The 72,089-nt window shown below is 46.7% G+C and overlaps 3 protein-coding genes across 3 annotated transcripts; 2 read left to right on the top strand and 1 right to left on the bottom strand.

Annotated features, from left to right (window-relative positions):
* Window positions 1–18,233: 18,233 nt before the first annotated feature.
* On the top strand, window positions 18,234–33,650 carry LOC124689359. The gene is made up of 3 exons (XM_047222903.1): window positions 18,234–18,363; window positions 31,200–31,246; window positions 31,373–33,650. The coding sequence occupies exons 1-3, from the start codon at window positions 18,234–18,236 to the stop codon at window positions 32,567–32,569; spliced, it is 1,374 nt and encodes a 457-aa protein (XP_047078859.1). The 3' UTR covers window positions 32,570–33,650.
* Window positions 33,651–36,272: 2,622 nt separating this feature from the next.
* On the top strand, window positions 36,273–40,498 carry LOC124689358. The gene is made up of 3 exons (XM_047222902.1): window positions 36,273–37,404; window positions 38,621–38,740; window positions 40,328–40,498. Exons 1-2 carry the CDS (start codon window positions 36,273–36,275, stop codon window positions 38,665–38,667), a joined length of 1,179 nt encoding a protein of 392 aa, XP_047078858.1. The 3' UTR covers window positions 38,668–38,740; window positions 40,328–40,498.
* A 3,152-nt stretch (window positions 40,499–43,650) lies between these two features.
* Window positions 43,651–47,115, bottom strand: LOC124691427 (FT-interacting protein 7-like). Its single transcript, XM_047224713.1, has one exon. The coding sequence runs from the start codon at window positions 47,018–47,020 to the stop codon at window positions 44,012–44,014; it is 3,009 nt and encodes a 1,002-aa protein (XP_047080669.1). The 5' UTR covers window positions 47,021–47,115; the 3' UTR covers window positions 43,651–44,011.
* Window positions 47,116–72,089: the final 24,974 nt, after the last annotated feature.

The following is a 72,089-nucleotide window of genomic DNA, read 5'->3' as shown; positions in this document are numbered from 1 at the left end:
GGAAAACCTTAAGCTAAAACCTTGGATATACATCCATGTATTCCAACCATCACCTTGAAGAGAAACCCTAGGATATTATTCCAGACCTTCCCTAGAGAGAGAACCCATTCATGTTAACCATAGATATTGGTGACTACATCATTATCTTTGGAGAATAACATTAGGTTATAATTGAAGTCCTTCCCAAATGAGTGAGACCATTCATACCAATCCTAGCTTCACCTAATTTAAGAATAGATGACAACCTTTGAACTAAACAAATAGGGGATAAACCATTTCATCCTGGTGTGGTGAGATAACCAACTACCAAATGAAATAAGACCATATTCATGAGACATACCTTAGGAAGCCAAACCTTTGATCATTACAAATTGGGTAATGAACATATACCATAAGAATTGAGAGTAGAAGCCATTGAGAATAAGTTGTTCATGATAATGCCATGATCATGCTTTGGAGAAATAGAAGAATAAGTCATAAGTTAAACCTTATATGATGAGTAGATATCATTCACCACATGAACTTATAGGAAGATCACTAGTAATGAACCCTAGGCTTATATTACAATACTATCTTGTGAATCACTTGGTGATCATAAGTAGAATCCTACTACATCTATATAAATACCTAAGAAAACCTTAGAGTTAAACTCTATACTTCATATGGTGAGAAACCATCCATCCATATGACCAAAGTTAACTATAAAAAGAACTATAACAACTTTAGTTACTTCAATGATAGATTGAGGATAGCAATAGAAGTTAATTGGGAGAAGATAAAACTAATTCTCAAATCCTTAGTAAGTATAGAAGCACATAAGATAATAAGCAAGTAACCATATTACCTTGGTTAGGGGAGATTAAACCCTAGCAAATGCAATATGGTGTCACCTCATCTCTACAACCTATAATTAAATCTCAACCTTAGTTTATGTATCCCTATGGTGATCATAATATAAAGCTAGGCCCTACTTGAAATTCAAACCAATTGCCATTAGGTAAACATCATTAGCATCCTAGTATGGCATACTAATTAAATCTTATGCTTCACTTCTTGAACATAAGAAACAAACCTTGTGCTACATTTCATTATTGAAATCATATGTGTGGTAATAAACCACTCAACTTTAAAACCAAGATCAGACCATAATTAGAGTTGTATTACTCAAAGTATTTCAAGGTGATATTAACATACAATAATAGTGCTATCTGGAAATAGGGTTATAATTCAAACTACAAGATCTTAATAATAAAGGTTCACATAAAATCATATGCATGGGACTAAATTCTCAATTAAAAGACCAAACCCTTATGATAAACCCTAAAACACTTAAGAGTAGAAATTCTCAAAGCTAATAATTCCAAACTGATTTGACTACACAAGAACAAGAAAATTAAAATGAGTGCATAAAATCATGATTAATAAACATTTGCAATGTAGCTCATATATATTAAATATTTATCCCAAAAACAATGCAGGAAAGCATTCATCCTTTTGATAGTCCTACTGAAATTCAAATTATCAAATACCTGCAAGGCATTACATGATTTAAATGTGAATTAAAACAAGAATTATAAAACAGAATTGAAAAACAGAAAATAAGAAAGAAAAAGAAAACATGAAAAAATAGAGAGGAGACTTACCTGCCTCACCAGGCCGTAGCAGCCCAGGAGCAGCCCATGGTCCATTCCCAAACCATGGCCCAAACCAGCCCAATACCCTTTCGCCTCGGATAAGATCGGGGAAGACGTCGTCGTCTTCGTCTCCTTCGCTGGGAGCACGGGAGCTCGCCACCGAGCCGACCGTCGCCACGTCCCGCGTCCCCACCGCCGATATTGACCGCCTGCGCACGGCGGAGAAGATATAAAACACGCCGACGTCCTCCATTTTCCCTCTCTCTGCTCCATTCTCCCCCAACGACGAAACCCTAGCTCGCCGGCCTCCGTTCACCGTCGGCGATTAAGGCATCCCCGAGCCTCGCCGAGGGTACTCCCAGCACCACCATCCTCTCCTCGTCCTTCTCGTCGAAGCGTGCAAGCTGGGAAGCCCCTGGTCTGGCGAATTCGGCCATTTTCTCCGACCACCGCTGCCATGTCCATGGACGATTTCGTCGCCGTCCGAGCTCCATCGACCTCGCCGACATGCCCGTCGTGCTCACGGTGAGCCCACGCACCTACTGAGCCTCTTATTGCATCAAACCGTCGCCCATAGCCTCCTAGCCGCATGTGCCCGTGTCCGTCGCCGTTCGGTCTCGCCGGCGGGCGAGCTCCGGCGACCACTTAGGAGCGGCGCGGGTACCAATAGCTTCGTCTTGGCGCGCTGAATCGATTGGTGTGTGTACTCCGTCCGCGCAAGCCCGGGAACGGCGGCGCCGTCGTCGACTGCCCCGCCGGCCACCGTGAGTTGTGCCACGTAGTCGCCACCGTGGCAGCTGACGTGGTTTAGCCCCACTAGTCAGTCTCGGTGGGTGAGAGCTGTCCGGGTAGATTTAGTAATTTTTGTTTTGTTTTAAAATCCCATAAATTGCTGAAACTTTGAATGAATTTATAAAATTCATTTTAAGTCATAAAAATATAAATTAGACATCAAAATTCTTAGAAAAGTAAACTCTATCCAATAAAAATATAATATGAAATTTTTATTTTTAATAAAAATTCAATTATTTAATACTTGTTAATTAAGCCTTTTTCTTTTAATTCAAAATGCAATTAAAATTCAATAATTAGGAAGACTTTCTAAATTAAATAAAACCAGTAAATAAATAAAGAAAACATTAAAATTAATTTTCTTTATTTGTTAATTTGTAAATCCTTATTAGAAGGATTTAAACCCTAAATAACAATTACCTTAATTATTAATTCATTAAAAATAGTGAAATACCAAATCCAACATTATTTTCATTTCAAATTTATTATAACTTCAATTTTCTTAATGAAGTTATTAATCCAAGAATTATAGGGTAATTAGGAAAACCTAGTTCCATTATAAACAAAGTGATAACCTCATAATTTTATGTGGAACCCTAAAACCCCAATTCAATTATGCACCAACCCTAGCTCCATTAATTCATGTGAACCTTAATTTGTTTCTAAACCTAAAACCTAGGATATACCATGTGATCACAATACTTCAAACTCATTCATAGCTCCATAGTAGCAACTAGATACTTATCATGTCCACATAAAAAGCAGAAGACCTATCACTAATAAATTGGTATCCCATGTATTCATCTTCATCAGACCTAAATAATCAAGTTGGGTGAACCAAATGTAAACCCTAGATCCTATTACCCAAATCCATCATCCTTATTTATCCCTATTTAGCATCACACCATCATGATGAACTCTATATAGCAACCCTGCTTAATATTTGGCATCAATTGCCATACACCCTAAACCCTAATAGTGTCACATGATTATAAATCACCTTACTTAGGAACCAATGATTCTTTACTTGATGAATTCCAAAGTAAAACCTACACAACCTCAACCTTAATTGTAATACTTCTTATTATTTAAGAAGTATGTTCTTCAAAAGTTATTCTTTTGAAGAAAATAAGGAATCATCATCAATCCTGCCTAATAGGACATATAGCCAATAACCTGCTATCACCAGCAAGGTATACCAACCTGGATAGCAACTAATTATAATAAATTGCTCAAGATGCCTAGGCTTAACTCAACCTTACAAGTTCTAGCTTTTGATGAATCCAACTATGTTGTGATCCATCTACTAATTACTCCAGAAACCAATTAGAACCATAGAACACCACAGAACTCCACAACTCTAATTATCATACTTGTTCTTTATCAAAGAACATGTTCTTCAAAAGTTATTCTTTTAAAGTATATGATAATTAATCATTAACCATGCCATATAGTGCTAAAACCAACCACTATTCATTACATGTTAGAATTATACCCAATATTACTGTTGTGTGCTATTAGTGTTATTATTATGATATATTACAACACCTGTTTATGATACCAAGCAACCAATCCTGAATAAGAATCTTGTTTGTGAATCACTCTAAAAGTGCAACACACCCTGAACTAATCATTACCATTCACTAAACCTAAATCATCGGGGTTAGGTCACGCTTAGAGCGATTGCATCTCATACTTATGCATTATTGCATCCTTGCCAATCTTTTAAACATCGTCCTTACCGGACAATGATGCTATTTCAGAATTTGGAGTTATTGCGTATCGAAGACCTTGCCTGCATAATCTTGCAGTCAAGAAAGGCGCTTGCTCATGTCATTTGAGTATTTTTTACCAAATTACTTGCAAAGTACTATGTTTATCACTATTGCATAAAAAGCAAAACCACTATTTTCATAACTATGAATATGACTATGTGGTGGGCAATGGAACCATGGATTGTGTTGATATGGTGGAGGTTCCATTGCAAGGGTTTATATCCATCTAGGATTAAACAACAAATGTCGTCCAGTGATTCTTGTGTCGTAATACCCGTGTTAACCATAAGATCTGGAGTGGGACATAGTAGTCAAAAGTGTTTCCACCTCTCGTACATCAACGAACGCGCTCTACCGTAGACACTTGTATCTGTCAGGGGCAAGCGGTAGGTTGGGGAAGCCTTAAGTCCCCACGACATTGTCCGTAGACACTTGTCGCCCGAAGAGCAAGCGGTAGGCTGGGGAAGCCTTAAGTCCCCACGGTATTGCGGTCTATGATGGGTTGCAGCTACCGGCGAAGGAGTTTGGTTAACGAGTCCCAAACTGTTGTCGTGGTCGGGGTCCACCCGTGAGTGGGAATAATGGGACCGACGAGGACCCAGGGTCGGGGTATGCAACAAAGGGTGGGTGTGCGAGGTAGCGGAGGAACATGATTGGCTAGACCTTATACCGGGCCTCACACCAAAGGAAGTGTGGACGGGAACATATGCCCGGTTGTCACCAAGGTTAAGATCTCTTATGGGTAAAGCAACACACCTCTGCAGAGTGTAACAAATCGTGACCTATCACTCCCTGTTCCGGGATATGGAACTACGAACGCTTCCAGAAAGGAACTCCATGAAGTTCTAGTAAACCGGTGAAGGCAGACGGACATATATAGTTCTTCTGAATAAAAGCAACCTTTGAAGAAATGATTATCAAAACCTGCATTGGTATTAGACTTTCTGGTCTAATGTCGTAGTTAGTGCATTAAACACCTCTTTCCTATAATAAACTTGTTGAGTACGCTCGTACTCATACCACCCTTAAATCCCCTGCTTATATATGAAGGCATCGAAGGAGGATCTACAAGTGCAACTCGAAGGCCGAGGAGTCAATAACTTCTTCAAGGGACATGATCCGTCGAAGAGTCGATACCATATACAACAAGGAGAAAAACCTAGATTAGCAATAGAAGGGAACTAGTTTCCTAAACCTAGCTCCTATTTAGCTAGAATCTATTCTTAGCCTCTGTAGCTAGTTAAATACTCTACAAATAGAGTTCGTGATAAGATTAGACTACGAGTCGTTCTTCTGGAGTTTATTTGCAGTTTTACCTCATTGTAAAGTAGGAGGCTGTGATGATCTTATGTAACAGAGTCAATGTTGTAATTCTATAGACATGCCTTGGACCCGCATATGTTTCTGTTGTACCACTCTGAGCGATATAATACTAGTGGAACTGTGTTTCATTGGTGTTATATCAGACTTGCATACTACACCATGCAGTGGTATGCCGGGTCACCACAGCTTACATAAGAAGCTAGGAGGGGCCAGGTTAATTTTTAAGTTGACAAATAAACTGGGCCTTAGCATGTGGACTCTCGTCGCCCAATCAAAAGATTTTAGGTTTTAACCCTGAAGATAGTCTCCTGTCTCAAAACAATATCTTAAGTTACATACACGTAGACCCAAGTTTTTTTGCTAACTAAAAAAATAAGCTACCCTCTCTTAGCTTCCCCCAATAAGTCACTGGTTTATTACCTTCTAAAATAGTTACTAGTATCTAATTGAGAAGATTCAAATAATAAGTCAGATAGCTTACATAAGAAGCTGGGAGGGGCCAGGTTATTTTTTAAGCTGACAAACAAACTTTTTTAGAAACCAGGCAGCACTGCCCGACTTTAAATTAATAAAGCCACACGGTAACAAGGTTAAGGTTAAGGTTAAGGATTACACACTGCTGGGATTTACAGCTTGGCCACCATGAAGTTCAGGAAAAAACAGCGAAAGCTAACATACGACTAGACCCAGAAAAGATAGCCTGGAAGCAAGCACGCCTGGGTAGAATCTCGCACTCCGGACCCGTCCCGAGCCACGACCTAGTTCTTCATACCACCGGCGGCTTGAGCTGCACGTACAGCTCCCTTAGCTCGCGTGCCATCCAGCTTAGTCCCTCCTTTTCTCTTGCCTTGGCCTTTAGGCTCCACAGCTGCAAAAAAATGATGGTTTTGTAAAGAATGTCAGCTGGGTTAGAAATAAGTTTCTTTTCAATCGCAAGCTTGTTGCGCACATTCCATAAAGCCCAAGACTGAGCTAAGAAAAACACCCACAGCAACCTCCTAGGATAACCCGAAAAACCCGAGAGGATAGCATGAAACTGAGCAAAATTGGCCGGGCACCAATTGCACCCAAGCAACTGACGCAAGGCCGACCAGGAGAACGATGCCAGAGAGCAGGCAAAGAAAATGTGGCTCGTGTCTTCCGGCGCACCACAGAGCGCACAGAGGCCATTGGACGGGCCGTGTCTGGTCAGGATTTGTTGGCCCGTCGGCAGCTTGTCAAGCGCCAGCTGCCACGAGAAGATCTTAATCTTGAGAGGGATCTTGGCTTCCCACATGTCTTTAGCATGAGCAACCGTCGTGCCCCGGGATAGCTGGGCGTACATGGATTTGACTGTATAGGAACCAGAAGGGTCAAGGTGCCAGGACACTTGGTCATGGTCTGTAGTAAGAGACACCGAGGCTAGCAACCCCTGCAGCTCCCCCCAAAGGCGCAAGCCTTCCTGGTCCAGGGATCGCCGGAAGCGGATATGAAGCTCATCGTGGTGAAGGGCGTCTGCAACCGAGATGTCAGGATTGTCACAGATGGCAAAGAGCAGAGGGAATGCATCCATGATGGGGCCCCTCCCGATCCACCAATCCTTCCAGAAATTGGTGCGGATACCATTCCTGACCACATGTTTTGCACCGACTTTAAACAGATGTTTGATTTTATGCAGACTTTTCCAGAAGGGGGAACCGCCGCGGCCTGAGCCCGAGAACAAGTCAGAGGCGTCAACGTATTTGGCACGGATGATTCGAGCCCAGATCGTGTCAACTTCCTGATACAACCTCCAGATCCACTTAAGGAGCAGAGCTAGGTTCATTTTCTTGGTGTTTAGCAGGCCAAGGCCCCCAATCTCCTTGGGGCGGCAGACCGCCGGCCAGTTCACCAGGTGATATTTCCTCTTAGGGCCTGCTCCTTCCCAAAAGAACTTGGACCTATGCGAGTCAAACCTGGCATGAATCCCATCATGCAGAAGAAACAAACCCATCGCAAAGATTGGCAGATTGTCAAGGCAGGAGTTGGAGAGGATGAGCCTCCCCCCGGAGGACAGCAGTCTACCCACCCAGGGCTCAATTTTCCCAGCGAGCTTCCTGACCAGGAACAGCCATTGCTCAAGCGTAAGTTTCCTGTCTGAGATTGGCATTCCTAAATAGATAAACGGGAAGCTGCCGAGTTTGCAGTTCAGCTTGTTGGCAATGCTGTGCCTCTCGCTGGTACGCTGTCCCAGGACGAACACTTCACTTTTGTGGTAGTTGATTTTGAGCTCGGACATATCTTCGAAGCACATCAGGAGGAACTTAAGGTTCGCGATATCCTCGTCCGAACCTTGGATGAGGATAAGCGTGTCGTCGGCATATTGCAGGTGGGTAATACCTCCTGGCAGCAAGTGGGGAACTAACCCATGGATGTGGCCTGCCGACGCCGCGGCAGATAAAATCCCAGAGAGCGCTTCTCCGATAAAATTGAAGAGTAAAGGAGAAAGGGGATCTCCCTGGCGAACCCCTCTCTTATTCCTAAAAAACGGGCCCACCTCACCGTTAATAGATATCGCAGTTTGCCCCCCGGAGACAAGCTGCAAAATCCTGTGGACGTAACCAGCGTCAAAGCCTTTGCAGCGGAGAACTTCCCCCAGGAAGTCCCAGTTTACCCTGTCGTACGCTTTTTCAAAGTCTAGCTTGAGCAGCACCCCGCTGTGCTTCCTCTTCCGGATGTCGTGAATGATTTCCAAGAGAGCGAGAGGGCCATCGAGGATATTTCTTCCCTTAATGAAGGCAGTTTGGTTCGGGGAGATGATTCTGTGGGCGATAGGATCAAGCTTGGAGGCATACGCCTTGGAAATGATCTTGAAGATAACATTGATCAGGGCAATCGGTCGGTATCGAGAGATTTGTTCCGCCCCCGGAACTTTCGGGATGAGCGACAGAATGCCAAAGTTCAGCCTGGAAATGTCTATGCGCCCCAGCACAAAGTCATTGAGGATGTGCAGGATGCCATGTTTGGTCTGATGCCAGAAGCGCTTGAAGAAAGCCACCGGGAAGCCATCCGGGCCCGGAGCGGTGTCGGTTTTCATCTCCTTGACAATGATTTCGAGTTCCGATTCAGAGAAGGTACGCACCAAGTCCCTATTCTCCGCGCCAGAAACACGCGCTTCCTCACCCCAGGAGGAAGGCGCCAGCCCACAAACCCTTGGAGCTGAGGAACCTAGGAGGTCCCTATAGAACTCGTATACGTGTTTTTGGATCAGCTTAGGTTCCGATATGATCCCACCGTCTGTTCGCCGCCTAGCAATATTACATTTCCTTCTTCTCCCATTGGCTACCGCATGGAAGTAGGCCGTATTCGCATCCCCCTGCAACGCCCACCTCACTCTGCCGCGCTGACGCCAATGCTCCTCCTCCATTCTATAGATATGCAGCAGCTGCTCCTCTAGGTGGTATCTCGAGGCCCAGGCATCCTCGTCTAGGCCTGTGGCGTCGGCCAGCACATCGAGTTCGGCGATCCTGGTCAGGAGTGCGGCTTTCTCAGCCTTAGAATCCCTACGAAGGTTCTGACTCCAACCTCTGAGAAACTGCCTAAGGCCAGAGGACATGAAGTTCCACCAATCAATGATGTCGCGACCGCCCACCTTGGTCGACAATCTCTCCCAAGATTGCTGGACCAGGGGGATAAACTCCTGGCGCTCGAACCAACTTGTTTCGAAGAAAAATCTGTTGGAGCGCACTGGGAAACCCTCTCCAGTGTCGAAAACAAGCGGCGTATGGTCGGAACCCAGGCTGGTCTCAGCACACAGAGAACACAAAGGGAAAATCGCTTCGAACGAGGCAGAAACGAACACACGATCTAGAGCAGAACGGACCGGATTGAGTTGATGATTAGACCAAGTAAACCGAGCTCCCGTGCGCGGGATCTCCCTCAGAGCCCAGGACGCAATGGAGTCGTTGAACAGGTCAATCAGTGGCCAGTTGAGATTGTCATTGCTCTTATCCTCAGCAGCTCTAATCAGATTGAAGTCCCCTCCCATGAGGATGGGCAGGGTGCACGCAGCGATCTTGCCCGAAATCTCGTCCAGGAACCCCCTGGAACGAGCGTGGTCAGCCGGCCCGTAGATCCCAATCACCTCCAGCTTCTTGTTAGATACCCGATGAAGGACCGAAAGACTAAGGAAGAATTGCCCCTTGTCCATTCTTCCCACTTCGAACAGGCTGTCCCTGACTCCCAGTAGCATGCCCCCCGAGTGACCGTTAGCTGGAAGCCAAGACCAGAAGAATTTCTCGCCCACCTCTAGGCTAGTAAGCTCGGCGTCCGTGAAGTCCTGTTTGATGGTTTCTTGCAGGAGAATTAAGTCAATACGATGCAACCGGAGGTATTCCTTTAGCAGGGTTCGCCTCCCCGGACGGCCAAACCCTCTAATGTTCCAGAACAGCGCTCTCATTGGGACACTCTGCTCAAAGCCCGTGCTTGGCGGGTGACAGGTCTGTGACCCACTGGCGTGGGCCGGCGAGCAGCTCGACGCGTAGCGACAGAAGGCTTCTTAGCTTTTCCCGGGCCCGACAAAGGTTCCCCCACTGAACCCTTGGGAGAAGGAATGCCGGCGTCCGAGGGTGGCTCCCCCTTGGAGCCAGCCTCTGGACCACCGCAAGAAGCATCTGGTTGCGGCTCGCCTTGAGCGGCCTCCCCCTTGGACTTAGCCGCTTCTTCTTCAATTCTTCGCCTTGCGGCCAGGAGCTCCGCTTGCGCGCGTTCACGTGCCTGGAGAAGAGCCACCGCTTGCGCCGGTGACCCTTCCGTGGATTTGAACAGAATACAGCTATCCTTGGCCACCTTGAGCAGATGGGCCAACGAGGAATCTTGAAAAGCAACAAAGTCAGCTGGGGAGGGGGAAGTACCTGATGCGGGGGTTGACGATGAAGGGGTAGCCGTGTCGATGGCGCTCTTGGTGAGGTTGTTCTTGTCCGCCGTGGCGCGGATGGCCCGCTCCAGGACCGGTCCCTCAGAAGCACCCTTGGAACGCGCACTCTTGCGCACCGCCTCCGCCGGGGAAGCCTTGGAACGGGGGGCACGAGCCACCGGCGCCCCAAGAGCCGGGATGGGAGCGTCCAGGAGGAGAAGCTGCCCCTCCGCTGGGTTGGCGTAGCAGATGGCCGGGGCCTAATGGAGGACCAGGGCCGGGGGAGGGGAGGTGATAGTCTTGGCAGCAGCCGCCTCCAACATGAGCTTCCGTGAAGGGCGGTCGTGGTTCAGCTTGCTCCTCTGTTCGCTGTTGCGCATGTATTCCTGGTCCGAGGCTCCCAGCGACGGACTGGACCACCCCACCTCCTCACGCTCCTCCAGGGACAGGTTCATAGCTTTGCCAGGTGTAGGCGAAACGCGGCCAACAGGGGTAGGGTCTTCAGAGAGTTCCTCACAGATGGAATCGATGCTGAGGTCGCCGGCAGGAGGGGAACCCACTGCGGGGGTTGCCGGGAGGGCAGACTTGATGATTTGTGCCACCAGCGGGAAAATATTGCCTGTGGGGGTCAAGTTGGACCCGTACTGACTGCGGGCCGAGGCTGGGATCTGGAGGTTGGGGTCCGAGGCGTTGAGCGGAAGGCAGGCGGACGGCGAGGTAGGAGAGGAACCCATTGGCACAGACTTACGGGGGCCCCCGCCCGCACCTGGGGCAGACGCCGAGCCGCGCGAATCCTTGTGGACGTGTTTACCCCTGCGCCCGTCCCAGCGTTCCTCGTCGGTCTCCTCTAAGTCCTCATCCTTGTCTTCAGTTCCATCTCCAGGGGGAAATTTCGGTAAGTCATGCGGCGGAGAGTCTTGAACTGCTTGGTCTTCTCGAATGACTTGTATGCGGTAGCCTTGCATGTTGACGAAGAGGGTAATGTGGTCGGGCAGCAGCTCCCCTTTGCGGCAGCCGAAGGACATGCGGACCGGCGCATCTGGGTGCGCCAGCGAGGCCACATCCACCCCGATAGGGCGTCCCACCTCACGCGTAGCGAGGAGGAGGCGGTCGGCATGGCGGAAAGGAGGAGGCACGCCCAGCAGCTTGACCCAGACTTCCTCCAGGGACTCAGCAGCGAGAGGATCGCCAAGCGGCACCGTGACAATGGCCTTAAGCTTTGTGCCGGGCAAGGTAAGGCCGCCCCCACGGATAGCGATACGCAAGCTCTCCTTCGACGGGAACACCACAGCAAAGTCCGTGGGGCCAAGCTGGCGAACCTGCCAGTCCCAATTCTCATCCACCAGGTCCTTAAACTCATCCTCCACCTGTTCCGCGGAAAGCTGCCCGCCCCCAAGGATCACTGTCGCTGAGTTGGAGATTGGCTTCTGGAGCTCTTCATCAGGTACTTCAAGGCAGCAAAAACCTGGGCGTCCGCCGCTATAGCCGGCCCAGAAGGGGGCCAGCGCCTTGGAGACCGCAGCGCACATGGCGGAGAGATGCCCCACCTTCTTGCAGTTGACACAGAAAGCTTCATCGACGCAGGCGGCCTGGACATGTCCTTGCTTGCCACAATTGTAGCACGTGATGTGAGCCGCGTCTTGGTTGGGCGCCCCAGACCCCCCCGGGCCGGAGGCCTGCCCCGAGAGAGGAGCCTCCCCAGGCGTCCCCTGCGGCTGACGCGGCTGCCTTCTGCCCGCGTTGCGCCCAGAATCGCGCCCACGGGGTGGCGGCGGTGGTGGAGGAGGGGCACGCGACTCCTGTCGTGGTCGTTCCCCCTCGGAACGCCAGGACGAGGAGCTCGCACGCTCCGCCTCGCGGTCGCGCAGACGCTGTTGACGGCGATGTTCTTCCTGCTCCCTGTCCAGGCGTTGACGAAGATCTTGGTCGCGGGAGCGGGAGTAGCCCTTGTTGAACTCCTCAAAGGGGCGCTTGCCATGCGAATTCCTATCCCTCTCCATGGCCACGAGAAGAGGAACACGAGCGCCGGAGACGGGATCGAGGTGGGAGGACAGGATCTTGGCGGCGGCGCGGTTGCGACGAACGTCAGCAGCGGAAGCGGGGAAACCGAGTGAAGGATCTAGGGTAAGAGGAGGGAGCCAGATCCACTTAAGTACCGGCGGCTGAGGGGTAAAACCGTCCCACCTGGGAACCCTAGAGCCTCCCAACCGGTCATCCTCCGATGGGGCGACGTGGCACGAATCCAACGGGTCCGACCCAGGGGCACCCACTGGAACAGGTCCCGTCGCACCCAGGACCGGGCCGGACCCAACGGCCGAACCCCGAACAGGCCGCAACTGGGCCGCGGTGGCCCCAGCCACCGAATGGGCCGACCCAGCAGGCCCCGCAGCACCCAGCGCCAGCACCGCGGAAGCAGAGGCAAACCCTAACGGCGGCGGCGTCCCTCTCGCCTCCGGCCGCCCCGGGACCTGCGGCAGCTCCAGCACCAACGCTCCGATGCGGATCTGGCCATCACCGGAGGACCTCAGATCCGCAACGGCGAAGTCCTTTCCCCGGGGAGCCTGACCAGGAAGCGGCGGGAAGTGAGACGGCGACTCCAGCGGCGGGGGCGGCGCCGGCGAGAGGCTCCTCTCCCGCGAGGAGCCAAGGGCGGGCCCCAACGTCGCGCCAGCCGCCAGATCTGGCCGGAACCTCCCGCGGTTCGCCGGCGAGAGGGGCAGCGGCCACGACGCCAACTCCTCAAGATCCCCGGACTCGACCTCCGAGAACTCCGAGATCTCATCCGCCGAGCCCTCGGCCTCGGCGACGACGGCGGCGAGGGGGGAGAAACGGTTCCCCTTACGCGCCGGGGAAGCACGCAGTACCCGACGACCCCCAGGGCGGCGGGCAGCACGGTGGCGGCGGCGCTCCGGGAGGGCGAGTTCCCAATCGCCCCCGGAGTGGCCAGAGCAGAAGCGCGTAGTCAGACACATCCTCACCCAAATCCGTACTGCACCGCTGACAAACAAACTGGGCATTAGCAAGTGGAGTCTTGTCGCCCAATCAAAATACTTTAGGTTTTCACCCTGATGATAGTCACCACTCTTAAAACAATACCCTAATAGTTACTTAGGCCCAACTTTTATTGCTAATTACTACCCCCTCCCAGCTTTCCCCACAAGTTATCGGTTTATTACTTATGGCTTCTAAAATAGTTAGTAGTATCTAATTGAGAAGATTCAAGTAATAAGTCAGATGGCTTACATAGAAAGCTGGGATGGGGCAGGTTATTTTTAAGCTGACAAATAAGCTGGGCCTTATCAAGTGGAGTCTCTAGGCCACTGATCCTAACAATACTAGAGGCTACCGGTGATAGCAAAAACATCCAACACACATCTGTCTAGTCATGACTCATGAAAGTACCGGATTTTCAGAGATCATTACCTATCGGTGATTGATGTGTTACCATATTTGCAGAGACCAATTAGCGAGCCAGCTGCCTGGTGATTGATCGCTTACCGTAGTTGTCACCTGATCTGTAAGCGACGCGTGCGTGCGCCTGCCAGTATAAATACGTGAGAATCCCTGCGTGAAACCACACCGCCAAACAAACATTTCGTCTTTGATCTTTCACCAGTCACCACACAGCACTTGCATTTCTTCTCCGTTTGATCTTCGGCAAGAGGATCGATGGAGGCGAAGAGATCGGCCGCCATTGCCGCCGCGTGCGTGCTCCTCGTAGTGATGCTGTCCGGGCAGGTGCAGCAGGCGGCCGCCATCTCCAAGTTCTGCCAATGTTACCAGGGGTGCTACCCGGCGTGCAGGCAGCACGTGCCGCGGTTCTTGTGCGTTCCGTTCTGCGCCAACAAATGCAGCCCCAGCCTAGCAGCCGCCGCCGCCACCGCCACCGCCACCGGCGGCGGCGGCGGCGACTCGTGCTTGGGGGCCTGCGCCGCCGTCAAGATCTGCGGCCTGTCCGATCCTCCGGCCGGTAAGACGACCGCGTCGACCTTACCTGCTGCATTCCGTTTCCGTACGTGTTGTTTTGACACGTACAGAGGGAAGATGAACCATCTCGTATTTTGATCTGATGATACTATATATTTGCTGTTGCAGAGGCAGCTGACGTGGCGACCTGCGCGCGGAACTGCAGGAAGGAAATGAGGCAGAACTGATCGTCTGTTTACCGAAAGAAAATGAACGATCTTAATCAAGAGCTTGTGTGTCGATCGTGGGATCATATGATGTTGCATGGCTATAATTTCTAGCGGCAATATAATATAATGAAATTTTCCCTGACGAAATGCCACACTTTATTTCTTGTTAAGCTAAATCCTAAAATTATCCAAGTCTAAATCTAAACCCAGCTCATCGATTAGCCTTGCTTAGTGACTAAGTTCAAACGCAACTAATATGCAGAAATCTCTTATTCTTATCTCTGTACCGATTCAAAGCAAAAAACATGTCGTTGTAAAAGAAAAAGAAAAAACTCCAGCAGGCACTAGCACCAACATTTTTAGAAGGAACTAATCCTGTTTCTACATCTGAAAGAGAGGATGTGGAGACATGTGCGTAGCATGTTATGTTTACAGCGATTGTTTCAGAGATAGAACAAGGGTTTCTCTGGTCAGGCAAACAGATATGTATTCTGAAATCTCAAAGTAGAGCTGGTTATGGATGCGGCAGAGGCAAATCCACATAATTCTTTGGAAGGAAGAAGAGAGATATTTTAATGTCTGAAAGAGGTTACCTCGTAATTCATAACAGAATTCAAACATTAGAAAACCCATACGATTCCCCATATCTTAAAGGACAACATTTGAACATTCTGTCAGTGTGAGAGCCAGATAGAAATTCAACAAAAGCATACACAAAATGGTATCACGGGACTAACTGATCAAAGCAAGACCAGCTAATGCCTACTACCATTTAATCGAAGCAAGCCAGGGCGTCTTCATGTCAATCGACTAACTATAACACAATCCGAAGAGTTGCCGCCTAGAAACCTTACCAGGCTTAGAGCATCTCTAGCAGATCCCCCATATCCGCCTGCAAACGCGGCGGCGGGCCGATATGGAGTTTTCGCCCATTTTTTTGGCCAGGCCAGACACCGCACTGGTGGTCTGGCCCGGATAAATTTTAGAGGCGCAGCCCAAACCCGGAGCAGGCCGCTATATATGACGGTCGGCGGCCGCTGATGGTCGAACCCCATCTGTCTCTCCGCCCGCTCCGCTCCCGCCGACGAGCAATCCGCGCGCTCCGACGACAAATCAGCGTGCGACGGCGAGCAATTCAGGCGCCATGGTGTCCGAAGGAGGTCGAGGAGGGCGCGGGGGAGGGAGGGTGGGCGGCGGTGGCTCCGTCGGCGCGCGCAAGCTCACCGCCACGGAGCTCGAGCAACAGCGGCGGGCCTCCGACGCCGCCAGCATCCGCGGCTCCTACCGGTGGCTGCACCAGGGGCGTCGAGGTCGCGGGATCCGCCGCCCCCGCCGCTCCAGCTCCCACGACCTGGAGGCGTCGCGCGAGCTCCAGCGCCCCGGCCCCTCGCCGCCTCACCTTCTCCGAGGGCTCGAGCTCGAGCAGGCCGCCCCCACCGCCGCGGTTTGGCCCCGGCGACTATGCGGCGGACGAGGACATCGTCGTAATCGCGGCGAGGTTGGAGATGGACGCGCCCGCGCTGAAGCCGAGCGACTTCGTCCCCGAGGCGGCCCTAGGCACGGTGACCACGCTCGTCGAGGAGAAGTCCACGCGCGACGTCGGCAAGGAGGCGAAGTGGCGCCACGAGCCGGTGGCGCAGGACGCCTGCTACATCGAGCTCGACAGTGACTAGGCTGCCGGCTCCACCGCCGCGATACGTAGCTCCGGGAGGGTGAGCACTTATTACTTTTGTTCGCCGCCGCGGCGCCATTGACGTAGAGAAAGCGGAGCACTAGGCTCCGCTCTATGATCTTCATGTTTTGTATGAACAATCTCTAGCGCGAACGAAATGTTTGAATTATGCAGTTTATTATCGCGTATCTGAATTGCGTTCGTGTTTTTCGAACCCCAAATCTGCGTTGGGTTCCCTGGATACGCGGATTTGGAGTTTGCCGTATCTGCTAGAGATGTTCTTAGGCCCAACCAGAATCGGAAAATCGTCCGGTCGAAATCTCGCGCCAAAATCAATCCTCTTGATCAAATCGGAACTCCATGATCGGATCCTCTCCCCATCTTTCTTTGATAGACAGAATCGATCGGCATCAAACCCTAGGTTTCCATGCTGCCGAACCAGAAATACCTCATGAGCAATTGAGGCGAAACTGACTTTCCACGATGTTGACGGAGAGATCAGTGGCGGTAAGCACCGGCGTCGGAATTCGAGGAGGAGACGGGGTTGCGGCAGCGATAGAGGGAGCAGAGCTCGCACTTCCAGGCGAGTCGCGGGAGCTCATAAGAACCCCTCACGTGGTTTCTGCTCGAAATACACAGCAACCGACCGGTACAACAAGCACGCTGGGGCGCAGCACAACCAAAACCCAGAAGAACACAAGATAAAGAGGAAAAAAGAAAACAATGCCAACAGCGGCAGCTTGAAATGATGACTCACAACCGCTGCACCCTCCGGAGAATTCCACCACACTCCAAGCACACCGAAACACCGCATATCAAGAAACACCTTCAACAAGGAAAACGACGACAATGTCGCTGCTGCCCGGACTAATCCTAGGGTTTCCCCCGATACGCGGAAGGGATTGGGGAAGAGGAAGAACCGACGCCCTTCAGGAATGTAGGGCGACACCCGCAGGCGTCACCGCATCTGTGTCGGACATGCCGACTAGGATTTCTCCCGCCCACCAAACCCACAAACCCGGACGATCCGACGTGCTCCACCTAGCTTGCCACCCACCAGCACACGCCACCGCGGTCTCGAAGCCATCCTCGCCATCAAGCTATGGACATCGGAGCAAGGCCTAGATGCAGAGAAGAGAGGCAGCCGAGTCAGGGGTAGTAGTGCCTCAGCCGCGCGGGAGGGAACTACCTCCACCGCCTTCGCGGTAGCCGACCGGACATGGCATCGAGGTCAAACCAGGCCCGCCTGGCCCGGCCGGGTCCTCACAGACCCGTAAAGTCCCCATGGCCATGCTGCAGCAGGCCGGCGAGAGCACCGCCGCCACCTAGCCACCGCCGCCGCGGCTTCTCTGCCTCCAGGGAGCATCACCGGCACGCCAGGAGCAGAAAATGTTGTTGGTGCGAGTGGATGCGGAGACGTGGAGTGAAGCGATTTTTGTATTAGTTGCGTGAGGCGTCGGCGCGTGTCCAATTCGCCCCATTCGCGAAGGGGCCGGCACGGGGTTGCCGATGTTTCTATTGGACTCGAAGATGTGCCGGCGCTTTTTCGGGCGCGTCGGTGTGAGCCTATTTTCGATGACGCCCCCCAAAATGCTATCGGGCGCGCTAGTGGAGATGTTCTAAGCCCACCAACAGAACATACGTGGACTCCATCGTGGACCATAACCAGGACCTGCCACATAACTTGCCACATAACTCTTCCTACTGTTTGACCCCGCCGCCACCATCTCGGTCTGTGACCATCGTCGTCGCCTCCCTCCTCTGGAACAGTGGAACAGATCCCCGTCCCTGGTCCAGGGGCAAAATGGTCGAGGGGGAGGTAGGTTCTCCAGCGCGGCCGACGACGGCGGTGGCAACGCCTGCTGTGATGCCTGAATGGCCGCCTCGAGGCCAATCCAAGGGGCGCTCCTCAGTCTTGGAGTTGGCCATGACGTGCGCGACGGCATCTTCCTTTATTAGCTCGGGCATCTCTTCCATGGGCTCGTAGTCCGCGTCGTCGTCCTCCGGCGAGTGCTCGACTAGGCATGCATGTATGTGTCTGCCCCGCGGTACTGCGAACAGTCGGGGTGTTCGTGGCGCGACGTGGGCAAGGTGTACCCCGACCACTTCTTTTTTGTTGGCACTTACTCCTCCACCTTCACGGGCGGCGGTGGCAGTGGTTGGTACGCCTCCTAGGCCTCGTAGTCAACATCGTCTTCGTCGAGACCCTCGAGGTGCACCTCGATCATCTACCGCTGAGTGTCATGCTCGGCCTCGAACCACCGACTCCACATCGGGGAGTCGGCGGTGTACACCGGATCCCACCGCAGATCCAGTGGGAGGTGATCTCGACGGCGGTGGATCTCCGGGCGGCACGCAGAGCCATGCAAGGGGATGGTCGAGACCGGCACCCACGCATGGTTATTAAGATAAGCTTGAAGGAGATATGCCCTAGAGGCAATAATAAAAGTGGTTATTATTTATATCTCTATGTTTATGATAAATGTTTATATGTCATGCTATAATTGTATTAACCGAAACATTAGTACATGTGTGATATGTAGACAACAAGAAGTCCCTAGTATGCCTCTTAAACTAGCTTGTTGATTAATGGATGATTAGTTTCATAATCATGAACATTGGATGTTATTAATAACAAGGTTATATCATTATATGAATGATGTAATGGACACACCCAATTAAGCGTAGCATAAGATCTCGTCATTAAGTTATTTGCTATAAGCTTTCGATACATAGTTACCTAGTCCTTATGACCATGAGATCATGTAAATCACTTATACCGGAAAGGTACTTTGATTACACCAAACACCACTTGCGTAAATGGGTGGCTATAAAGGTGGGATTAAGTATCCGGAAAGTATGAGTTGAGGCATATGAATCAACGAGTGGGATTTGTCCATCCCGATGACGGATAGATATACTCGGGCCCTCTCGGTGGAATGTCGTCTAATGTCTTGCAAGCATATGAATGAGTTCATAAGAGACCACATACCACGGTACGAGTAAAGAGTACTTGTCGGGAGACGAGGTTGAACAAGGTATAGAGTGATACCGAAGATCAAACCTCGGACAAGTAAAATATCGCGAGACAAAGGGAATTGGTAATATATGTGAATGGTTCATTCGATCACTAAAGTCATCGTTGAATATGCGGGAGCCATTATGGATCTCCAGATCCCGCTATTGGTTATTGGTCGGAGTGAGTACTCAACCATGTCCGCATAGTTCACGAACCGTAGGGTGACACACTTAAAGTTGGATGTTGAAATGGTAGTTCTTGAATATGGAATGGAGTTGGAATATTTGTTCGAAGTCCCGGATGTGATCCTGGACATCACGAGGAGTTCCGGAATGGTCCGGAGAATAAGATTCATATATAGGATGTCATTTTATGTGAATAAAATGTCGCGGAAGGTTCTATGGAAGGTTCTAGAAGGTTCTAGAAAAGTCCGGAAGAAACCACCAAGGAAGGTGGAGTCCACATGGGACTCCACCTCCATGGCCGGCCAACCCTAGTGGGGGAGGAGTCCCAAGTGGACTCCCCCTTAGGGGGCCGGCCAACCCCCCACATGGGAGGTGGAACTCCCACCTTGGTGGGAGTCCTAGCTTGGCTAGGTTTCCCCCCTCCTATGGAAGGTTTTTTGTTCGGGTCTTATTCGAAGACTTGGACACCACCTCTTGGGGTTCCACCTATATAATGAGGGCCAAGGGGAGGGGGCCGGCCACCTCAAACACCACCAAGGTGGCCGCACCCCTATAGTGGCCGGCGCCCCCTCTCCCCAAACCCTAGCCGCCCCGCTCCTCCACTTCCCGCACGCTTAGCGAAGCTCCGCCGGACTTCTCCACCACCACCGACACCACGCCGTCGTGCTTGTCGGATTCAAGAGGAGCTACTACTTCCGCTGCCCGCTGGAACGGGGAGGTGGACGTCGTCTTCATCAACAACCGAACGTGTGACCGAGTACGGAGGTGCTGCCCGTTCGTGGCGCCGGAACCGATCGTGATCAAGATCTTCTACGCGCTTTTGCAAGCGGCAAGTGAACGTCTACCGCAGCAACAAGAGCCTCATCTTGTAGGCTTTGGAATCTCTTCAAGGGTGAGACTCGATACCCCTCGTTGCTACCGTCTTCTAGATTGCATCTTGGCTTGGATTGCGTGTTCGCGGTAGGAAAATTTTTGTTTTCTATGCAACGTTATCCTACGGTGGTATCGAGCCGTGTCTATGCATAGATGGTTGCACGAGTAGAACACAATGGTTTGTGGGCGTTGATGCTCTTGTTATCTTTAGTTGAGTACTTTGCATCTTTATGGCATAGTGGGATGAAGCGGCTCGGACTAACTTTACATGACCGCGTTCATGAGACTTGTTCCTCGTTCGACATGCAACTTGTATTGCATAAGAGGCTTTGCGGGTGTCTGTCTCTCCTACTATAGTAAAGATTCAATTTACTCTTCTATTGACAACATTAGTATCAACGTTGTGGTTCATGTTCGTAGGTAGATTAGATCTATATCGAAAACCCTAAACCACGTAAAATATGCAAACCAAATTAGAGAGCGTCTAACTTGTTTTTGCAGGGTTTGGTGATGTGATATGGCCATAATGTGATGATGAATATGTATGAGATGATCATTATTGTATTGTGGCAACCGGCAGGAGCCTTATGGTTGTCTTTAAATTTCATGTTGAGTAGTATTTCAAAGTAGTTGTAATAGTTGCTACATGGAGGACAATCATGAAGACGGCGCCATTGACCTTGGTGCTTCGCCGACGATGATGGAGATCATGCCCGAAGATGATGGAGATCATGTCCGTGCTTTGGAGATGAAGATCAAAGGCGCAAAGACAAAAGGGCCATATCATATCACATATGAGCTGCATGTGATGTTAATCCTTTTATGCATCTTATTTTGCTTAGATCGCGACGGTAGCATTATAAGATGATCCCTCACTAAAATCTCAAGATAATAAAGTGTTCATCCTTAGTAGCACCGTTGCCAAGACTTGTCGTTTCGAAGCATCTCGTGATGATCGGGTGTGATAGAATCAACAAGTGCATACAACGGGTGCAAGCCGGTTTTTGCACATGCGGATACTAAGGTGGCCTTGACGAGCCTAGCATGTACGGACATGGTCTCGGAACACGTGATACCGAAAGGTAGAGCATGAATCATATGATTGATATGATGAACACTTTGAGTGTTCGCCATTGAAATTACACCTTGTCTCGTGATGATCGGACTATGGTGTGGTGGATTTGGTTCGTGTGATCACTAAGACAATGCGAGGGATATTGTTTTGAGTGGGAGTTCACCTAGATTTTTAATTATATTGAATTAAAATTTGAACTCAATTTGTCATAAACTTAGTCTGAACTATTGCAAATATATGTTGTAGAGATGGCGTCCCCAATCAATTTTAACCAGTTCCTAGAGAAAGAAAAGCTTAAGAGCAACGGTAGCAACTTCACCGACTGGTTCCGTCATGTGAGGATCTTCCTCTCTGGCGGAAATCTGCAATATGTGCTTGATGCACCGCTAGGTGACCCTCCTGCAGAAGCTGAAACCGATGAAGTAAAAGCTGTTTACGAGACTCGGAAAACTCGGTACTCTCAAGTTCGAGTGTGCCATCCTGTGCGGTACTGGAATCCGATCTTCAAAAACGTTTTGAGCACCACGATCCTCATGAGTTGATGAAAGAGTTGAAGACTATTTTCGAGACTCATGCGGCCGTGGAATGCTATGAAGCATCGAAACATTTCTTCAGCTGTATGATGGAAGAAGGCAGCTCCATTAGTGAGCACATGCTCGCCATGACCGGGCATGCGAAGAAACTCAGTGACTTGGGAATAGTGATTCCTAACAGACTCGGGATTAATCGTGTCCTTCAATCACCGCCACCAAGTTACAAGAACTTTGTGATGAACTACAATATGCGAGAACATGAACAAGGAGTTACCTGAACTCTTTGGCATGCTAAAAGCTGCTGAGATTGAGATCAAGAAAGAGCACCAAGTGTTGATGGTCAACAAGACCACTAGTTTCAAGAAACGGGGCAAGTCTAAGGGAAAATTCAAGAAGGGTGGCAAGAAAGCTGCCACGCCTCCTATGAAACCTAAGAACGGCCCTAAGCCCGATGCTTGAGTGCTATTATCGCAAGGAGAAGGGACACTGGAAGCGTAATTGCTCCAAGTATCCGGCTGATCCGAAGAGCGGCCTTGTCAAGAAGAAGAAAGAAGGTATATCCGATATACATGTTATAGATGTTTATCTCACTTGGTTCTCGTTCTAGTACCGGGTATTTGATACTCGGTTCGGTTGCTCATATTTGTAACTCGAAACAGGAACTAAAGAATAAACGAAGACTACCGAAAGATGAAGTGACAATGCGCGTTGGAAATGGATCCAAAGTCGATGTGATCGCTGTCGGCACACTTCCTCTACATCTACCTTCGGGATTAGTTTTAAGCCTAAATAATTGTTATTTTGTACCCGCGTTGAGCATGAACATTATATCTGGATCTTGTTTAATGCAAGACGGTTATTCATTCAAGTCTGAGAATAATGGTTGTTCTATTTTTATGAATAATATCTTTTATGGTCGAGCACCACAAAAGAATGGCTTATTTCTGTTAGATCTCGATAGTAGTGATACGCATATACATAACATTGATGCTAAGCGAATTAAATTGAATGATAATACTACTTATATGTGGCACTGTCGTCTTGGTCATATTGGAGTGAAGCGCATGAAGAAACTCCATACTGATGGATTACTTGAATCACTTGACTTTGAGTCACTTGATAGATGCGAAGCATGTCTAATGGGAAAAATGACTAAGACTCCATTTTACGGTATGATGGAGCGAGCTACTCGACTTATTGGAAATCATACATACCGATGTGTGCGGACCAATGAGTGTAGCATCGCGCGGTGGTTATCGTTATGTTCTAACCTTCACGAGATGATCTGAGTAGATATGGGTATATCTATTTCATGAAACATAAATCCGAAACTTTCGAGAAGTTTAAGGAATTTCAAAGTGAAGTAGAAAATCAACGTAACAAGAAGATAAAATTTCTACGATCCGATCGTGGAGGTGAATATCTGAGTTATGAGTTTGGCATGCATTTAAAGAAATGCGGAATACTTTCACAATTGACACCGCCGGGAACACCACAACGAAACGGTGTATCCGAACGTCGTAATCGAACTCTCTTAGATATGGTTCGTTCTATGATGTCTCTTACCGATTTGCCATTATCATTTTGGAGTTATGCATTAGAGACAGCCGCATTCACTTTAAATAGAGCACCATCAAAATCCGTAGAAACGACACCGTATGAATTATGGTTTAATAAGAAACCTAAGCTGTCGTTCCTGAAAGTTTGGGGTTGCGAAGCCTATGTAAAGAAGTTACAACCGGACAAGCTAGAACCCAAAGCGGAGAAATGCGTCTTCATAGGATACCCTAAGGAAACTATAGGGTATACTTTCTATCACAAATCCGAAGGCAAAATATTTGTTGCAAAGAACGGAACCTTTCTTGAGAAAGAATTTCTCACTAAAGAAGTGACTCGGAAGAAAAGTAGAACTCGATGAGATTGATGAATCTATACTCGTTGATCGGAGTAGCGCGAGTACCGGAAGTTGTACACTGTACCGCCTACACCGGCAACGAGAGGAAGCTAATGATAATGATCATGAAACTTCGAACGAGGAAACTACTGAACCTCGCGGATCGACAAGGGAACGTGCCACTCTGATTGGTATGATCCTTGTCTAAATGTCATGATTGTGGATAACAATGATGAGGACCCTACTGACGTATGAAGAAGCGATGATGAGCCCGGATTCCAACAAATGGCAAGAAGCCATGAAATCCGAAATGGGATCCATGTATGATAACAAAGTATGGACTTTGGTAGACTTACTCGATAGCCGAAAGGTCAGTCGAGAATAAATGGATCTTCAAGAGAAAAACAGATGCCGATGGTAATATTACTGTCTATAAAGCTCGACTTGTCGCAAAGGGTTTCCGACAAATTCAAGGAGTTGACTATGATGAGACTTTCTCACTGTAGCGAAGCTAAAATCTGTGAGGATTTTGTTAGCAATAGCTGCATTTTTCGATTATGAGATTTGGCGGATGGATGTCAAAACGGCGTTCCTTAATGGAGACATTGAGGAAGAGTTGTATATGGTACAACCCAAAGGTTTTGTCGATCCTAAAAATGTCGACAAAGTATGCAAACTTCAGCGTTCAATCTATGGACTGAAGCAAGCATCAAGAAGTTGGAACCGACGCTTTGATAAGGTGATCAAAGACTTTGGGTTTATACGAGTGTCATGGAGAGGCTCGTATTTACAAGAAAGTGAGTGGGAGCTCTGTAGCATTCCTGATATTATATGTAGATGACATATTATTAATTGGGAATGATATAGAACTATTAAGCAGTATAAAAGGTTATTTGAATAATAGTTTTTCAATGAAAGACCTTGGTGAAGCATCGTATATATTAGGCATCAAGATTTATAGAGATAGATCAAGACGCCTAATAGGGCTATCGCGAGTACATATCCGGACAAGATTCTAAAGAAATTTAGAATGGACGAAAGTAAGAAAGGGTTCTTACCTATGTTACCGAGGCAAGGTCTTGAGTAAGACTCAAGGACCGGCTACGACAGAAGAAAGAGAAAGGATGAGTAATATCCCCTATGCCTCGGCGATAGGATCTATCATGTATGCCATGCTATGTACTAGACCGGATATAGCACATGCTTGTTAGTTTGACTAGCGAGATATCAAAGTGATCCGGGAATGGAACACTCGGACAGCGGTCAAGAATATCCTAAAGTACTTGAAAAGAACTAAGGATATGTTTCTTTGTTATGGAGGTGACCAAGAGCTCGTTGTAAATGGTTACACCGATGCAAGTTGGAACAACGATCCCGATGACTCTAAGTCACGATCCGGGTACGTGTTTATATTGAATGGTGCTGCGATAAGGCTGGGCAAGCTCGAAGCGGTGCACGGTGGCGAAGTCTTCAACGGAATCGAGTACATAGCGGCTTCGGAGGCTTCATCGGAAGCGGTATGGATGAAGAGGTTCATTGTAGAGCTCGGTGTGGTTCCTAGTGCATTGGACCCATTAATCATTTACTCGTGATAACATGGGTGCCATCGCCAATGCACAAGAGCCAAGGTCACACAAGAGGCTGAAGCATATCAAGCTGCGTTACCACTCGATTCGCGAGTACATCGAAGATGGAGAAGTAAAGATTTGCAAAGTACACACTGATCCGAATGTAGCAGATCCGTTGACTAAAGCTCTCCCTAGGGCAAAGCATGACCAACACCGGAATGCCATGGGTGTTAGGTATATTACAATGTAATCTAGATTATTGACTCTAGTGCAAGTGGGAGGCTGAAGGAGATATGCCCTAGAGGCAATAATAAAAGTGGTTATTATTTATATCTCTATGTTTATGATAAATGTTTATATGTCATGCTATAATTGTATTAACCGAAACATTAGTACATGTGTGATATGTAGACAACAAGAAGTCCCTAGTATGCCTCTTAAACTAGCTTGTTGATTAATGGATGATTAGTTTCATAATCATGAACATTGGATGTTATTAATAACAAGGTTATATCATTATATGAATGATGTAATGGACACACCCAATTAAGCGTAGCATAAGATCTCGTCATTAAGTTATTTGCTATAAGCTTTCGATACATAGTTACCTAGTCCTTATGACCATGAGATCATGTAAATCACTTATACCGGAAAGGTACTTTGATTACACCAAACACCACTGCGTAAATGGGTGGCTATAAAGGTGGGATTAAGTATCCGGAAAGTATGAGTTGAGGCATATGAATCAACAGTGGGATTTGTCCATCCCGATGACGGATAGATATACTCTGGGCCCTCTCGGTGGAATGTCGTCTAATGTCTTGCAAGCATATGAATGAGTTCATAAGAGACCACATACCACGGTACGAGTAAAGAGTACTTGTCGGGAGACGAGGTTGAACAAGGTATAGAGTGATACCGAAGATCAAACCTCGGACAAGTAAAATATCGCGAGACAAAGGGAATTGGTAATATATGTGAATGGTTCATTCGATCACTAAAGTCATCGTTGAATATGCGGGAGCCATTATGGATCTCCGGATCCCGCTATTGGTTATTGGTCGGAGTGAGTACTCAACCATGTCCGCATAGTTCACGAACCGTAGGGTGACACACTTAAAGTTGGATGTTGAAATGGTAGTTCTTGAATATGGAATGGAGTTGGAATATTTGTTCGAAGTCCCGGATGTGATCCTGGACATCACGAGGAGTTCGGAATGGTCGGAGAATAAGATTCATATATAGGATGTCATTTTATGTGAATAAAATGTCGCGGAAGGTTCTATGGAAGGTTCTAGAAGGTTCTAGAAAAGTCCGGAAGAAACCACCAAGGAAGGTGGAGTCCACATGGGACTCCACCTCCATGGCCGGCCAACCCTAGTGGGGGTGGAGTCCCAAGTGGACTCCCCCTAGGGGCCGGCCACCCCCACATGGGAGGTGGAACTCCCACCTTGGTGGGAGTCCTAGCTTGGCTAGGTTTCCCCCTCCTATGTAAGGTTTTTGTTCGGGTCTTATTCGAAGACTTGGACACCACCTCTTGGGGTTCCACCTATATAATGAGGGCCAAGGGGGAGGGGGCCGGCCACCTCAAACACCACCAAGGTGGCCGCACCCCTATAGTGGCCGGCGCCCCCTCTCCCCAAACCCTAGCCGCCCCGCTCCTCCACTTCCCGCACGCTTAGCGAAGCTCCGCCGGACTTCTCCACCACCACCGACACCACGCCGTCGTGCTCGTCGGATTCAAGAGGAGCTACTACTTCCGCTGCCCGGCTGGAACGGGGAGGTGGACGTCGTCTTCATCAACAACCGAACGTGTGACCGAGTACGGAGGTGCTGCCCGTTCGTGGCGCCGGAACCGATCGTGATCAAGATCTTCTACGCGCTTTTGCAAGCGGCAAGTGAACGTCTACCGCAGCAACAAGAGCCTCATCTTGTAGGCTTTGGAATCTCTTCAAGGGTGAGACTCGATACCCCCTCGTTGCTACCGTCTTCTAGATTGCATCTTGGCTTGGATTGCGTGTTCGCGGTAGGAAATTTTTTGTTTTCTATGCAACGTTATCCTACAAAGCTAGCGCGTGTGCTTACAGGGAGAAGACACGTGATTGGAGTGTGACCGCAGTGTTCATTTATTAAGACTAGCCGACCCTTGCACGTCTGCGTGGGCCCACGTCTCCTCACCTCCCTCTGCCACTAATGGGCAGGCTCGAGGATTTTCCGAGAGGACGTGCATACACGTTGCCGTCCGCGGGCAGCGCATACCTAGCCCATGGGCCTAATTGTGTGTCAAAGAAGCTAATATCTCTATTTAGTGTTTTGTGCAAAAATTACAACAAAATATGGTGTTCTGTGAAAAACAAAATATTGTTGTGGTTCTGTGCAAAACATGCTCCAACATATGGTGTTATGTGCAATTTCCTCCAACAGGAAGAAAGAAAATCTAATGACGAGAAGAAGCTCACTCTCTAGCTAGCTATGCTACAACTCTTGATATAGGCAGATTAGTTTGACTCCTTCAGCCACCTAAATTCTTCTGTATTCCAAAAACTTTATTGTTTAGATTAATAAAAGAGTGGTTGATGCTCAAAAAAATAGTTATCTTTTTAGGGACAGGGTGTTTCTACACCCGGGTGCATATGCACCCTTTATTTGAAATGCATATTAAACATATTTTAAAATGTTAGAAAAATACAAATAAAAATTCCCCGTGTATACCTTGACATATTACATGCTTACAAAGTTGTTTCAGCAAAAACCGATATGTTTCGTGCCTTGTGCAAAAAAGACAAATCTTTGGTGCTAAAATAGTCTATTTTTTGAGGCATTATTTGTCTTTTTTATACAGGGTAGAAAAATTGTTGGTTTTATGTGAAACTTTACGTGCACACATAGAACATGTCCCTCTATATGCTAAATTTTTTTACTAAATTTTTAATGTTTTGGAAATATGTTTTATACATACCAGGTGCATATGCACCCGGGATCAGATTTGATTTTCCGTCTTTTTAGCTGTTGCATTTTCTTTGTAAGAAAGGAATAGATTTATTAGAAGAGCTTTCGGCGCTTAATGGGAGGGCCGAGCAAAAGATTGTGTAGAGCTTCAGAAAATATTCAGGATCTTCTTCTCATTCATAACTATACTATTTTGCATCGCGCACTATTATCTGTGTCTTTTTGCACTTGAGATTGAAGAGGTGAAGATCCATCTTCGTGAGTTCGTCTAGCCAAAGCATAGTGGGCAAACGGGGTCAATATTTGAGCCACCATCCATGCCCTCTGCACAGCAGATTGGTCCTCTTCAAAACACAAGATTTTGCGTCAAGCTTGCACGTACATATTGCCAGCCTCTGTAAAAATCCAAATGTCTTTTACTAAAAAATTATATATGCAATGCTTTAATTTTTCTAAGCTAAATGAGTTCTTAAACCTGTGAAAAAGAAAGAAAATACAGTAGTAGGAACATTACAAGCAGTTTTTTTTTTAGATAAACCGTCTCACTTTATTAAATAATAATGTTCGAAACTGAAATTGGGATCGCTGCAATTTCTGAGGAATTTAGGAGCCACAGTTGGCGTCTCGGAGAAGTAGCAACTCGAGCTAAATTATGAGCCTCTGCAATGTATTGCCTTCGTTCATGGATGAAACAAACTGCACCAAAACTAAGTGAGTACTCATTTATCTCTCTAACTACTCTAAAGATGCATTAGACCCACCAGCAGGCTCTGCAATATCACACACAACACCTTGACAATCTGAATTGATGCTAATTTCGAGCACACCCAAATCTTCGGCAAGAGCTAGGGCCTCCCTTCATGGCCAGCATTTCGAGCACAGATGGATCAGAAATACCAGGGTAGACTGTTCCTGCTGTCCCCAAATATGTGCCTTCATGATTTCGGCAAATTGCACCGACTACACCTTGATTACCTGCTCGAGAAACCACTCCATCAACCATGATCTTGCAGTAACCTGGAGGTGGGGCAAGCCAACTTCTTACCGCTGGTTGAGCAACCGTGTGCACTCTAGGCTTTATAATCTGTTGATGACCAGAGAGATAGCTTCTAATAAACATGTGAGTGGATAAGGAACTCTGAAAAATCTACTCGTGGAACTTTCCGGCATGCCATCGAGATCGCCCAAACCGTGACAAGTATCTTGTTGAAATCTGGATGTGACAATGCTCCCATTAGAGAAAAAAAATCCACCAAGAAACAAATAAATGCTCCACTAATTCTTCATCGCATAAGGGCATCTCCAGCGGCTCGACGCATTTTAATGTCCGTCACCGTCCGTTTGCGTCGCGCTGCGGACCAAAATGACCGTTTTTGTCCGCGCGTCCGTTTGCGTCTGGGGTCTGCTCCAGCGGGGCGACACATTTTTTTTTCTTTTTTCCCTCTTGTCCATTAATTAAACATAGTTTCAAATATTACATTTTGAAACATGATTTTACACAAACTAACACATAGTTAGGAACATGGTTTACACAAACTAACACATAGTTTGAACCATGGTCGACACAAATATAATTTTTTTTTAAAAAGAAGCCAGTTGTGTTGATTTCCGTATGTTCGCTGCCAAGAAAGAACATTCGAGGGCACACCCAATCACCCAAACTGGAAAATCCAGCGGGAGGAGATGGTGCCCTTGTTGGTTCTACCGATGAGGCGAACATCCGAAACCTCGACTATCGGCTTCGTCCGGCCCGTAGCCGGATTCGCCGCAAAGAAAGAACACTCTACGTTCTAACTATCGGTGTCGAGCCGGAGTCGTCGGTGTGGTAGTGCCTGCGGCGGACTCGTGTCGTCGAACACCTTGACGATCATCTCGCCGTCCCCCTCGTAGAGGAAGGTGAGGCGGCATCCGGGCTCGAGCACGAGGTCACGGGCGAACTTGTCCCACCCCGTGTGCGGGTACATCTTGCTCGCGCCGTCGAACAGGACCTCCACGGTCCGAGCGGCGAAGTTGCAGGCTGGCCTCCCGTAGGCTGCAACCGCGCCGGCTCGACGCCGTCGACGAACTCGGCGAACTTGTCCGGTAGCCGCTTGATGGAGAGTGGGTCGTCGTCGATGCGGAGGAGGAACTCGAAGCAGCGCTCCTCCTGCGAGGACGAGGAGGGCGCAGGCGATGGCGAGCGTGGGGCCGTAGCTGCTCCACCACGGAGGCCCCTGCCCCGGCCACGGGGGCGCCCATGGCCGTGGCCTCGACCGCCTCGCCGGCCACCAGGACCGGCCATGGACTTCCTCGCGGGGTTGGCTGCGTCGCAGGAACACCTAGGCGGCGCTACGGTCGAGCTTTGTGGCGGCTAGGGTTTCTTTGGAGGAGTGGATGAGGAAGAAGAACGCGCGCCCCTTTATATAGGCCGGCGGCATGCGGTGGCCGCGGGACGCGTGTCGTCGCCATTAACGTGGTTGGCGAAGGTGGGTGGCCGCTCGGCAGCCGAGGCATCGTCGCTATTAACGTGGCGCAGAGTGCCGAAGCGACGCAGCGGCGCAGTCGCTGGTGCGTTTGAGAAGACGCATCGACGCGGTGGTCGCCGCGAGCGGGCCCGACGAAACGTCCGCCAGACGCGAGCGGACGTTTCCGGACGTCCGCAGAGACGCATCCGAGTCGCATATTTGGGCCAGGTTTGTGTCTCCGCGGACGGCCCGATCACTTTGCGTCGCCCCGTTGGAAGTGGTGCCAGACGCATTTCCGGTCAGGGCGGACGAAAACGGTCGCTGAGCGTCCTTTGCGTCGCGCCGCTGGAGATGTGGGCTTTCGTGTCCAGCCCAGTTTTCACCTCACTGCGTTCTCACTTTCACTGCACGAAGAGAGACATCCCGCATAAGTGAGAGTAGGGCTAGAAGACAGCCAGCCTCAGCCGCCGCCGCCGCCGCCGCCGCCCCCGCTCGCCGTCGGCGCGTTCACTTCTCTAGACATTAGATCCATTCGAGCCCACCACATCCCACACCGTATTCCACAAAACCAGCGAGTAGAGCGAGATGAGCAGCCTCTGCTGCCGCCCGCGTTCGCCGGCGGTGAAGACGCCGCTGGAAGACGACGACCTCCTCTCCGAGATCCTGCTCCGCCTCCCGCCGCAGCCCTCCTCCCTCCCGCGCGCCTCCCTCGTCTGCAAGCGCTGGCACGGCCTCGCCTCCGACCCCGGCTTCTTCCGCCGCTTCCGCATCCGCCACCGCCGCAAACCTCCCCTCCTCGGCTTCTTCGACGGGCATTCCGATTCCTTCATACCTACTCTGGACGCGCCCAATCGTGTCCCGCCCGGCCGCTTCTCCTTGCCGCGCGACGACGGCCGCCGCTTCCGGTTCCTTGGATGCCGCCATGGCCTCGTACTGTTCTTCGACCTGACGCGGCTCCATTTCCTTGTGTGGGACCCCGTCGTCGGCGACCAGCACCGCCTTGCCATTCCCCCGGGCATCGTGACGCGTCCGGAGAAGATAGTGTTCAACGGAGCAGTGTTTCGCGCCGGTGGAGACGCAGACGACCACTTCCAGCTGGTCTTGACGACTGCAGACGACGACGACAAACAACACAGGCGAGCGCTCGCCTGTGTTTACTCGTCGCATACCGGCTTGTGGGGTAATCTCATCTCAACGCAGCTTCCATCCGAGGTTTCTGGCAGTGACGATCCCATCGATATTGGTGATTTCCCCTCCTTGGTTTGTACCGGTAAACCTGATGTGCTTGCTGGGAATTCCATCTACTGGATGCTCACTGGGAATTTCGTTGGAGTTCTAGAGTTTGATTTGGGAAAGCAAAGCCTAGCTGTGATACGGGTGCCAGCGCATATGCTTGAACATGGCCAATTCTGGATTGTGCGGGCACAGGGGGGTGGCCTTGGTCTACTCTTCCTCACGGACAGCAACCTCCAATCGTGGAATTGGAGGATTGATTGTGATGGTGTTGCTTCATGGGCACTTGCAACAACTATTCAACTGAATAAGCTACTTTCCCTAGATACAAATACCAAGATAGTACTAGGTTTTGCTGAGGAAAACAACGTAGTGTTCCTGTGGGCACTTGGCGTTGTCTTTATGGTACATCTTGAGTCACTGCAGTTCAAGAAACTACTTGAAACCAACACCCCTTCTCATTATCATCCATTCGAAACTGTCTACACTGCAGGTAACAGCATGCCTTCACATATCATTTACAACAGAACCAAGTTAATTTATGTTAATTGCTTGATGGAATACAGTTCACATCCTCCCGTGCTAAGTTAACAATTTTAAGTAGTGTCGCATCACTTGTTTCGTAGCTGTTTGATGGCCTCTTCGACATATAGTGGTTTTGTTTCTGTGGTATTTCTATCTCGATAATGATTATGATTTAGAAAAAAGTATGTTAGTGGTATCTAATTTATTTTATGCTCGCTAGCCAGGCGGTGGCTCCAATTGGTATACTGTAAGCTTCAAAACAGATCTAGCAAACTGTCTTTATAAGTTTATTACATGAATATGAATATAATAAAACTATTAACACCAAGATTAACAAACTCTTTCTCTAATATTGAACTTCATTTCTGTCTTGCATGCCTATTCACATATGCAAGAATCAAAGCATTTTTTAATGGTAGTTCTACTTCTAGTGCATAGCTGCGCTGGAGTTTTTTTTTCATGAGATCAGATACATAACATTTGGAAGTTGAAGACAGTTGCAAGAAAAACTGTCTTGAACCAACTGAACTGTCAAATAGGTGGCTCAATAGGTGTTTGGAAGCTTTAATCTATTATTATTTCATTCAGTATTTACTGTCTCTTGTTGCTTATAATATTATAACCGTAATGATGAATTTCTTTGAGTTTATGAATAATTGCTCATTTTACTACTTTACGAGAGTCCTACTGCAAGTGGAAAGTCCATTTGTACCTGGGCAAACTAATAGTGTTCATTTCAGTTTTCATGCTAAATCTGTTTGAACTTTGAAGATAATCTAAATCAGAATACTGAGGGTACGTTTGGTTTTGAGCCAATGATGGACTTACCAAAAAATTGGCAAGCCCATAGTCTAGGGCTCCTGCTTGGCCGGCTATCAATATTTTGGCTAGCCCAGGCCAGAATGTGTGGTACAGTACACTTTTCAGCAAATTCGTGGGCGAGTTGAGGGTGGCCGATTTGTCCGCCAAAAAATTGTTTGCGCCCGCGAATTGGTAGGGCAAGACGGGGCCTGAAACAAACGTACCCTAACGATAACATTTGTGCTACAATTTTTTAGTATGATTGTAATTTTTGTTTTGGTATGTTGTGGAACGAGCTTATAATTCTGGATAAGTTGTCTCTTACCGAGCAGCTAAGTGTCTAAGTCTGCATGTTTGTCATTATATACTGTTCCTAGAATGTTATTTTAGTTTGACAATATGTGTGGTTTTGTTTATCTTTTAATAATGTTGTACAAAAATGTGTTTTTTCTTCGAATTAAAGCTGTGATTTTACTTAAATATCTCATTGCTGTTTCTATCATATCTTTTTGTCTTTTCATTGGATTGATATTGGTTGTTACTTGTTCAACTTCTTATGATTGAAGGAACAGGAATTGGTGGTGGAGATGATGCAGCTGATCTTTTACACCATACATAAGATGATTGGTGGTGGGATGTACTAATTGAGCAGGTAATGCTTATCTTCTATATGTACGTTGAGATGTGTGAGCAGTATGTGTTACCTTCTTCTTGCTTTGATGGTAGTTCGTAGGCTGCATCTTTGATCTTTTCTCCAGTCCTGCTTCCTCATAATCTCCTCAGCAGCTTTCCATTCTCTTCCTCACGACTTCAATCACCTGCTTTCTCTTTTATTCGTTGATGCTCTATACCATCTCTACTGGATGTGTGCACAGTTCCTTTTGTTAATGCGGGTTGTTCTCCCTCTAGCTCCTCAGACGACTTAGCACCCTTCTCCTTTTTGTGCACATCTTAAGTGCTAGCATAATAAAATGCATCCTCTTTTGTGTTTTCATCGATGTTTTTTTTGTTATACCTCAACCATTTGTTAGGTGCCTTAGCTTTCGTGGTTATGTATCTATCAAGTCCTAGTGTGATTTATATGTTGTTGCATCTACACAGTAGATTAATTAAATTTGATTTGTTAGCCACTAGAGCTAGAAACCAGATGGTTCTACTTCGCTACTTCATGAGCCCTGAAATGATTAATATTTCAAATGATTTGATAAGCTAGGATGTATGGTATGTTCCTCTAATGGAGCTTTTGAACCACTTATCTTTTATTTTTTAGTGAGACCTGAATGCCAGGTGGAGCCAAAAAACTTGAATATGCTTACGGTAAGAGTTGAATGTGTGGCTGTAAAAATTAACTGTTATCCTGTAGCTATTCTCTGTTTCTAATGTTGGATATTTCCAATAATGTTGGTACAATTCAGTTTTGGATATTTTTTTTGGCACAATATCCGCAAAACAAGTGATGTTATTGTTTATTGTTCAAGACATGTCAAATTTTGATATACAACTCTAATGAATTGTACAAATTGGTTTGACTAATGAAATTGGTTGCTCTGCAGATCTAGGATGACATTCCGGTGGCTGAGATGCAGAAATGGGTTGTGGGCTGTAGGTTCTTTCATTTTGTACGTTGTGCTCCATCAGAAAATTGGCCCTTTGTACTGGTTAATTGTGAAGTCTGGCTTGTACTAGGAATTAATAGCTTCATTTCCTAAATTACTATCTATTATCTAGTCTCTGTAGACATTAGTCAGCTGGCATGAAGACAAAGTGACTTGTTTGGTGTACTGATTGGTGCTGACCCTGTCAGTCAATCGTGGGTTCATTTGCTTATGCCTTTCAAGCATGCACGTTGAGGCAGGTCACCTCTGGGTTGTGTACGTACTGGTGTGTGTACGCCTCATTTAACTATTGTTTACTTATGCCCCATGTTGCCAGGTTGAGATTTCAACGTTAAATCCCTGCTTGTGTTTCATCACATGATGCTCCCTTTTCTGTTTTGTACATGTGTGTTTCTGTGCTGTATTCATATTAGGTATGAATTTGCATTTCAGAATGATAACAAAGATATTCTTTCTGCTGGATTTGTACCACAAGCACGCATGGGCCCTGATTCCAGACATCACATATTTGTTGCCACTTACCAGAACCCCTGGGATGTGAGTTATGTTGATTTTCTTAGGGGAATAAAACTTTATTCATCAGATGGTAGCAGACAACAACCATGGATGCAATAGAGTTGGGGGCATTATCATCTTCCCACATGTACAAGAAAATTCTACTGTCGAATGTGTGCTTGTTGAGACAATCTGCAACCTGATTAGCTCCATGGCGGCAATGCTGAACCTTGGTTCTCCCAAACTGTAGCAGCAAGTGGTGTCACTCAATGATGATTGTGACATCAGGTCCGAGGTAAATCAGCTGCAGAATAGAACCATTATTTTGGCCTATATCAGCATATGTTTGGCTTGCTGCTTGTTCAACGAAGAACTTGCAGCGAACCTTTGAACTATATCAAAACATTTGAATCTTTGTAGGACAAAATGCTATCATGTGAAGTCTCAGTTTATGGATTAGGAACCTAACCATGACATGCTGAAATCATGCATGACACAAAAGTCCAACTGTTTTTTGACATCAAATTTCTATATGTATGGCTTTTTTTTTTTTTTACAAATGGGTGGTGTCAAAGTTTTCTTCCAAGTTATAGTTGTTGCTGCTGCTTTGAAATTCAGGTGAAGGTTTTTGGCCTGTGGGCTAATATTTTTCTTAGAATCTTTTTCTTCTTGAGGATTTTCTTGAGTACTTAGAACTGTGTGTGTAATTTTTTCCCTTTATTTTGCACCCACCGTGGGCTTCATTGGCACTATTCTGGCCTGCACCGCACTTTACTTCCTTCTGATCCGATTCCAGTCCACCACATCATCTTCCCTGCACACAGAGATCCCGCATCAGTGACTAGGGCTAGGGCGAGATGAGCTGCCTCCGCCGCCACTCCCGCCCCCGCTCGCCGGCGGTGAAGACGCCGCTGGAAGACGACGACCTCCTCTCCGAGATCCTGCTCCGCCTCCCGCCGCAGCCCTCCTCCCTCCCGCGCGCGTCCCTTGTCTGCAAGCGCTGGCGCAGCCTGGCCTCCGACCGCGGCTTCTTCCGCCGCTTCCGCCGCCACCACCGCCGCAACCCTCCACTCCTCGGGATCTTCAACAGGGACGCCAACCTCTCCTTCATACCTACCCTCGAGGCCCCGAATCGTGTTCCGCCTGGCCGCTTCTCCCTGCAGCCCGGCGACGGCAGCCGGTTCCTGTCCCTTGGATGCCGCCATGGCCTTGTGCTCACCATCGACGTGAAGCCGAAGCAGATGCTGGTGTGGGATCCCGTCACCGGCGACCAGCACCGCCTCGACATTCCCCCGGGGCTTGCCACACACGCGGAGAAGATGACGATCAACGGGGCGGTGCTTCGCGTCGGCGGAGTCGCCCACTTCCAGGTGGTCTTGGCAGTGAATGGAAACGACGACAAGCAGCACGAACAAGTACTTGCCCGCGTGTACTCGTCGGCGACCGGCTTATGGGGTGATCTCATCTCAACGCGGCTTCCATCCGAGGTCCCTAGAAGTGGTTGTCCCACCCTGGTTTTTACGGGCAAGACCGCTGTGATGGCTGGGGGTTCCCTTTACTGGATTCTTGCTGGGAATTTTGCTGGAATTCTTGAGTTTGATCTGGAGAAACAGAGCCTAGGTGTGATACAGGTGCCAGTGCATATGCTTGAAGAAGGCGATTACCAATTCTCGATTATGCGGGCAGAGGGTGGTGGCCTTGGTTTACTCTTCCAGACAGACCTCAGTTTTCAACTATGGAAGAGGAAGACTGATTGTGATGGCGTTGATTCATGGGCGCTTGGAAGAACTATTGAACTGGACAAGCTACTTTGCCTGGATTTATGGAGCGGCGTAATGATACTAGGGTTCGCTGAGAACAATAACGTGGTGTTCTTCTGGACAAGTGGCAACCTCTTTATGGTCCATCTTGAGTCATTGCAGTTCAAGAAGCTTTTTGAAACCACCATCCTTCCTCATTATCATCCATTCGAAACTGTCTACACCGCAGGTAAGAACATGCCTTCACATATCGGTTGTAACAAAACCAAGTTAGTTTCTGATAATTGGTTGAGAGGGTTCACATCCTTTCACGTTAAGTTAACAATTTTAAGTAGTGTTATATCAGAAACTTGTTTCTTTTTCTGCCTGATGGCCCCTTCAAAATATAGCGAATTTTGTTTCCGTACTATTTCTATTCCTATTCTTCTGTGTTGGCATTGTTTGTAATGATTATGATTTAGAAAAACAGTGTAACTGGCATCTAATTTATTTTATGCTCTTTAGCCAGGCCGTAGCTGCAATTTGTCTACTGTTATTAGTTTTTTTTGTTTAAGTCAGTGCTAGCAAAGTGTCTTTATCAGTTAATTATATGAATACCAAATAATAAGATAATGAACACCGAGATTGGCAAATTATTTCCGTAATACTGAACTAAATTTCACCGTTTCATGCCCATTTACATATACAAGAATTGTTCAATGTTTTGGTTTTTCTCTCAAGACAAGATACATAACAGTTGGACGTTGGAGAGTTGAAGAGGACTACATGAAAAACTAGCTCAAACCAACTAAAATGTCAAGTAGGTAGCTCAATAGGCATGTTTGGAAGCTTGAAGCTAGCGCTATTTTTTTTGTCAAATATTTATTATAATATTATCTCTGATAATCTTGCTACTAATCTTAAGTTCATAATGTATAATTGTTCATTTTATCACTAATAAGAGAGTCCCTGCTGCAAATAGCATATCCATTTGTACCAGGTAAACTAATAATTGTGTTCATTCCTTTTCAGGCTAAATTTATTTGAAGATAATCTGAATAGTCTCGATTATGTTTGTTGCTATGATATATTAGTATGATTTATTTCAGCATAATATTTTTGCAGACAATCTAAATTTGAATAGTCTTGATCTCTTTTGTTGCTAGGATTTATTAGTAAGATTTTTTTTAACTTAGTCCGATGTGGCGTGGTATGAGGTTATGAGCTTAGCAATTTTGGATAACTTGTCTCTTCTGACCAACTAATAGTCTGAATTTGCATGTTCTTCATTTATGCGATAGTAATCAGTTTATACTGTTTTCAGAATATTCATTAAATTTGACAGTAAGTATGGTTTTTGTTTATCTATTCCTAATCAGTTTATCTTGTTGATGCCTCCTTGTATCTATTCGGCTTTTCGTTGGAATGTCATTGGTTATTTGACTCTTTATGCTTGCATAAAACAGACGTTGGCGTTGGACATGATGGAGTTGATCCTTTTCACAATACATAAGATGATTATCTGGTTAGATAGCAAGCTTATCATCTTCTGCATATGTCCATGGATCTAAACTTTCTTTAGAAGTAAGTATTGCTTTCCTTAGCAGCTGTCCATTCTCTTCTCCACGCCTTCACCCACCCACCTTCTCTATTATTTACTGATGTTCTATCTCCTCTCTATTGGATGTGCTCTTTCGCTTGCCTTCCCCGCCCATCCAGCTGCCTTGCTATTAGTTACCTCCTCCTTAGTTCTCCCCTGGTTCTTTATGTTAGTGCAGTTTCTTCTTCCTCTAGCTAGATGAGTAATAAGTTAGCACTGTTTCTCTTTTTGTGCATATGTTAAGTGGTAGCACAATGAAGTGCATCCTCTTTCGTGTTTTCATGGATTTTTTGGTTACTTCTACCAGTTGTTCGATACCTTCGATTAGTTTTTAGTGGTTACATGATGTTGCCTCTGTGTAAGTAGTCGATTAACCAACAATACATGAGCATTTGCTTCATACTTTGGTATCTAGTGAACAAATGATTGTCACAATACTCAAAGAGCATGCATTCATTAAGATTTCTATTACTATTTATCTTTCTGGTAGCATATCTCTCAGTGACTATGTAACTGGCATATATAATGACACTGTCTACTAACATAATTTGTCTAGTCCAAACTACATGTACCTATACTTTGTGGGCAGGTCTATTTCCTTCAATTTTAGTCACTTAATCACATTAGATGTTTAACACTTCTTTATTAAACACATGATCAAAATGTCATTCCTAGATTTACCATATATACTGCTTTCATCACAACATGCATGATTTTTTACTACTATTATTATCATTAAAAGTAGTGGTCAACTTATTGTTCTTTATGTGGAGAGTAAAAAAAACTGGCATCTACTTTTGGGCCAAGGGAAGTGTGTCTATTAATAAGATGATGCACAATCCCTTGAGTCTTCTACTGCATGTGTATAATTAAATTTGATTTGTCAGCTCGTGTGTCTCTACCATGTACTATTGTTTCTATAAATATATATGGCATTGATTGGCATGTCTATAGCTAGAAAGAAGATGGTTCTGCTTTGCTGCTCCATGAGCCCTTATATGCCTATGAGGCTATGACAACAACGAATATTTGAATGATTCGATAAGTTAGGATATTCAGTATTTTCCTCTAATTGAGTTATTTCTGTTAGTTTTTACTGAGCCCAAAATACTCGATGTAGCCAAAACTTGAGAATATGCTAACAAGAAGAGTTGAAGTTGTGGCAGTAAAAGTTAACCGCAATTTCCACAATAGTAGTGAAGTTAATATTTACTGTATTGTGCCAAACTGTAAGATTTAACTTTTAGCGGCTTCTCCACTAATGAATGTGCAAACTAGTTTTGGTTAATTAATTAAAATTTGTTGCTCTACAGGTATCTAGTGTTAAACTTCATGCACTAGCCACTTGAACCAAAAGTCCGAACTGATGAAAAGCAACACGTGTCGAGTCAACGAGGCAGCGAGAGGCCGGGCGTGGCAGGAGGCTGCAGGGAATTTAGAATAAATTGTGAAAGTCAGGATTAGAACTCGAGACCTGAGACTCTGATACCATGTTAAGCTTCATGTACTAGCCACTTGAACCAAAAGTCCGAACTGATGGAAAGGGCTAGGCAATCTACTTATACACTTCAACATCTAGGATTACATTCTGGTGGCTGAGCTGCAGAAACGTGGTGTGTGCCATAGGCTCTTCTATTTTGCATACACCGCTCCATCCCAACCTACAGCCTTTTACCTAATCTCTGTAGACATTAGTCAACCTTCATGAAAGACAGAGTGGTTGCTTGGATTAATGATTAGTGTGGGCCCTGTCAATTAATGTTGGGTTTATTTGCTTTTAAGCTTTCCAAGCCTGTTGTGTACTTGTGTGTGGGCGCCTCAGTTCAGTATCGTTTGCTTATGTCCCATGTTGTGTCAGGTTGAGATTTCAACTTTAAATTGCTGCCTATGTTATGTCCCAAGATGTTCCCATTTCTGCTTTGTATGTGCATGTGTGTTGAGAGGTAAGAAATTGTTACTTTAGAGAAAACCATTACAGTCCCATTAGAAAATAAGCTCAAGGACTGACAGAGGAGAGCTGCAATTAGCAAGTTGCAGTCTGGCATCTTCCGCTAGCAGTTCATGCCATCTTGGTCCAGCTTAAAACAGAGAGGGCATAGGGGGTCAATATTAACACCTCTTCTTTGAGTACTAACAAGATAAAGCACTTTGCCTTGTAGTCAATCTGATGATCGGCCACCACACACAACAACACTGACCTGTGAACTGTCGTTCCTGAACTAGCACACAAACGTACTCTTGGATTATAAATGTATCATGCAGTAGCAATCTGCATGATGCATCACGTTCTGTATCAACGCCACTGGTTTGGTTACCCTGTCCATCTCCGAGGCATCAAGTCGAGCTTAGCCACCGGCCAATATATGGCACTGTGGAATTGGATAACCCCCCTGCCTTGCCTGCCGTGTGAACCATCACTTCTACCTACTCTCTAGCTAGGTATGGCTTGGAAACTGGCACTTAATTGGGCAGGATTTGTTCAAAAAAAAAAAAAATTGGGCAGGATGTGAGATTGATACATGGGATTCATTATTGGTTGGAACCTCCTGGTAGCAAGACGTGTGTTTCAGATCGACTTTCAGGCTAAAACTGCATGTACTATGCCGCCTGTAAAACGACCGAAGCAACATTTTTTTTCCGAAACATGATCCAATCAACATTTAAATCGTGGTTGATCGGTCAATTTCCAGACCATCTCAACCATTTTATTTATGAGGTGAGATCGATGCTGCTCGACTGATGGTCCTGCTTGGATGCTAATGAAGAAGGCGAGGGAAAGAAACTTCTTCCTGTGGCCATGATTCATAAGAATCAAATGATGGATCCATCGGTGAGCGATGAGCGACGAGGGAGGGCAATGGTGTACCACACGTCCTCTTCCGAATACCCCAATCAGACAACCCTTTGATTCCTTGCACTGCAACCACCTACAACATGCTATTGCTAGATAGTTGGTGCGATGTTGAAAGAAATGTCAATGCCATGGGCATGACAAAACCGTGCAATACCTAGAGGCGATCCATGAATGCTTGTTAGAGTATCTTTCTAGCTGAGTACGTCGTACGAGTCTGCAATTGTATTGGATACTTGGACTGGACATCAAAATCTAACCGATCATGCATAGATTGACCAGCAACAAACCCAACTTTTGGTGCCTAATTAATCAGTTGCCTCTTCTCTATACTTCATTTGGAGAAACATACTACTGTTTGTTCCATCAACGAAAATGCAGCTGCGTAGACAAAGATCAGGACAAGCCACTTTTGAAAGACTCTAGTATATACTTCACCTTTTTGGTAGTACAGCTACTTTGTCAATCAGAAAGATAAAAAAGCGGAATGTGGAGAATATCTTGTACCAAACATCAGTATCAACAACGGTAGTTGGAAACAAAAGACTATATTCCTGATAGATTGGAGCAACTTTATTTATTCTTGTTAGCTTGAAACAACTTTATTCCGCACGCTACACATATCGAACAATAAAGAGGAAGAAGAAAATCCAGGCCCTTACACATTGTGCATGGACATGGTGACCGGTGTATATACAAAAGAAACGGTGTAATGTGGACATGGAATTTGGATGAAAATAATGTTGCATCTGCTGCTTTGTTCTCTTTCTTTCCCAACTCAATTCAATAATTGCAGAGGAGGCTTCTGAATGTTCAGAGTATCTAATAATATCCACTCTAAACGAGGTTTTAGTATATAACACCATATGTTGGCGCTCCTTTTGCACAGAACCACAACCTTAGCTTCATGTTGCAAAAAAACACCAACATTTGGGTTAACTATTTGCACAAAACAAAAGATGTGTAATTAGCTCGTTTGACAAATAATTAGCTCGCCAGTCACATACGTGGCAGCCAGCGTGGTCGAGCGAAGCAGTTCGACGAACATAGCCTTGTTCCCGTGGTATATTGCAGCGACGGCGACTAGGATGACAGAAAGGGGATATCGCTGAACAGTGATGAACTGCGGCGTGCCAATGGATAGAGACCACAGACTGGCTGAACAGATCAAGCGGGCGAGGGGCAGGCAATATGGATGAGAGTGCCGAGTGTGGCCATGGCGCGTGCCTGCAATGGCGTGTTTCCACACCGTTGGGGAACCCCAAGAGGAAGGTATGATGAGCACAATAGCAAGTTTTTCCTCAGTAAGAAACCAAGGTTTAATCGACCAGTAGGAGAAAGGCGTGACCTCTGAAGGTGTTTCTAGCTGACTAGTGGCAGGGCGCACTACCGACGTCAACAACAACGTGGAACCTGCACACAACACAACCAAAATACTTCGCCCCAACTTACAGTGAAGTTGTAATGGCCTCCCACAACTGGGGTGAGAGAGCGTTGTTAATCTCCGGACAGCCCGAAACCCGAGGCGGCCGCGGGATGACAGGTATGAACTAGTAGCGTCACGGCGACTCCAAAAAGGAGCGCATGAATGCGACGAGTAGGCACGATCGTGCTTCGGCAAAGGGCGCACACCCCGAAGTAGGCGCGTAAAACGATTTCTATACGTATTCTCCATGACGTGAGCACGATCTCCGAGGAAGCGTTGCGGAGAGGCGGCGCATGGAACGCCAGTTGGCATGCCGCCAATTTTCATGCACAATACAACGTCCCGTGTAACATGGAGGTCACATGGAATGATAGGTAATGCTACGAACGATGGGATGAGAGGGCGCGTGGAAGGACGAGATGTAGCGTACTCGTCGGGAACTAAATAGGCTCGAAAATCTCGAGATAAAATTCGGCCACGTTTTTGGTGTAGCCGAAGTTGCAGGCCAATTTCGGAGGCCGAGGAGAACTCTTTTGTGGCAGGAGAGTTTTTCGATGAATCCAGGGGTCCGACATCACTCTAGTACAAATAAAATTTCACGAAGTGTTAAATCGTGGAGTTCCAGGAAATCGCAAGTTTGGTGGCTTGGGGATAAGCCACCTTCTAGAGACGGTTCTGACGCCTGGTCACACGCTCAATTCAGATTTTGTGCTGTACATAAATAATTAACTCAAATATTGGTATTTCTTACAACAAAAAGCTTAAGTAGTGGTTTAGTGCAAATAAAACACCAACAAGACAACAGGTGATGTTATATGCTAAAACCTCACTCCAAACTCATTTATTTTTTGATGAACACACACAGAAACTGAGCGATCGATCGATCGTGTGTAGTCTCATGGAGCAGTGTATATATTTATATTGGACATGTAATTATTTCTCGTGGTAAATCTATGCAAAAAAGAGAGGTTTTTTTTAGGTCACAGGAGCATGTCACCCCTAGCGGGTAGGCGCTTGTAGAAGTTGAAGGGCACAGACGGCTGCTTGCTCCTGAACCTCGGGTGCCGGAGCAGGTAGAGCCCGGCCATGACGGCCACCACCTGGAACGGCGTGACGTAGAGCACGATGGCCACGACGAGCGAGAGCGTGACGAAGATGGCCGTGGCCCTGGGGTCTCGCCAGCTGAGCAGCGACTGGGCGCGCTCCCCCTGCATGGCCAGGTCTCCGACCACCGTCTGCACCCTGCCGGCGACGCTGCGCAGGCGGTCGTACCGCATCCTGACAACGTCCCCGGGCTTGGTGGTGGGGAAGGTGTCGAACTCCTCGTCGAACTCGTCCGGGCTGGCCAGCTCCGCGTACGACAGCACCGTGTCCATGTGCGGCGGCTTCCGCGGCCGGCGGCGGTAGTTCCACACCCCGATCATGAACATGTAGAGGAACACCGTCGGCAGGATGAGCTCCGGGTAGCAGACTAGTATGAGAAAGAGGACGTGGACCAGGATGGTCGTCAGCGGGTTCTTCCACTTGCAGATGCCGTCGAACCACTTGCCCACGGCGAGGGCGCCGGAGAAGAGCGAGGTGACCCGGTTGAAGTTGGCCTTGCTCCGCCGCAGGCTGTACATGTGCGAGTCCACGTCCAGCATGTACTCCACCACCTCCCTCCGCAGCGGCGGCTCCGCCCTGCCCAGGCGCGCCGCCACCATGTTCATCGCCTGGAACCGGAGGTAGTCCAGCTGCAGCACGGGGATCGGGTTCGAGTAGTGCATCTTGGGCAGCAGCGGACGGCCGTACTGCCCCAGCATGTTGGCCCACGCCGTGCACGTGAACCTGACGGCGAGGTGCAGCTCCCCCGTCTTCTTCAGCCCCGACGGGTTGAGCGTCATGAGCGGGTAGTAGTGCGTGTACACGCGGTCGGACTCCAGCGTGGCGAGCCGGACGCGCACCTTGCCGATCCTCGAGTCCTTGGCGCCACCGTCGCCGTGGTGGTGGAGGTTGGCGTTGTCGAAGACGACGACGGTGAAGACGGTGCTGAGGTCGAACACCTCCCACGTGTACTGCTCGTTCCACGCCGGCGCCGCCGTGCCCAGCAGCGTCCGCGTGCGCACCCACTTGGCGCCGTACTTGGCCACGCAGTAGGCGCTCTTGTTCCCCCCGAGGCCGCGCGCGCTGAGGATGCCGACCTCCAGCACGCCGATGGCGCTCTTCCGCAGCTTCTTCGCCGCCGGCTGCAGGTCGCTGCAGTAGTGCGTCGACTCGTCCAGCACGTGGTACGCCGTCTCCAGGCTCATCTTCAGGTGGATCTTGCTGGCGAACGTCTTGGAGGACTCCCTGTTCTTGAGGCTGGTGGTCACGTCCGCCGCCGCCTCCTCCACCGTCATCCCGCGCGACAGGCTGAACCATTTCGACGCTATGGATTTCGCCAGGTCGTTTCGCGGAACGTTGGGAGAATTGACCGGTATGATCAAGCGGCCGATGGGCTCCTTCTCTTCCACCGTCACCACCAGCGGGTCCTCGAACGGCTCGCAGGCGACGAACATGAACTCCTCGTTCCACGCCGGGTTCGCCGTCCCGCTCTGGGGTTTCGTCCGCCGGATCTGGTTCCCCATCTGAATCTTGGTGATGGTGGCCGCCAGCGGGCGGCCCTTTTCGGCTGGGATCAGGTCCTGCGCGGCGATCACGTTAACCTTGAGGTAGATGAGCTTGGGCGAGTAGTACACCTTGGCGCGCGTGTTGGTTAGCCCTTCCAGCGAGAGCGAGTGCGCGTCCGAGTGCCACGCCTCCGGGAACGCCTCGTCGGCCTGCGTGCCCAGCCACACCGCCAGCATGATCTCGCCGAAGCCGTGGTGGCTGCCGTGGCGGAGCTTGTTGCCGTGGGCGTCGGAGAGGCTGTACCACTGCGGCGCGAGCGGCGAGTCGGGCGGCAGCCTGCTGGGCACGTCGGACATGTCGAAGATGACGCGGCCGACGAAGTCGTCGCGGACCACGTCCTTGTCCTTGACGATGATCTCGATCTGGCTGGCCTGGAGGTGCGCGCCGGAGAAGGCGAAGGTCTGCCGCCACACCGGGTTGGCGTTCTTCTCCATGTGGCGCGTCACGCCCTTGAAGTTGCCGAGCTTTACTTCGACGTAGGGGTCCAGCGCGCCGGAGATGTCCATGGTGGGCAGGTCCCGGGCCTTGACGACGGACACGTAGAGGTACTTCATCGGCTCCACCATGTCGTAGGTGGAGGCGATCTTGGCCGCCGCGGAGCGCGCCATCTTGGCCGGAAGCGGCGGCTTGGTCTCCACGAGGACGTAGTCGGAGCCTGGTGCCGAGGCTCCTTTTGACGGAGCACCCACGGCGTGCAGCGTGGCGCGGCGAGGCTCTGCCGAAGAGGAGGGCACGGCGCGGAAGACACGCGACTGCTGCTCGTGGTTGTTGTGCCCGCTGGACTCGGATGGAACGGCGGCGAAGACGTTCCTGGCGATCCTCTCGGGGTCCATGCTTGCTACGGCGGGCTCGGCACGCTGGTGCTGGTGCTGCTGGTTTTGGCGATCTTGATTGTTCATCGGAGCAGCGGCGGCGTCGTGGGCGGCGCGATCACCGCGCTCGTCGAGGATGTACAGCCGGAGCGCGATGTCCCCGGACACGCGCGAGAACAGGCCGCGCTTCTCCAGCGGGTAGCGCTGCGGCACGGCCTCGTCGGGGGACCGGGCCACGGAGTCCCCGGCGAGGCGGACGCGGCCGAGGAAGACGCTGGCGCGGACGGCGTTGTGGTCGGTGAGGCGGCGGTCGTGGAGCACGGACACCTCCACGGTGGGGATGTCGGCCGGGTCCTGGCGGACGTCGAAGAGCAGCGTCTGGTTCCATTGCGGGGAGCAGTCGGCGGGGCGGGTGGCGGTGCGCTGCTTCTGGCCGTCGAACTCGACCTCGACGAAGGCGTTGCAGGAGGCCGTGCCGTCCTTCGGGGACAGGCCCGACGCGTCCGCGACCTCCACGGCCAGCTTCATCTTCGCCTACTACTCCTAGCTAGTAGTTACGAATGGGGTTTAATTAGGACTAGGAGGAGGAGGAAGGGCCATGGCTGGTCGGCTCTGTTTCTGGTCGTGCCTAGGCAAAGGCAAGGAAATCAAATAGTCCCCGTCCCTATTTATAAAGGCGTGGCTACTTCTTCTCACCATTAGTTGCAACTCACTATTATCACAAATCATGAAACAAATCTAATGATTTTAAAATATTTTGTTGCAATCTTGTAAGTGGAAAATTTCGGTTGTAATTTCATTTGCAACTGAAAATATCCCAGTTACAACCTAACTAGTAACATCAAGTGCACGGATGCAAATCGATGTTACAGGAGTCTAATGAGCACGGAATAAGTTCTCATTCTAGTAAAAAATAGCAATTCGTTATTTATAATAATCGTCAATTACATTAGAGACCACGAATTGTGGCCTACCGCTCGGTTTGCGCCAAAGGTTTATCCCTTGTACGAAACATATGGTATCGAATCAATCGTCGGTTGGGTTTGGGATTTAGCCCTACTATAGTGCACTGTATCTTAGCGCATTATACTAGGTAACGTTAAATGTTCGGAAATTCAATTTTAACTCTACAATCATCATATATCTTAAGAGTTGTATCTAATTTTTATGATTTTCTATACATGAATACATGTTTTTTAATGGACACTCTATTACTTAAAAAGTTTAAACATCAGACTCGGTCTCTGCATAGCTAAGATGTACACAATTGTACCAATCCCGAAGTTATAAAAATATTAAGTTCACGACAAGGAATGAAGAAGAAAATAAAAGAGGCCTAAGGCGAAGGAGGGCCAATCTACAGATCACAATATCATTCGTGTTGGGAAAAATATTCCTTGCCGTATCCTTCAACCGTGTAGAGACATCCGTAAAGAAGTCACGATGCTCCACATAATGTAGAGTCAGTCATAAATGGAGTGTAGCTGTATGGCGGTAGATAACCTGCATAAGAGAAGAATTTTCATTATTAAAAATCTTATTATTTCTACATACCCAAAGCGACCAAAGAATGAAAATCCCTCCATCCTAATAATAGCATGAACCTAGGATCCACACCATTGAGGCATTTGTCAAATATATTTGCAACGCTACGTGGTGAGTATAAGGTAGAATTTAATTGGAAGAATAAGTGCCTGATAGTCTTGTGGTAAAAAAGACACATTTTTTCCCTGCCAATTTCGTTTTGCGGTGTTATCTTTTGTAAGAATTACCCCTCGATGAGGTTACCCCTCAGACACGTTAGTTTTATGTGGGATCTTCATATTCCAAATTTTCTTATTATTATTCTCAACTGATACTTCATGTTTGATTAAAGAATTTTACACGGAATCCACCAAGAACTTGCCACGGTAAGATTCAAACGAAATACATCGAATCCTTGCGTCAAATGGACCGCATCTAGACGCGGTAACAACTCATTCCATGATGCTTCTTTAGGATACATTCGGTGGGGAAGATTCCATCATATTAGCGAGTGTATCGTCCTTATGTCGTACAATATTATAGAATGCCAGATATTATTCTTGGAGCGCGGCATTGCCTAACCACTTATCCCCCGAGAATCTAAATTTCTGATCCATCTCTGCTAGAGAAATCCTCATATGGGAAGAAGCACGCCATAAGATTAGCCCAGAAGTGAGAGTCGCGAGGTTTCCAAGAAACTTGAGACAACCCATATGAGCCGTACTTTCTCCCGAGGAGGGTTTGCCAAATCCCATCCCCAGTTAATAGCTTGAACAAACACTTGCCAAGGAGGGACCTATTGTTGATCTCAATGTCTTGAATTCCAAGAACACATTCATCTTCAGGCGGCATACCACACTCCATTTAGCCAGTCGATACTTTCTTTCTTCCCATCACCTTGCCAGAAGAATCTTGGTCGGAAATAATCCAATCTTTTTAAGACTCCTTTTGAAGTTGAAAGAATGATATCATATACATCACCATATTGCTTAGTAGTGAGTTGATAAGAACTAATATTCCTCTTAAGGATAGTAATTTGTCTTTCCAGCTACTTAATCTAATTTTCTATCGTTCCTCCACCATTTTTCATTTGATTTTTTTTCCGAAATGGACCATTTTTCATTTGATGTTTGTAAGTCTTCGATAATGAATCAAAATACCCAAATACCTAATAGAAAACATGCTTTGCCCGCACCCAAATAATTCAGCATACAGGTCGGCATCGTCTTGAGGCTCGCCAAAACAAAACAAAAAAACTCACTTTTATGGAAGTTTATCTTCACACCCGATAATTGCTCGAACACTAAAAGAATTAACTTCAAGTTTTCTTACTTTTTCGATATCATGTTCCACGAAAAGTATTATATCATCGCCATATTGAAGAATTGATAATCCATCATCAACTAGATGAGGAATCACACCTTCCATTTGGCCGCCAGACTTTGTGCGGTCAGTCGCTACGGCAAACATATCATTCAATAGACCTTAGTAAAAAAATTAAAGCTAAAATTAAGTAGGAAAATAGGTCAATATTGTTGGATTTTTTATACTTCATTAATCTTACGCAATAAAATTATCTCACCAAAATTCAGGAGGATCAGTTCTAGTTGTCCGGTATGAAGAAAGCCAAACAAAACTAGCAGGTCTGACTTGATGATCTCCCAGAAACACTGATAAAACTCAGTCAGGAACCACCAGGACCAGGTGCTTTATTGTGTTCTATTTGGAAAACTATTTTCCTTACTCAACTAAGCTATTTTCCTCATCGGAAACCTGAGGTATATCATCTGTTCTAGACCACTCCTACGTAGGCAAGCGTACCCCCTTATCATATGATCATCTCTGGAAGAATGAACTAGAGCGTAATTGGGAGACTCTTTCTAATGTCTAATCATACTATTTCATCAATAATAAAGTTCGAATATTCTCTCGGCTAATTACTACAAGGACATTTGATCCAGAGAATTTAATAGAAATTTGGATGATTTGGATCCTTGGAAATTTTCAAAAAGTAGATCATTTGTCTCGCAAGATTGGAGTCTGTAGCATTTTCTTTCTAATGATTTTAAGGCGCTCTGTATGGGTTATATAATTCTATTTGGTCCACACAAAAATTCTTCAATTCAAATCCATGGTGTTTCCTAGTCTTATATACGGTTTAACAGGACACGCATGCTAGCTACTACTAATAATGATTTGTACATGTTCTCTCTGAAAAAAAAAACATATTCAACGAGATGCACAGCAACGCATTCGGCCGTTTTGATTTGATCTACGTGTGCATGAGCAACGCCTGGTACGTTCTCCTGTCAGCTTGAGAGATGAAGCTACGCAGGCATGTCATACGTACATGCAACCAAATGGAACGATCGGCGTTTTGTATACGTCACACCTTCCTACCTAGTACAAACCTACATATCCTGCTTCTGCCGTGTTTGTCATGACATGCGTCCACTCTCCACAGTAGGTGCACGTATGTAGTACGTACTAGCCAGTAGTATTATATCATTTCTGAGATTGACGTTTGTACGCACTTGCTTGTGTTGGTCTAATTTCAGCTTGCACACAGTTATTACTAGCCACAATCATATAACTTGTTAGAGTTCTTTTAGGCCATCTCGCCCGACCTATTTCGAACAAAATTAAGTACGAAGTATTATCGTTTTTGTTCGTTGGGTTAGGTCATATAGTATCGGATGAAAGTGCAAAAGGACACAAGTTTTATAAGAACTAGACAAATTAAAAATAGATATGTGATCACACATCGCGTTCATGGATAATCATTTGCTTCTTCTCAAACCAAGCATGACTAACCGGACCGATGAGGCTCAAGTTGGCGAACATGATTTGGTTCTCCTTGACGAATAATTTGTCCTTAGGCTCAATGGCTTGGATTACAAAAGCTCTCTTTGTGAGGTTAATGAAGCTAGCACATTGTGCCTCTTTCTCATGACATCTCTTCTCATCCTAGCTTATTGGCATTAGCATCCTTCTCGACCATCAACCCCTTCAATGCCTCACTCCGTGCATGTGCAGAAGCATCATGTTTGAGATCGGCCTTGGTGCCTTGTGGCCCCTCGGCCGAGAAGCAAGGCCACCTTTTCTATTTCTTTGGCCACCCTCTTCGAGATCAGTGACCGATGGTACTTTGTCCCCGCCATTCTAGACTCTTTTTGGATGTAGGATAGCCTAGTTTTCACTTGGGACAATCCTTGATCTCCCTCTAACATGGCACAACGTGGAGGACTTCTTTTAGGCTTCCTTAAAGAACTCCAAAGCTAGGGGTACCTACGCACATGTAAACCGATAGATACACTTCGGTAAAGCCAATTATAAAGTGTCAATTTAAAAATGGCCGAGGTCTTACCGTGTTCGCAAAGCCTAGGCCACTCACGAGGCGCCCAACAACATTCTCAATTGCACCACAAAATTTGATGCACTCTTGTTGGATGAACTCCAATCTCTTTTGAATTGACGTTTGGCCGTGATCACTATGAGTTTTGAAGGGAGGTAATTGCCTAAGCTCATGAAAATCTTGGGTGACCTTCATCCGATATGAATTTCCTTTTTTGCTCGGCACCGTAAATTGGTGGCTTCATCCATCGCATGCTTGGGTAGTTAGGCTACTTCTTGCCAGTCAAAATAATCAGATGCGAGTGGCGGGAGAGGGAGTGGCTAATGTGCCACTGGCTGGTGAGCCCTGGTAGTAGAAGAGGGGATATTTCTAGTCTAATTTTGGGCTGAGAATAGAGGTTGATCTGTGTGTCTCGATCTGTTTGCGCCGACACATTCAACTTTTATTTCATTCACTGATAAGTTTCTCCCGTAAGATGGAAATAAAAGACCGCCAGTGCTAACTATAATTCTCGCATAAAAAAAGATTTAATCTTCTTGGAAGGCGCATGTATTTCGGCGATGTTTGGAACTACTAGAGAATCCTATCTTTCCACGCATGGAGTTTGGTGGTGTCAATTATGAGTAATGGAACACGTCATGTCTATTTATCTTCGGTGGATATGATAGATCGTACGTACATACCGTGCATGGTCTCAATAACTAAATATTGGAGTGCTGTCATATCATCATGCACGCTAACCTTAGTTACATTGGTGGAACACCACAATAAAAAAAACTATCCTTGGATCGAACGGGTCGGTGAGACATCTGCATGTAGCTACGTGATGACGGTTGTCAATTACTCCAAACACATCACTAGCTAGTTAAATAACTAATCGGGGTACTACTCCAAAGGAAATACAGTACTTTCTCTGTCCCAAAATGTTATTGCTTATTTGAATGTATCTATACACGATTTAATGTATAAATACGTCTAAATTAGATGAATTTGTGATATTTTTTGGGGACAGAAAGAGGTCACCTAGTTTAAATTTACTAAGTACTCCCAAGAATTTTATATGAGTCCTTGCCTGGACTTTACTAACGCGCGGACTAATAGTCAGCCTCTCCAAGCACATCTAATAATTAAGCAGCTAGCGAAGCAAGACGATGATTTATTTGTGGAGTAAAGAAATACGTTGATTAATACTTGGACCAAGTTAGTGTGCTAACTAGCTCAACTGACACCTGTGCAGTGCGGCCGCCTTAATTCTCAACCTACCTAGCGATGGAGTACAAGCCTTTTTAAAAATTAGCTAGCACTGCAGTGTCAATTAAAAAGACATAATTTGGAACGGAGGTAATAATAGTACTTTATCAGCACTCTTAGTCTTTTATTGCTGACACACACAAATTTCAGGCTGGCCATAGTGGGTAGTATCATATGGTAGTATCATGTATATGATACTTTTGTATGATACTAGATCCATAATGCATAGTATCATAGACTAGTATCATAGTTTTGCTATATTAATTGATTTGTAGAATCCTAATACAAATTTGTGTACAAGATTTATTTGATGCTAACTTTTCTCGTGATGTGCGCTATGATACAGTATCTACCTATGATACTCCAATCTTCTCTCTCATCTATAATTACCTGCCACATCAGCATTTTTGGTGGGGCTAGGATGCATGATACTAGCTATGATACTAGCAGTATGGCTAGCCTCAATCTTTTATTCTCCGGCCTTTAGGCAGGATGGGTAGTATTTGTTGGATAATTAGCCAATGTTTTATGATTAGTTTTAGAATTTTAAATATGACGACATCAACTATTATCATGGAGCTCGAACATACTAGATGCGTTAATCAACATGTACAATGCAACATTTATGACTAAAACAAGGATCGGATCAACCACACGTTCCAATCATGCGTAGATGTAGTAGTCGTCGATGCAGCGACATTGTTGATGACAACGTTGGTGAAGATGGGTCGAAGTAGACATCGACGAAGATGGTGCTACGCAGGTGTTGCGGTCAGAAACCCACCGGCGAGCAGCGACGGGTAACACAGTAGAGCCGGGAGGCTCCCAGGACTGCGGCTGGCCCTGGTCCCTCGAGCGACGGCCCGCAAAGCCTCGGCACGCACGTCCGATGCTGGTGCAAGGGCGTGCCACCTGACCTATACCCGGTCGGGAAGGTGATGGATTTGCTTCGCTTAGTTTCCTGCATGGCATACACGTAAACATTAAATACGAGCCTCGATCGGCTCTCAGGTTGTCCTGTGAATCGGCTCAAGGAGCCGATTCACCCATGATCCGTATAAGGTATACGATCACACGGTGGTCCTGCTTGATCAATATAAAGCTAAAACGACCTACGATGATTTAGGGTTTTCACCACATAATCGGAACATCCTACGCGTGATTGAGCCTGGCAGCCACGCACGGTGATCATAAACCGACCCTAGACAAGGCCTAAAAACCAACATGAAGTTGATCCCCGGAACATCTTGTCTAGGGCTAGCAAACTACACCCTACGTGCCACTGGATCCTTCAATCCGTTTGTAAGGCCTAACTATGCAGATATTAAACTAATCCTTGAAGAACAAGGAGCAATCATAACGGATCGGATCTACTAAATAATGATCAAGCGAGGTGCCGCCCTTACACCTAAGATAGGAGTAAGGGCGGCTAGACGTCTAAGGGTTGCACGGACGAAAGCATATGATACGATGAAACAATGCTAACCCTAACACATCTATGATAACTACGTTGCTCGCCATCAACAAGGCTTCAGCACGAGCAACGCATGAACAGCGAATAAACGTGCGTTGCCTAGATCGCAAGATGCGATCTAGGCAGCATGATGCTTACCCGGAAGAAACCCTCGAAACAAGGGAGTTGGCGATGCGCCTAGATTGGTTTGTGGTGAACGTGATTGTTGTTTTTCTCAATAACCCTAGATACATATTTATAGTCCGTAGACTTTCTAATCGTGGGAATAATCCCAACCGTGCACGAGCCAAATTCTATCTAATCGACACGTATCCTACTATATTTACAGATACACGGGCAAACTAGCCCAAACTTTGTATACAAGGCCGATTCATGTATTTCTTCCATGTATATTCTTCAAGCCCATCTTAATCGCGGCCCACCTCTGATCCGGTCAAATTTTGGTGATAACACATGCCCCCCTGGTTTTGGAAATGACAATTCCAAAATCACTCTGCTTTTTCTTCGTCGTGTCATGTCGTGGCAGAGCAGAACCGTCGCAGTACCCTTCATCATGATGACTTGCCTTCTCAACTTCTCCGCATGACCTGGCAAATTTTTTTTTTCCTTTGGGCACCACTTCCTCGGAAACTGCTGTGGCATTGAATCTCCACCATATCCCTTTTATTTAACCGCATCGAGCAATTCGCTTCTCCATCCCTCCTCATCCTCTGTTCCTCTGTAATACTTGAAAACCCTTCTCCCACCATGGACTCTTCCTCCTCTTCCTCCTTCGGTCTTTCCTACCGGTCTTCCTCCTCCCGCGAGCCGACGCCGGAGGACATACGCGCCCCGGAGCGATGGGACGAGATGGACTGGGACTTCTCCGTCTGGTCAGAGGATGATGAATCCCTGACCGATGGGGAAGACAACCTCCATTTCCTCGTTGATGGGGATTTGGAGGAGGAAGACGACGATGATGCTCTCTGGGGTGAAGACATCTCTTCCGATGAGGAGGATGAGGAAGTGGAGGAGGACACCTCCTCCGACGAGTACCCGCCGATGAAGCGCTTCCGCGCCGGGTCGGATGATGATGACGATGATGATGACGAGGAGGAGTTCGGGGCCCCTGCCGAAGGCTTCGGCAGCAGCGATGAGGAGCCCGCCGGCAGCAGCGCAGACAGCAGCCACGACAGTACCGTCGAGGGCAGCAACGGCCCTTAGACTTGGACTAGTAGCATAGGACTAGCGGTAGTAGTGCATTAGGCATCGGATGATCCTTTTGAGAGCCATCGGCTCTTTCTTGTAAAGCCGTTCCTTTGAATCAATAAGAACTGTTCTTCCAATTTGACTCTCCATTTATCCAATTTCAAGTCTTCCATTTGCCGCACTAGGAACCGATAGCAACGCATCGGACTTTTCCCCTCAAACGCCCATGAGGCCAGACTCAAATACCAATTGAGATAGTCATCCAAGCACTCTTCAAATTCAGACTGTATTTTAATATCTGACCATAATACTTTGCAACTCCAAAGTCGATTGGCTGTTCATCGGAGTTTTTTTTTTTAAATCCATTCTCCTTCAGATTAGATAGTTTTTCCGATGACGTCCCTTCATCTCCTTGCAGCAACAGGACAGTCCAGACCCTGTAGATGATGACGGCCCCTCTTTTAGATTCCTTCCAGCAGCTCCGGTGGTCTTCTTCTGCAACAACTCACCGCCTTTGAAGAAGGTTATGATGCAGGGCCAGCCGATGACACCCCAATCGGCTTCCAAAAACAGAGTGTCTACCAGGTCAGCTGCCCCCCGAGCCTCAGTCAAGGCGAGAACAGCGGTGAGGACACACAGTTCAGTCGAAGGGACCCGAACTCGAGCAATTCTGAGAAAACCACCACGCAGAGCCAGCCAGACTTGCCACCATCGGCCTCCAAGAAAAGGGCAGCCACTCTGGTCCTAGCAATTCCTGCGAGTGTAGCTGAGAAGGTGGCCAACTTGGCCAAGCCGACAGTAGATACACCAGAGCCGATCACCTTTTCTTCCGTTGAAAGCCGATATTGCAGACGAAACACCAACGGCTTAATGAGCAAAAGGCTGCCTTGTACGCCAAAACTGACACCTCTGACAGCACTGCTGAACTGGCGACCTTGCGCAAAGGGTTGGAGGTACTCGAAGAGAAGGTTCGGGCAACAAAACAACTCATTGAAGCTGAGGAAGCTCTCATTGTTCACTCCCTCGAGGAAGCAGAAGGCCTCGAAGCTGAACTGAAGACCGACTTGGTCGAAATTCGCGTCTTGAACACGCAGCTGGTAGATCCTGTGTAATTTGTACTAGAGTCGATGGCTGTGCATCGGCTTTGTTTCTTAGCTCTAAAGTCGATGTCTGTGCATCGGCTGTACATCATGAGAATTTTTTTTACTGGCCGATTTTCCTATCGGCCCCCAATATTTCACCGCACATGTATCGCACATGTTCATCCGATTAGGTGCCCCCCGAGCCGAATCTGCCGTGTAACTGCGGATATCGGCTCGTAGTTAGCCAAGGCACTGTATTTGAACGTCGGCTCCGTTAGGACCAATGTTGACTTCTTCCAGCTCATCAGCCGACGTAAACCCGTTGCCCGTTAGATCGACGTTGAACACAGGCAGAACGTATGGTGAGGATAATTTTGGCCGATGATGGCGTGTATTTCACACGTTCGTTGGGCAACCCCAAGAGGAAGGTATGATGCGCACAGCAGCAAGTTTTCCCTCAGAAAGAAACCAAGGTTTATCGAACCAGGAGGAGTCAAGAAGCACGTTGAAGGTTGATGGCGGCGAGATGTAGTGCGGCGCAACACCGTGGATTCCGGCGCCAACGTGGAACCCGCACAACACAACCAAAGTACTTTGCCCCAACGAAACAGTGAGGTTGTCAATCTCACCGGCTTGCTGTAACAAAGGATTAACCGAATTGTGTGGAAGATGATTGTTTGAAGAGAAAACAGTAAAACAAGTATTGCAGTAGATTTGTATTTCAGTAAAGAGAATTGGACCGGGGTCCACAGTTCACTAGAGGTGTCTCTCCCATAAGACGAACAGCATGTTGGGTGAACAAATTACAGTTGGGCAATTGACAAATAAAGAGAGCATGACAATGCACATACATATCATGATGAGTATAGTGAGATTTAATTGGGCATTACGACAAAGTACATAGACCGCCATCCAACCGCATCTATGCCTAAAAAGTCCACCTTCGAAGTTATCATCCGAACCCCTCCAAGTATTAAGTTGCAAGCAACAGACAATTGCATTAAGTATGGTGCGTAATGTAATCAACAACTACATCCTTAGACATAGCATCAATGTTTTATCCCTAGTGGCAACAAAGACAACACAACCTTAGAACTTTCGTCACCGTCCAGGTGTCAATGCAGGCATGAACCCACTATCGAGCATAAGTACTCCCTCTTGGAGTTACAAGCATCTACTTGGCCATAGCATCTACTAGTAACGGAGAGCATGCAAGATCATAAACAACACATAAGCATAACTTTGATAATCAACATAACAAGTATTCTCTATTCATCGGATCCCAACAAACGCAACATATAGAATTACAGATAGATGATCTTGATCATGATAGGCAGCTCACAAGATCCGACAATGATAGCACAATGGGGAGAAGACAACCATCTAGCTACTGCTATGGACCCATAGTCCAGGGGTAGACTACTCACACATCACACCGGAGGCGACCATGGCGGCGTAGAGTCCTCCGGGGGATGATTCCCCTCTCCGGCAGTGGTGCCGGAGGCGATCTCCTGGATCCCCCGAGATGGGATCGGCGGCGACGACGTCTCTGGAAGGTTTTCCGTATCGTGGCTCTCGGTACTGGGGGTTTCGTCACGGAGGCTTTAAGTAGGCGGAAGGGCAAGTCAAGAGGCGGCACAGGGGGCCCACACCATAGGCCGGCGCGGCCAGGGGTGGGGCCGCGCCGCCCTAGGGTTTGGCCACCCCGTGGTCCCACTTCGTCTCGTCTTCGGACTTCTGGAAGCTTCGTGGAAAAATAGGCCCCTGGGCTTTGATTTCGTCCAATTCCGAGAATATTTCCTTACTAGGATTTCTGAAACCAAAAACAGCAGAAAACAAGCAACCGGCACTTCGGCATCTTGTTAATAGGTTAGTTCCAGTAAAATGCACGAATATGACATAAAGTGTGCATAAAACATGTAGATAACATCAATAATGTGGCATGGAACATAAGAAATTATCGATACGTCGGAGACGTATCAGCATCCCCAAGCTTAGTTCTGCTCGTCCCGAGCAGGTAAAACGATAACACGAGATAATTTCTGGAGTGACATGCCATCATAATCTTGATCATACTATTTGTAAAGCATATGTAGTGAATGCGGCGATCAAAACAATATGTATGACATGAGTAAACAAGTGAATCATAAAGCAAAGACTTTTCATGAATAGCACTTCAAGACAAGCATCAATAAGTCTTGCATAAGAGTTAACTCATAAAGCAATAATTCAAAGTAAAGGTATTGAAGCAACACAAAAGAAGATTAAGTTTCAGCGGTTGCTTTCAACTTGTAACATGTATATCTCATGGATATTGTCAACATAGAGTAATATAATAAGTGCAATAAGCAAGTATGTAGGAATCAATGCACAGCTTCACACAAGTGTTTGCTTCTTGAGGTGGATAGAAATAGGTGAACCGACTCAACATTGAAAGTAAAAGAATGGTCCTCATAGAGGAAAAGCATCGATTGCTATATTTGTGCTAGAGCTTTGATTTTGAAAACATGAAACAATTTTGTCAACGGTAGTAATAAAGCATATGCATCATGTAAATTATATCTTATAAGTTGCAAGCCTCATGCATAGTGTACCAATAGTGCCCGCACCTTGTCCTAATTAGCTTGGACTACCCGGATTATCACCGCAATACATATGCTTTAACCAAGTTTCACAAAGGGGTACCTCTATGCCGCCCGTACAAAGGTCTAAGGAGAAAGCTCGCATTTGGATTTCTCGCTTTTGATTATTCTCAACTTAGACATCCATACCGGGACAACATAGACAACAGATAATGGACTCCTCTTTTAATGCTTTAAGCATTTGACAACAATTAATTCTTTTCTCATTAGAGATTTGAGGATGTTTGTCCAAAACTGAAACTTCCACCATGAATCATGGCTTTAGTTAGCGGCCCAATGTTCTTCTCTCACAATATGCATGCTCAAACCATTCAACTCAGTGTAGATCGCCCTTACTTCGGACAAGACGAACATGCATAGCAACTCACATGAAATTCAACAATGAGTTGATGGCGTTCCCAAGTAAACATGGTTATCGCACAACAAGCAACTTAATAAGAGATAAAGTGCATAATTACATATTCAATACCACAATAGTTTTTAAGCTATTTGTCCCATGAGCTATATATTGCAAAGGTGAATGATGGAATTTTAAAGGTAGCACTCAAGCAATTTACTTTGGAATGGCGGAAAAATACCATGTAGTATAGGTAGGTATGGTGGACACAAATGGCATAGTGGTTGGCTCAAGTATTTTGGATGCATGAGAAGTATTCCCTCTCGATACAAGGTTTAGGCTAGCAAGGCTTATTTGAAACAAACACAAGGATGAACCGGTGCAGCAAAACTCACATAAAAGACATATTGAAAACATTATAAGACTCTACACCGTCTTCCTTGTTGTTCAAACTCAATACTAGAAATTATCTAGACCTTAGAGAAACCAAATATGCAAACCAAATTTTAGCATGCTCTATGTATTTCTTCATTAATGGGTGCAAAGCATATGATGCAAGAGCTTAAACATGAGCACAACAATTGCCAAGTATCACATTACCCAAGACATTTATAGCAATTACTACATGTATCATTTTCCAATTCCAACCATATAACAATTTAACGAAGGAGAAACTTCGCCATGAATACTATGAGTAGAGCCTAAGGACATACTTGTCCATATGCTACAGCGGAGCGTGTATCTCTCCCATAAAGTGAATGCTAGGATCCATTTTATTCAAATAAAACAAAAAACAAAAACAAACCGACGCTCCAAGAAAAAGCACATAAGATGTGATGGAATAAAAATATAGTTTCAGGGGAGGAACCTGATAATGTTGTCGATGAAGAAGGGGATGCCTTGGGCATCCCCAAGCTTAGACGCTTGACTCTTCTTGATATATGCAGGGGTGAACCACCGGGTGCATCCCCAAGCTTAGAGCTTTCACTCTCCTTGATCATGTTGCATCATACTCCTCTCTTGATCCTTGAAAACTTCCTCCACACCAAACTCGAAACAACTCATTAGATGGTTAGTGCACAATATAAATTGACATATTCAGAGGTGACACAATCATTCTTAACACTTCTGGACATTGCATAATGCTACTGGACATTAGTGGATCAAAGAAATTCATCCAACATAGCGAAAGAGGCAATGCGAAATAAAAGGCAGAATCTGTCAAAACAGAACAGTTCGTATTGACGAATTTTAAAATGGCACCAGACTTGCTCAAATGAAAATGCTCAAATTGAATGAAAGTTGCGTACATATCTGAGGATCATGCACGTAAATTGGCATAATTTTCTGAGCTACCTACAGGGAGATAGACCCAGATTCGTGACAGCAAAGAAATCTGGAACTGCGCAGTAATCCAAATCTAGTACTTACTTTTCTATCAACGGCTTAACTTGGCACAACAAAACACAAAACTAAGATAAGGAGAGGTTGCTACAGTAGTAAACAACTTCCAAGACACAAAATAAAAACAAAGTACTGTAGGTAAAAACATGGGTTGTCTCCCATAAGCGCTTTTCTTTAAGGTCTTTCAGCTAGGCGCAGAAAGTGTGTATCAAGTAACATCGAGAGATGAAGCATCAACATCATAATTTGTTCTAATAATAGAATCATAAGGTACCTTTATTCTATTTCTAGGGAAGTGTTCCATACCTTTCTTGAGAGGAAATTGATATTTTATATTACCTTCCCTCATATCAATAATAGCACCAACAATTCGAAGAAAAGGTCTTCCCAATATAATGGGACAAGATGCATTGCATTCAATATCCAAGACAACAAAATCAACGGGAACAAGATTATTGTTAACGGTAATGCGAACATTATCAACTTTACCCAAAGGTTTCTTCGTAGAATGATCGGCAAGATTAACATCCAAATAACAATTTTTCAGCGGTGGCAAGTCAAGCATATTATAAATTTTCTTAGGCATAACGTAAATACTTGCACCAAGATCACATAAAGCATTACAATCAAAATCTTTAACCTTCATCTTAATGATGGGCTCCCAACCATCCTCTAGCTTTTTAGGAATAGAGGCTTCGCGCTCTAGTTTCTCTTCTCTAGCTTTTATGAGAGCATTTGTAATATGATGCGTGAAAGCCAAATTTATAGCACTAGCATTAGGACTTTTAGCAAGTTTTTGCAAGAACTTTATAACTTCAGAGATGTGGCAATCATCAAAATTCAAACCATTATAATCTAAAGCAATGGGATCATCATCCCCAATGTTGGAAAAAATTTCAGCAGACTTTATCACAAGTAGCTTCAGCAGTTTTAGCGAGCTTAGTGCAGTTTTTCGCGCTTTGCATTAGAAGTGGAAACATTGCTAACACCAATTCTTTTATTAGTGTGAGTAGTAGGTGCAGCAACATGTGTAGCATTAGCATTACTAGTGGTGGTAATAGTCCAAACTTTAGCTATATTCTTCTCTTTAGCTAGTTTTTCATTTTCTTCTCTATCCCACCTAGCACGCAGTTCAGCCATTAATCTTATATTCTCATTAATTCTAACTTGAATGGCATTTGCTGTAGTAACAATTTTATTATGATAATTCTCATTAGGCAAAACTTTTGATTTCAAAAGATCAACATCACAGACAAGACTATCGACTTTAGAAGCAAGTATATCAATTTTACCAAGCTTTTCTTCAACAGATTTGTTAAAAGCAGTTTGTGTACTAATAAATTCTTTAAGCATGGCTTCAAGTCCAGGGGTGAATTCCTATTATTGTTGTAAGAATTTCCATAAGAATTACCATAGCCGTTGCCATTATTATAAGGATATGGCCTATAGTTGTTACTAGAATTGTTCCGGTAAGCATTGTTGTTGAAATTATTTTTAATGAAGTTTACATCAACATGTTCTTCTTGTGCAACCAATGAAGCTAACGGAACATTATTAGGATCAATATTAGTCCTATCATTCACAAGCATAGACATAATAGCATCAACCTTATCATTCAAGGAAGAGGATTCTTCAACAGAATTTACCTTCTTACCTTGTGGAGCTCTTTCCGTGTGCCATTCGGAGTAGTTGATCATCATATTATCAAGAAGCCTTGTTGCTTCACCAAGAGTGATGGACATAAAGGTACCTCCAGCAGCTGAATCCAATAAATTCCGTGAAGAAAAATTTAGTCCTGCATAGAAGGTTTGGATGATCATCCAAGTAGTCGATCCATGGGTTGGGCAATTTTTAACCGGAGATTTCATTCTTTCCCAAGCTTGAGCAACATGTTCAGTATCTAATTGTTTGAAATTCATTATGCTACTCCTCAAAGATATAATTTTAGCAGGGGGATAATATCTACCAATAAAAGCATCCTTGCATTTAGTCCATGAATCAATACTATTCTTAGGCAGAGATAGCAACTAATCTTTAGCTCTTCCTCTTAATGAGAAAGGGAACAATTTTAGTTTAATAATATCACCATCTACATCTTTATATTTTTGCATTTCACATAGTTCAACAAAATTATTAAGATGGGCAGACAGCATCATCGAACTAATTCCGGAAAATTGATCTTTCATAACAAGATTCAAGTAAAGCAGGTTTAATTTCAAAGAATTCTGCTGTAGTAGCAGGTGGAGCAATAGGTGTGCATAAGAAATCATTATTATTTGTGGTTGTAAAGTCACACAACTTAGTATTTTCAGCGTTGGCCATTTTAGCAACAGTAAATAAAGCAAACTAGATAAAGTAAATGCAAGTAAACTATTTTTTTGTGTTTTCGGTATAGCAAACAAGATAGCAAATAAAGTAAAACTAGCAACTAATTTTTTTGTATTTTGATTTAGTGCAGCAAACAAAGTAGTAAATAAAATAAAGCAAGACAAAAACAAAGTAAAGAGATTGAGAAGTGGAGACTCCCTTGCAGCGTGTCTTGATCTCCCGGCAACGGCGCCAGTAAAAGAGCTTGATGGCGTGTATTTCACACGTTCGTTGGGCAACCCCAAGAGGAAGGTATGATGCGCACAGCAGCAAGTTTTCCCTCAGAAAGAAACCAAGGTTTATCGAACCAGGAGGAGTCAAGAAGCACGTTGAAGGTTGATGGCGGCGAGATGTAGTGCGGCGCAACACCAGGGATTCCGGCGCCAACGTGGAACCTGCACAACACAACCAAAGTACTTTGCCCCAACGAAACAGTGAGGTTGTCAATCTCACCGGCTTGCTGTAACAAAGGATTAACCGAATTGTGTGGAAGATGATTGTTTCAAGAGAAAACAGTAAAACAAGTATTGCAGTAGATTTGTATTTCAGTAAAGAGAATTGGACCGGGGTCCACAGTTCACTAGAGGTGTCTCTCCCATAAGACGAACAGCATGTTGGGTGAACAAATTACAGTTGGGCAATTGACAAATAAAGAGAGCATGACAATGCACATACATATCATGATGAGTATAGTGAGATTTAATTGGGCATTACGACAAAGTACATAGACCGCCATCCAACCGCATCTATGCCTAAAAAGTCCACCTTCAGGTTATCATCCGAACCCCCTCCAGTATTAAGTTGCAAGCAACGGACAATTGCATTAAGTATGGTGCGTAATGTAATCAACAACTACATCCTTAGACATAGCATCAATGTTTTATCCCTAGTGGCAACAGCACAACACAACCTTAGAACTTTCGTCACTCGTCCCGTGTGTCAATGCAGGCATGAACCCACTATCGAGCATAAGTACTCCCTCTTGGAGTTACAAGCATCTACTTGGCCGGAGCATCTACTAGTAACGGAGAGCATGCAAGATCATAAACAACACATAAGCATAACTTTGATAATCAACATAACAAGTATTCTCTATTCATCGGATCCCAACAAACGCAACATATAGAATTACGGATAGATGATCTTGATCATGATAGGCAGCTCACAAGATCCGACAATGATAGCACAATGGGGAGAAGACAACCATCTAGCTACTGCTATGGACCCATAGTCCAGGGGTAGACTACTCACACATCACACCGGAGGCGACCATGGCGGCGTAGAGTCCTCCGGGGATGATTCCCCTCTCCGGCAGGGTGCCGGAGGCGATCTCTCGGATCCCCCGAGATGGGATCGGCGGCGACGGCGTCTCCGGAAGGTTTTCCGTATCGTGGCTCTCGGCATCGGGGGTTTCGTCACGGAGGCTTTAAGTAGGCGGAAGGGCAAGTCAAGAGGCGGCACGGGGGCCCACACCATAGGCCGGCGCGGCCGGGGTGGGGCCGCGCCGCCCTAGGGTTTGGCCACCCCGTGGCCCCTCTTCGTCTCGTCTTCGGACTTCCGGAAGCTTCGTGGAAAAATAGGCCCCCGGGCTTTGATTTCGTCCAATTCCGAGAATATTTCCTTACTAGGATTTCTGAAACCAAAAACAGCAGAAAACAAAGAATCGGCACTTCGGCATCTTGTTAATAGGTTAGTTCCAGAAAATGCACGAATATGACATAAAGTGTGCATAAAACATGTAGATAACATCAATAATGTGGCATGGAACATAAGAAATTATCGATACGTCGGAGACGTATCAGCCGATTGCTGGAATCGGCCTCCATGTTGATTGAATCGCTAAATGAAGGTTTTGCAACGTTTGTCCATAGATTTTTGGGGCCGATCACAAGGATCAGCCTTGCCACGTTCGTCCAGAGATTTTGTTCTTGCTATACGGTCAGGCCGGTGGATAAGACCAGCCTAACCCCGTCCTTCGTCGCGTCGATGCGCTCGCAGTCGTCCAAAGTGATGCCTGAGAGTGGCTCTTGGCCTGTCGTTTCCCAAACGTTCATGCCAGCCGTTGAAATCTCGGCTGAGTCATCTGCGTGGACGACCTCTACTTCATCTCCATCCCACTGTATTAAGCATTGGTGCATCGTGGATGGAATGCAACAGTTGGCGTGGATCCAATCTCTCCCTAGCAGGACAGCATATGTGCTCTTGCTATCGACAATAAAGAACGTCGTAGGGATGGTTTTTCTTCCTACGGTCAAATCCACGTTCAGAACACCTTGTGCTTCAGATGCTTGGCCGTTGAAATCGCTCAGTGTAACGTTGGTCTTGATCAGATCCGAGCTAGAGCGTCCCAACCGACGTAGCATGGAGTATGGCATATTGTTGACTGCCGCTCCGGTGTCCACCAGCATCTTGTTGACAGGGTGCCCATTGATATAACCTCGCAAGTACAGGGCCTTCAGGTGTGTGTAGCTTTTTTCTCGTGGCTTCTCAAAGATAACTGGCCGTGGGCCGCAGTCAAGTTGTGCCACAGGTGCTTCGTCTAATCCTGGAGCACTAAACTCCGCCGGAAGGATGAACACCATGTTTGCGCCAGCCGATGTCTCATCATCGGCTTTCCTTTGTCCGGGGCGCCACTCTTTCCTTTGTGGCCGTCCTTCTTCGTCCGGAGTTCGCTGAATTTTCGCGGCCGCATCAGGCCGCGCCTTCCTTAACGTGTGCAGGTATAACCTTTCGGCTTCCTCCAAACCACGTAGTCGCTGAACCCTACGCTTTTGGGAACGGCTGAGTCCATCAGGCCACCACCTTGGCCGGTGGTACTTATCTTCTTCCTCTTCATCATCGTCTTCTAATTCCTCGAGATCTTCCACCCGAGAGGACTCAGCGTGCTTATTCCGAGGCAGGAGAGGCCCTAGACGTTTGAACACGGACACGTTAGCTGCATCCTTCTTCTTCGTCTACATTCGGCAGTTGCCGATTGTAGGCAATCGGCTCATTCCCGAATCCCAGCCAGTTGTCTGAAGAAGGGACAGTCCCAGTGCCTATCCACGTCGTCTTGCTCTCTTGACTTTTCCCTGGCGTGGCGCTCATATCTCTCCTCGTCGCGATCATGCCGACGATGTCTCCTGGCGTCCCTAGCCAGACGATCTCTTTCGTCATCGTTGTCATATCGTCGGCGTTGGTCGTATTGACTCACGTATTTGTTGAGGAGGTGATCGAGAGAGGTCGCTGATATCTCACATTCTTCACTTCTCCTCTCGTGATGTAGCGCTTGCCATCGTGCCGGAGCCGATCGTGTAGAACGGCTTCCTCCTTGTCCTCGTTATGAGAGCAGCTGCCCTCGTCTCTGTCCTTACCAGGGTGGTGCCCAGGTCCTACCATGTTGATATTGAACGAGAAACCTGGCTGGCACCTCCCAGGGTAAGTGCATTCCACCATGTTGACGGCGGGGAAGGGGTGTGTGTCGACTTTCATGGCGTACTGGCTGAAAATTAGACGCCCTTGTTCTATCGCCATTTGGATCTGCTGACGCCACACCCCTGCAGTCGTTGGTGGCATGGGTGAACGTGTTATGCCACTTGCAGTATGGCTTTCCGTTCAGCTCCTGAGCCGTGGGGATCTTGTGGCCTTCGGGTACCTTTAGCCGCTTCTCCTTAAGTAAGAGGTCGAAAATTTGCTCAGCCTTGGTCACGTCGAAGTCAAACCCTCTTGGAGGACCTTGTGGCTTAACCCACTTGCAGGACACGGGGCTTGCCCCCCGAGTCCATTCAGCCACTGCTACCTCTTGATCTCCCACAGAGCCTTCATCTTCATCTACCTCAACCAGGACCACCGCACGCTTGAATTTATCCTGGTACACCTCTGGGTGGCGCTGTTCATATAATGACAGCTTTTGCACCATATGCGCCAGTGAAGGGTAGTCTGCTTGGGAGGCCACATCCTTGATCGGTGATGCGAGACCCACCACCGCCAACTCGATCGCTTCTTTTCAGCCACTCGAGCCGAATAGCATCGGTTCCTAACGGTCCCGAAGCGCTGGATGTATTCCGACACTCGTTTCTCCGCGCTTCGTCGTACTTGTGCTAGATCGGCAATGCCAGCCTCGGAAGCCTCTGAGTGATACTGCATGTGGAACTGCTCCTCCAACTGCTTCCAGGTCCGGATTGAGTCTGGTGGCAGCGATCTGTACCACCCGAAAGCCGATCCTGTGAGGGACTGCGCGAAGAACCTCACACGTAGTTCATCTGATGCTGAGATCGTGCCCAGCTGTGCCAAATATCGGCTCACATGCTCGATTGAGATGGAGCCATCTGATCCACTAAACTTGGAGAATTCAGGGAGCCGATATTTGGGTGGTAGTGGGATCAACTCGTACTCGTTGGGGTACGGCTTGGAATAGCCGATTGCCCTCCTTTTCGGCACCATGCCGAACTGGTCTCTCAAGATTGTACTGATCTGATCCGCGGTGCTGGCTGCAGGAGTCGAACTCTGAAGATTCGCTGGAGTGGCATACTTAGCCAGCCACGCTTGCTTCTCGAGCTCTGAGCCAACTGCGGGAGTTGAGCTCTGGAGGTTCGTCGGAGTGGCATACTTAGCCAGCCACGCTTGCTTCTCAAGCTCTGAGCCAACTGCAGGAGTTGAGCTCTGGAGGTTCGTCGGAGTGGCATACTTAGCCAGCCACGTCTGCTTCTCAAGATCTGTTCCCGACGTTCCTCCTGCTGTTCCAGAAGTCCCTGCTGTTGCAGTCTGGTTCGTGAGTGCCTAGTTACTGCAGTCTGGCACGTATGTGCACGTGTATCCGTGAGGGATCTCCTTAGGCGCCTCACACAAGAACTGGTAATCACTAGGGTCACCACCGATCTTGTAGACGACGTATGCCGGTGAACTCGGCACTTCTGGTGCTGCCAACGCGAATGGCAGCGGTGGTCGGGACTGAAGTGGCATCTCTCCTTGGTGAGTCCCTAGAGCTGGTCCTGACGGAGAGTACTGATGCCTCATGATTTCCTGGATCACCCGAAGAGCGACACGCTCCAAAGTGTTCACCAGGCTCTCAGAATGGCGGTGCAGCGAATGAGCTACCATGAAATTAATCTCCTGACGCAGAGACCTGGTGCGCTCTTCTGACGGGGCGGACAGGTCTACTCCATCGAGCGCGCCTCAGGTGAGAACCCTTTCCACCCGATGCCGTGTGAGCGGATTCTCTGGAAAGAGCCGATGAGGTCGGCTTCGAGGATAGCTTTGACCTCGTCATACTTCTTCTTGAGCTCCTCGGCCAGATCTTCGTACGTGATCGGAGTACCTTCCGCCATCTCGGATGTAGATGGGGATGCGGTTGATGTCGAAGACTGTCCCACCGGGCGTGCGAGAATGTGTTGCGGTCGAAACCCACCGGCGAGCAGCGACGGGCAACACAAGAGAGCCGGGAGGCTCCCGGGACTGCGGCTGGCCCTGGTCCCTCGAGCGACGGCCCGCAAAGCCTCGGCACGCACGTCCGATGCTGGTGCAAGGGCGTGCCACCTGACCTATACCTGGTCAGGAAGGTGATGGATTTGCTTCGCTTAGTTTCCTGCATGGCATTGATACGTCTCCGACGTATCGATAATTTCTTATGTTCTATGCCATATTATTGATGATACCTACATGTTTTATGCACACTTTATGTCATATTCGTGCATTTTCTGGAACTAACCTATTAACAAGATGCCGAAGTGCCGCTTCCGTTTTCTCGCTGTTTTTGGTTTCGTAAATCCTAGTAACGAAATATTCTCGGAATTGGACGAAACGAAGACCCAGGGGCCTATTTTTCCACGGAGCTTCCAGAAGACCGAAGAACATACGAAGTGGGGCCACGAGGTGGCGACACCACATGGCGGCGCGGCCAGGGGGCCCGCGCCGCCCTATGGTGTGGGCCCCTCGTCAGGCCCCCGACTCTGCCCTTCCGCCTACTTAAAGCCTCCGTCGCGAAACCCCCGATGCGAAAAACCACGATACGGAAAACCTTCCGAGACGCCGCCGCCGCCGATCCCATCTCGGGGATTCTCGGAGATCTCCTCCGGCACCCTCGCCGGAGAGGGATTCATCTCCCGGAGGACTCTACACCGCCATGGTCGCCTCCGGAGTGATGAGTGAGTAGTTCACCCCTGGACTATGGGTCCATAGCAGTAGCTAGATGGTTGTCTTCTCCTCATTGTGCTTCATTGTTGGATCTTGTGAGCTGCCTAACATGATCAAGATCATCTATCTGTAATTCTATATGTTGTGTTTGCCGGGATCCGATGGATAGAGAATACCATGTCATGTTAATTATCAAGTTATTACATATGTGTTGTTTATGATCTTGCATGCTCTCCGTTACTAGTAGAGGCTCTGGCCAAGTTTTTGCTTTTAACTCCAAGAGGGAGTATTTATGCTCGATAGTGGGTTCATGCCCGCATTGACACCGGGACGAGTGACGAAAGTTCTAAGGTTGTGTTGTGCTGTTGCCACTAGGGATAAAACATTGGCGCTATGTCCGAGGATGTAGTTGTTGATTACATTACGCACCATACTTAATGCAATTGTCTGTTGCTTTGCAACTTAATACCGGAGGGGGTTCGGATGATAACCTCGAAGGTGGACTTTTTAGGCATAGATGCAGCTTGGATGGCGGTCTATGTACTTTGTCGTAATGCCCAATTAAATCTCACTATACTTATCATGTCATGTATGTGCATTGTTATGCCCTCTCTATTTGTCAATTGCCCGACCGTAATTTGTTCACCCAACATGCTTTTATCTTATGGGAGAGACACCTCTAGTGAACTGTGGACCCCGGTCCATTCTTTAATACTCGAAATACAAATCTGCTGCAATACTTGTTTTTACTATTTTCTCTCGCAAACAATCATCTTCCACACAATACGGTTAATCCTTTGTTACAGCAAGCCGGTGAGATTGACAACCTCACTCGTTTCGTTGGGGCAAAGTACTTTGGTTGTGTTGTGCAGGTTCCACGTTGGCGCCGGAATCTCCGGTGTTGCGCCGCACTACATCCCGCCGCCATCAACCTTCAACGTGCTTCTTGGCTCCTCCTGGTTCGATAAACCTTGGTTTCTTTCTGAGGGAAAACTTGCTGCTGTGCGCATCATACCTTCCTCTTGGGGTTGCCCAACGAACGTGTGAAATACACGCCATCAAGCATATTTTCCGGCGCCGTTGTCGGGGAGATCAAGACACGCCGCAAGGGGAGTCTCCACTTCTCAATCTCTTTACTTTGTTTTTGTCTTGCTTTATTTTATTTACTACTGTGTTTGCTGCACTTATATCGAAACACAAAAAAATTAGTTGCTAGCTTTACTTTATTTACTCGTCTTGTTTGCTATATCAAAAACACAAAAAATTAGTTTACTTGCATTTACTTTATCTAGTTTGCTTAATTTACTACTGCTAAAATGGCCAACCCTGAAAATACTAAGTTGTGTGACTTCACTAGCACAAATAATAATGATTTCTTATGCACACCTATTGCTCCACCTGCTACTACAGCGGAATTCTTTGAAATTAAACCTGCTTTACTAAATCTTGTTATGCGAGAGCAATTTTCCGGTGTTAGTTCTGATGATGCTGCTGCCCATCTCAATAATTTTGTTGAACTATGTGAAATGCAAAAGTATAAAGATGTAGATGGTGACATTATAAAATTAAAATTGTTTCCTTTCTCATTAAGAGGAAGAGCTAAAGATTGGTTGCTATCTCTCGCCTAAGAATAGTATTGATTCATGGACTAAATGCAAGGATGCTTTTATTGGTAGATATTATCCCCCTGCTAAAATTATATCTTTGAGGAGTAGCATAATGAATTTTAAACAATTGGATAATGAACATGTTGCTCAAGCTTGGGAAAGAATGAAATCTCTCGGTTAAAAATTGCCCAACCCATGGACCGACTACTTGGATGATCATCCAAACCTTCTATGCAGGACTAAATTTTTCTTCGCGGAATTTATTGGATTCAGCTGCTGGAGGTACCTTTATGTCCATCACTCTTGGTGAAGCAACAAAGCTTCTTGATAATATGATGGTTAATTACTCTGAATGGCACACGGAAAGAGCTCCACAAGGTAAGAAGGTAAATTCTCGTTGAAGAATCCTCTTCCTTGAATGATAAGGTTGATGCTATTATGTCTATGCTTGCAAATGATAGGACTAATGTTGATCCTAATAATGTTCCATTAGCTTCATTGGTTGCCCAAGAAGAACATGTTGATGTAAACTTCATTAAAAATAATAATTTCAACAACAATGCTTATCTGAACAATTCTAGTAATAACTATAGGCCATATCCTTATAATAATGGTAACGGTTATGCTAATTCTTATGGGAATTCTTACAACAATAATAGGAATACACCCCCTGGACTTGAAGCCATGCTTAAAGAATTTATTAGTACACAAACTGCATTTAACAAATCTGTTGAGGAAAAGCTCAATAAAATTGATATTCTTGTTTCTAGAGTTGATAGTCTTGCCTCTGATGTTGATCTTTTGAAATCGAAAGTTATGCCTAATAGGGATATTGAAAATAAAATTGTTACTACAGCAAATGCCATCCAAGTTAGAATTAATGAGAATATAAGATTAATGGCTGAACTGCGTGCTAGGTGGGATAGAGAAGAAAATGAAAAACTAGCTAAAAAGGAAAATGTAGCTAAAGTTTGGACTATTACCACCACTAGCAATGCTAATGATTCATATGTTGCTGCACCTCCTACTATCAATGGTAAAATAATTAGTGTTGGCAATGCTTCTACTCCTAGTGCAAAGCGCGCAAAATTACCTGAAACTGCTAAAACTGCTGAAACCGCTTGTGATAAAACTGCTGAAATTTTTTCCAACCTTGGGGATGATAATCCCATTGCTTTAGATTGTAATGATTTAGATTTTGATGATTGCCACATCTCTGAAGTTATAAAGTTCTTACAAAAACTTGCTAAAAGTC

Source organism: Lolium rigidum, chromosome 2 (genome assembly GCF_022539505.1).
Source record: "Lolium rigidum isolate FL_2022 chromosome 2, APGP_CSIRO_Lrig_0.1, whole genome shotgun sequence".
Lineage (NCBI taxonomy): Eukaryota > Viridiplantae > Streptophyta > Magnoliopsida > Poales > Poaceae > Lolium > Lolium rigidum.
This window is presented reverse-complemented; position numbering and strand designations above follow the sequence as displayed.

Coding starts and splice junctions, on each gene's coding strand:
- LOC124689359 (XM_047222903.1), top strand. CDS start 18,234: ATGTATGTGTCTGCCCCGCGGTACTGCGAACAGTCGGGGTGTTCGTGG. Junction 18,364..31,199: donor CACGGGCGGCGGTGGCAGTG/GTTGGTACGCCT, acceptor GCTAGAAGACAG/CCAGCCTCAGCCGCCGCCGC. Junction 31,247..31,372: donor GCCGCCCCCGCTCGCCGTCG/GCGCGTTCACTT, acceptor CCGGCGGTGAAG/ACGCCGCTGGAAGACGACGA.
- LOC124689358 (XM_047222902.1), top strand. CDS start 36,273: ATGAGCTGCCTCCGCCGCCACTCCCGCCCCCGCTCGCCGGCGGTGAAG. Junction 37,405..38,620: donor CGAAACTGTCTACACCGCAG/GTAAGAACATGC, acceptor TGCATAAAACAG/ACGTTGGCGTTGGACATGAT.
- LOC124691427 (XM_047224713.1), bottom strand. CDS start 47,020: ATGAAGCTGGCCGTGGAGGTCGCGGACGCGTCGGGCCTGTCCCCGAAG.